Source organism: Manacus vitellinus, unplaced genomic scaffold (assembly GCF_001715985.3).
Source record: "Manacus vitellinus isolate BGI_N305 unplaced genomic scaffold, ASM171598v3 scaffold_14_pilon, whole genome shotgun sequence".
In the NCBI taxonomy this organism is placed as follows: Eukaryota; Metazoa; Chordata; class Aves; order Passeriformes; family Pipridae; genus Manacus; species Manacus vitellinus.
The window spans coordinates 7084896-7156984 of NW_021939063.1; the positions used below are offsets into that span (position 1 = coordinate 7084896).

General features: G+C 39.4%; 1 protein-coding gene across 2 annotated transcripts; it reads right to left on the bottom strand.

Annotated features, from left to right (window-relative positions):
* Positions 1–3134: 3134 nt before the first annotated feature.
* On the bottom strand, positions 3135–59546 carry ATXN7 (ataxin 7). Of its 2 annotated transcripts, XM_025894686.2 has the most exons (11): positions 59400–59546; positions 59157–59225; positions 36807–36911; positions 11281–11533; positions 10348–10610; positions 9487–9569; positions 7494–7759; positions 6885–7083; positions 5893–6014; positions 4653–5604; positions 3135–3530 (listed from the first exon to the last, which is right to left on the bottom strand). In XM_025894686.2, the coding sequence occupies exons 2-11, from the start codon at positions 59173–59175 to the stop codon at positions 3513–3515; spliced, it is 2280 nt and encodes a 759-aa protein (XP_025750471.2). In that variant the 5' UTR covers positions 59176–59225; positions 59400–59546; the 3' UTR covers positions 3135–3512. The 2 variants fall into 2 exon arrangements, with proteins under 2 accessions (XP_025750471.2, XP_017923891.2); XM_018068402.3 differs by lacking the exon at positions 36807–36911.
* Between the last annotated feature and the right edge of the window lie 12543 nt (positions 59547–72089).

Here is a 72089-nt window from a genome sequence, read left to right on the forward strand (position 1 = left end):
TTGGAATAACAATAGTTTTGGACATTTTCTAAATTATTTAATTAATGAATACCACTCTCCCCCTTCCCAAAATGAGACAGTTAAATAAACTGCAGGTTAAAACCATATTTCATACCCCTGGCAATATTCTAAATATCAGTTACCAATGGGATTGTTCCAACACAAGGTATTCGAATTAAAAGATTTTACAAAAGTTACCAGCATCATTTGTTTTCTTTTGTCAACCCATCTCATTAATTTCAGAAATATATATATATATGTATGTGTATATATATATATATACATGCACACATACATACATATACACACACATATATATATAGGTGGAAAAAGCAAGCTCCAAAATTTCAACTGAACATTCAAGTCTTTTAAGGAGAAGCTGTCTAAACAGTCCAAGCTTAAAACTAGTTATATCAGGCACTTTCAGTTTTTTTCCGTTAGTTTTAAACCACATGAGACCCACACGGATGCGCACGCACACACACGCACACGAACACTAAAATAAAAAAAAAAAAAAAAAAAAAAAGAGAAGCAGTGTGTCACTTAACTAAATGGATCTTCTGGGAATCAGGCAACTGATAAGCAATGCCACATCGACCATTCCAGCTCCGATCCTGCGCTCGGGGCTCCCGGGGCAGGACCCGACCGCAGGACCCGGGAGATCCTTTGCGTGGATCCACTCCCAAGACAGGAAAAGGGACGCGGCTTTCACAAAACGGAGGCATCCCTTAACGTTGCAAAGTAGGCATGTTAACTATTGGCTTGGCAGTGAACCACTTCAAATTATAAAAAGGTATTTGCTTTTTCTTTTTTTTTTTAATTAATTAATAAATAAATACTAGATGATCTCAATTGTACCAAAACTGGATATAAGAAAAAAAGACCTGTGCAAAAATACATATTTAAATATGTACAATCAATTAACAAAATATGTCTTCTGAAATAGGGATACTTCAATATTTATAATAGAACAAGAAATTCCAAAATAAAGATACAAAAGTATGTTTTTTTTCTTGTATAATTCTTTGTTCATCATTGCAGCAATTTTTTAGGTTAAGAAAACTGCAGGAGTCATAACGAGAAGTTGGAAAGACTATAAAAACTGTATCTCTTAAATTAATACCAAAATCTGTCTAGAAACAACCCAGCCACTGCAAATTCAATTTTTGCAAGGAAAATTAATTTTAAGCTTCCTTAATTATTTACAGTAAGAACTATGTGACAATAAAAGCTTCAGGAACAATGTTCTGCTTATAACCAAGATCTAAAACATAATATTTAAGCAGGTCTGTAAGGGCAGACAGAATTTATGTTCTAACTCTTTGCTCCCAATGGCTCAAACCCACATGACACAGGTGGCTGCAGACACTGGCTCTGTACAGGAATTCACTTTTGACATGTCTGCCTGCTACCGAAGGAGCACGGATTTGCCATTTTGCTTTCAGATCAACAGAACCTTAAAAAACCAGGAGAGTTCGATCACAAACTCGCTACTGTCCAATTTTGCCAAATTTTTGTTTCCTTTACCTTTGTGTCTACCAAGAGTCAAATTGCACTTGTGACTGGCGCTGTCCTGAAGTGGAAGCTCTGCCCCAGGGACTTCATCGGAGCGTGGATTTCACTCCAAATGTGCAGGATTTAATACACTTTGATTTCTCTTTGTGGCACATTACTTTGGTTCCTTTTACATTAAACCAATTGCAGTTCTAACAATCCTTTCAACAGGGCATCCTATTAAATACAAATCCTTTTGTTCCTGAAAAGTTGTCTACTATTTTTTTTAAAAGTTTGCATAATAAGAGTCTCTAGTACATTGCTTTCTCAGTGTGATCTTTTGTATCAATTCAAAGCTAAAGTGTCTGCATAGAGGCTTCTTGTTGTTTTGCTGTATAACAATGATTTTGTAGGAAGTTCAGGTGAAACTGAAAGCATTGTTAGGTAAACAACTAAGCAACTGCTACTCAGAGTGGCTTTGGATTCCCTGATGTACTTACTACTTGCCACCAGAATGGGGAGAAGGCTGGGCTACTTGAACAATTGGACAGGCTCAGATTGTCTCTTCTCAGCAATAGCTGGTGCCCCTTTAAGGCAGAAAAAAAAATTCTCCTTGGTTAGGAATTCATTTTCTTTTGCTTTGCCCCCTTAATGAAACTTCAGTTAGTTTTGAGCCTTTACCTGATGTTTAAAAACTTAACGAAAACATCCAGAGGGGTCAAACCATAATACAATGAGCCCTTTAGCGGAATTCACTTTTGAGGTGTTTTGATGCAAGACAAAATATTTCATAAAAATTGGCTGGACTATATAAAACTGTGTAAAGCCCCCCGTGCTCATAAAGCCTGGGTGGGCGTGGGATGACTGTGATGCACAAACCTGTGCTTCATAGGGAACTCTCCTGTCAAATTGGTGTTTATTCCAGAATTTTGACCAAAAAAAAAATCTCACTGAGTGGTGGAAGGTATCTCATATTAACAATTTAGTTACACAAACAAGGCAGAAAGAAAGTGAATTTTATGGTTTTTAGAAAATATTTAAATACTTTAAAAACTTAGTTTTAAAAGGGCTAATTTCATCAGTTGAAAGACAAATCCAGCCTAATTTCACCAATAAGTTATCTTCTTTAAAATAACAAAGGCCTATGGTATACAGTATAGGTCAATAAATACGTTCTTTGGGCATAGTTTTAGAGGTTATTTGCCTTTGTCTGTTTGATGTTTTTGGAATTGTTAAAGAACAAAATTACCTTTTCTTCCACAATCAAATCTTATTCAAAAGAATATAAAATACGTTTTGTATCACACAAATACGATATTTTTATACTTGTTTTCTGAGCAATGGCCTCAAACAAGTTTTTTCTGGTTTTGTTGGGTTTGTTTTGTTTTAAACTCCTGATAGCTTCTTATCCCAAATTACCTGCAAAAGGCTGGGCAAAACAGACTAGTTTTTGAATTGTGCTATTTTTTTTTTATATTCCATTAAAGGAACATTGCTATAAAAACACTAAAGCCATATTCCCTTCTTGAGGGCTTCTTTCCATTGTGCCTCACACATTTTTCCCCTTGTCGTGGGGTCCTCTCCATTGAGGGTGTCTGTCTGGTTAGCTATCACCTACAAAAGACACCATCAGTATAAAAATAAGTCCACAGTAACGTTTATTTCCCCCCAGAAAACATTCGTTTGCCCAGCCAAACTATGTCAAATAGTGGCAAGATGATGTACTCCTGTAAGGAAAATCTCACAGATTTGTAGCAAACAGTCCAGACCACTGTTAACACTGATAAGAGCAATTATGTGGCTGAACTTCATCCAGTGTCCATTTCTAGTATATTCGTTGCTACAGACATGGCTTCAGGGAAATTCCTTGTTTAAGTGACAGTCCAGTAGATTTCCACACCTGAGGACCATGGGAAGTTGGGAAAACTCAAGGCATCTTGGAGTCCAGAAATCCAGATGGAGGTTTTGCTTGTAGTGAAAACTGTCCAGTTTGTTTCTCACCGTGGTGCCTTCAGCTATCAGGGACGGGCCTTTGGCTTGGGAGCAAGAAAAGAGAGAGAAGGATGAGTGAGCCGGGCTGTTGGAGCAGAAGCTCTGAAAACACATTTCTGGGATAAAGAGAGTATATTTTGGGGAGAATCTCAGGCACAATGTGACACTGCTAACATGCAGTTGGCTTCTCCAAGACTTGACAATTCTCAACTAAAGCTCTTAAGAAGTTACAACGGTTTCAGGCACAATTTCCTTCCTTAATTCACCCAAATGATATTTCTAATTTATATTCCATAGTTGAGGTAGTAATGATTAGGTAAGTACAAAAATAAATTCAGCCATCTGAATGCTTTTTTTTGTCACAGTAAACACAACGGTGAAAATCTTCCTCTGTGGCTGAAACTGAAAATTAAGAAACCTCCCTGATAAAGCTCTTACTGACCTCCTGGCCCTCCAGGTGCACAGACTTCAGGGTTTAAGCAGCAGAGGAAACAAAGTTTCTTGGGTTTTCAATCCTGAAGACACTACTTTTCCAGTGAGATTTGTTTAAAAAACAATAAAATCCCAAACTAATTTTTAAAATGGGATCTTACCAACTCATGAGATCCATTTCCTTTATAGCATATCTGTTCGCTTTACTGACTAAAAAGGTTTCTATCTTATTTATAACATTTAATCTTGTTATTACTAAGAAGTTAGTCAATGACACCTTGGGATAATAGGCTTATTTTATCACAGTATCACAGTTCTGTTATAGGTATCATTACGTTCCACTTTGTAGAATGTACACAGAAACAAGGAGTCAGGCTGAGGCATACAGCTCAGTTCCATGGCAGGCTGGAAAGATTTTTAAAATTATATTTTTAAAATACATGAATTTCATCTGAAAGCAATTCACAGGCAACATATAAGGAACTTGAAACACCACATTTAAGATTACTTTCATAAAATGTAGGTTGGTTTTTTTTTTTACAGTGTTAATAAAAACTTGTGTGAATGTACTATAAAAACACTCAAAATGAGTAGTGGACAAATATGAGAAGTATCTTTCACTTGAACAGGACCTGGAATTGGCTACCTAATAATTAAGAGAACACATGTAATATAAGCACATGAATAACCGTATGATTGTTCATGCTGGCTTAGTTTGAGGCAAAATTTCCTACCTGATGAAAAAGAGAATTGTTCATCAGTCCTTGCGTCCCTGGGATTGCACCAGTGTGTTTTGCATGAACATTGTTCACTGATGTCAATTTGGCAACTTTGTTTGATTTGCTGCTGCTGCTGTTGATGCTGCTTGAACCAGGTGAGCACTTTCTTTTCTTTCCTATTAATTTGTCAAGGGAAGTATGTGAATGTGAAAAACTGCTGTGTGAATTTACAGTCAGCTCACTGGACTGATGAACAAAGGGCCCTAAGGAGAGCGTGGAGTCGCTGCTGTTCATCATCACACTCATTCTCTTTATGGATTCTGCAGGGCTCCCGGTCGGAGGACCCCTCCCTGATTGGTCATGTTTGAGGCTAACAGAGTTAGCTTTGCTAGTCATACAGTTGAGGCCAACACTGTGGGATGAAGCTGTCACCGACGGATGATAGGAGGTCCCAGAGTTTCCAGAGTTCACCACACAGTTTTTTCTGAAGGACTCTGTGGAATGAGAAGGTGCGAGCAGTGCGGAACTGTTTTTACGCTTCTTTCCTGAGCCGCCGCTGCTACTGACGCTGCCGGTGCTGTTACAGGTGCCACTGCCAGCAGAAGATTCCTTAGGTTTAAAAGATTTGCTGGATTTCATTTTCTGAGGTTTGCTGGGCATAGGTGAAGGTACAGAGGAAAGCACTGTAGGTGTTGAAGGGGATGAAGACACTTGTCTCGATTGCATACTGCAGACAGGATCCACTGCCCCCAAAGCAGCAGGATTGGCATTTAGTGTCGTTCCGTGGGATGGTACCGATTTATTATTCAGAGACACACAGGAAGGAGATACCAACGCTGGCGATGACATAACCGTGGTGGGTAAGAGGAAACCTGCTGCATTGACACCGTGCTGGGAAGCAGGCATCGAGTTTGTCCGATGTGGAGCACGGACTGATGCTGTGGTACTGGATGCTGGAGGAATTTTCCTGCAGGTGAACAGAAAGACACAAATAAAACCCCACGTAACCACCACTCTTCAGACTAGTACCCAGTCTAACAATGCTACATTAAAATGATTGTTTCTTGAGGTTGATTAATGCCACTGAAATATTTCATGAAATTGACAGTTAATTGCTGCAAAAAACAAAGCACAGGCCATCAACCTTCGTTCTGATTAATCTGAACACAAGATTACTGTTCTTTAATTAGAATCACAGGTTCCATGTACTTTTACAAATACTAAGAATAATAAGAACTCTTTCACTTCTACTCACTTCCACATTTGTGAATTAAGATGCTTCTCCAACATGAAGTCAAGTGCACATCGAATATGGTTCCACCGCTTGTCAAACACGTAATAACCTCTTCCAATTTGCTGACTACCAAATGTGCAAAACTGAAAAGACAGATTTTCATTGGTGTTTTCTACTTCCAGTAACAACTCTCTAAATAATAAAGCACTGTTTATAAACAAATATTGCTAAATAATATGCTTTCTGATGTTTAAATAAAGGATAAAAAATATAAATTGGAATTTTTATTTCTGTGGCATAACAACTATTTTCATTTTTGGCCTTGGTGTATTGGTATCTTTCTCTTCCTATCTGATACTCCCATACTTATGACTAAAAGCAAAAGTCAAATTTGAACCCCTTTGACTAAACAGAGAAATACAGCAGTGTGTGTTTAAGTGTATGTATAAAAAATTATAAATATATATATGTAACATCTACTTCTGAGGAGCTACCAGCTATCTGCTTGTAGTCTGTTTTTTAAAAAAAAGGAGATAATTTGACATACAGTCTAGGCAATAAATTTGCTTTTAGTTAGACTAACTAGTTTTTGTCAAGATTTAAACATGAAACACTTTACTGCCACCTTTAATGTGATGTTGATACCTTGAGTAAAAAGTGTGTGTGGGTGTAGAGGGGAAGTCCAATAACAAAATCTCACCAAAAAGACACTGTTTACATGTCCTTATTCCAAACCCACAGTCCTTTAGAGCAGTTACCAATTTCATCTTTAGTATTTTGGCATTTTAGTTTCTTTTGGATTGGGGAAATGAGCTATGAACACATTTTTTTTTGGTATGTTTATTTTGCAACTAGTTAAACCTTCACCGCCTACTAGGCCACAAAATTTTCTCAAAATATAGAAAGAAAAAATAAAATCACATACTCCACAGAAAACCTCCCTTAAAACCCCCAAGTAATTTGTTTACAAGTTTAGAGCCAGAGAGAGACCGAGGTTAACTTTTAAAACGTACAGCGGCTGGTTGAGGATGATGACCTGAATAATGACAATCCAGTTTTTCAACAGGCTCTTCTTTTTCATCACATTCTCCCTCATCACTGGATAACCGAGATGCTGGCTCAGCTGCAGGCAAGGGAGGGTGAGGGGACTCGTGGACAGAAGGAGACTCGTTGGGGGCATTTCCACTGTGCTGGGCTGGACAGCCTGGAGGCCTGGGCAAGGCAAGCAGTAACCAGGTGTTATTGAACCAAGTCTAGTCAAAAATTCCACCCTTTAAGTGCTTACTATTAGTGACAGAAGGAAATCTACACTAACAGATTCCTGGTGTTGTCCACAGTCTCGGAACACACCCACTGAGCAGAAGGACATGGGGTATGGTGGCACCCCTGGCAAAGCAGCATTGCCCAATTGTTGCTGAACTGCTGTTATTGATGCAAGTCAGCTTTTACTGCTTCAAACACCAAACCCTCCTCACCCGGAGTTACACTCAGCAGGTAATTGCTAATTGCACACAGTCATCAGGCCTAGAGCAAACACAGTGCCCCGTCCAACAGATCCCTATCGCACCCTCAAAAGCTCCCACTATTAATTTCATACCACTGGATCTGCAGATTTTCCTTACCTTGGAAGACTGGGGGGGTGAGGTTTGGGTTTATTAGGTAATAAAGGCTTTGATTCTGTAAGAGTAACTCCATGAGAATTTTGGTGCAGCTCCTGGGAAGTTTTAGTAGGTGAGGGATGTGGTTCCCTGAGAGGGGGCATCTGCTGATGATGATCCGAATGTCGAAGAAGTTCCTTTTCCCTGGTTTTGCTTTTGTGCTCAGCTAATAACACATCAAATCGTTTTCTTCGACCCTGTACAGCCCTCCGCTGGGTTAAGGAATGTGTCTGCAGAACCATGAATAAATCATTAATCCCAGGCTATTACATTTGTCGAAGTCAAACACTCAAAACACGCCTCTACAGTTCTAAAACAGAGAAAATCATCATACTCCTGGTTTAGTAAACAAATGTAAATGTGACTTAGAAAACAAACTTAAAATGGCTTGGGGGATGATTATATCCCTGTCTGATACAAAGTCACAAAACCAGTAATTCAGTAAAAGGCTTCTTTCAAATTTCTTTTTAAAACGTGAACTGCCAAGTTTTTTATAAGGTTAACACTAGAACTGAAAATCTTTTTTTACATTGATATCTCAATTGCCAACTCCTGCAAAACTAAAAAGAGGTAATATTTACTTTAACTTATGAAAATATTCAACACATCAACGTTTAAAATAAGACTTAATGGGAAACTTGAAAAATATTTATAAAAATACTTTGCTGCCTACTATACACTAACATATTCCTTGAAAACTAACGTAATCAAATAGATATTAAGGAATGCAAAACATCCAGCAGAATCCAGAGTCAGACAGGACTCAAAGTTCTTTGAGTGTCCTGAACATTACACACAGTAAGATGTGTATGTGCATAAATGGCACAAATTCTAAGTAAGGTGAAATAGATGGAAGTTATTTTTCTGAATTGTTAAAGTCACACAGAATACTTTTTTTAATATGGCACCAAGGCTTTGATTTGGTTCATTTTAGTAGGCAAAAGTTATCACATAATTCAGACACAAATAGCAATTCCAAAAATATTTTATCAGTAGGTATAAGTAATTTCTAAGAAATGTTTTTACTTTCTTTCTCTTTTTCACTTTTTATTTGCATTTTTCTCTTGTAAAATCTTTCAGCTTTTCCCCTCTTAGCAAAACAATTTCCTCCCCTCTGTAATTCCAAAAGGGCAATGTGTTCAAGTTCAGTTCCTCTGGGTCATTAGTGCCAGCTTCATTTACCTTTGTTCTGTAGGTGGTTTATTTACCAGATGCTTCCCAAACTGACAGGTTAAGCTGCTTTGCAGGAAAGCAGCAAAATATTGCACAGTTCCAGCGAATCTGGATTTTTGCTTCCTAGGGACCAAGTGATACCCCTCTGTCCCACAAGATTTTGGAGCCAGAGGAGACATTTTGTCTGACTGAAAGTTTTTATGGATTGTTTAATTTAGAGTTTGACCTCTAGGCATGCTCCATGGCTTTTTGTAGGAGCCTCATTTCCGAGCTGGCTGTGGCTGTACATCCAGCAGCATTAACATTTACACAAATACCTCCCAAGTACCTGCTGCAGACTCTGCTGGGGGGAGAGAAAGGGGTGTGAGAGTGGGAGAGCTTGAATTATTTAAATCCTGCATAAACGAATAATATTTTTAATGCTTATGAGGAATTTTAAAATTCATGATCTACAACCCAAAGGTTACCCCCAAACAGAGGAATGTGTTGGTCCCCTGCTACCCACATGTGGAGTAGCATAGACTGTCCCATGTCAGCATCCACATTTAAAGGGTTTATACAAAAATACAATTCCCCAGGTTACTCTAAGAAACATGTTTTTGAATAAATAATTAACTGAACTTCAAAAACAATTCCTTCTTTTTCTGGACAACATGTTTTGAGAGGTACCATTTAAAGTGGTAATTACTGACAGCAGAAATTTGTAGTTTTCCATTTTCTATCATATTCCTCAGGAATTTGAATTTAAACTCCAGATAATCTTATTCTGATTCTGATATCCTACCTTGCATGTTAAAGACCTAGTACAAGGTTTCCTGGTTTCCACATCAATGACACCACAGTATATATCAGGATCAAATTCTCTCTCTGTCAGAGGTACACAAAAGTGAAAAGTTATCAAAAGACATTTAGAAATACTAACAACATTTAGCTACATTATAAAAATTAACCATATTGGAAACTTTCAAATAAAACATAGGCAAATGTACAAATAAAAATGCACAATAAAACTGTACAAATGAAATTTTCTACACTCTCAGCAAATTTATGGTGTGCTGAAATACAGATCTCTGGGCTACAAAGAAAATGGAGACATTTACACCTGTAAGTGACCCCAAAGGAGGAGATGATTCTGCCTGTTAGGAGAAGAGGTCACCATCATTATGGATTGTGACCAAAAAAAAAAAAAAAGGTTTTTTGGTTGTTGGTTTTGGTGTCGACAACTTTTCTGTCATTCTACTAACACTCAAAATAATTGTGTTTAAAAAGTGTAAAGAGCAGACAGGCTTCCATTTTTGAGTTTAAAAGGTGCTAGTTTTTCTGTTTTCCATGTACATTTGAATCTTCCATACAGAAAGAAGGAAACTAAAATCTTTAAAGACAGTAGAAGAGCAAAATTTTAAAACTGTTGGGACTGACAGGCCTTTAAGATCTGTACAGTTTCTGAAAGCAAAAGCCACATTTCAAGGTGTTTGCATCATTTAAGTGTATGTCAAATTATACATTTAAATTGTAACATAAAAAAAACTTATTACAAGTTAAAGTATCACAAGTGTTTAATTTGCTCCTGAAACTTATTTCTATATGTATTTCTACAGATACATTACTAAGAGGAATATAGCAAATAATAATTAAAAACAATTACCTGACAATCTTTTATGTAAAAATTTCCTATTATTTGTATTTTCTTCAGGTTTCTTTTCCAAAAATGGAGGCACAGAGAGAAGACCTTTACCATTCAGTATCTGTCCAGGGGAAGGCAAGGGTGGCTTTGGTATTGAGGGACAATTAAGGCCAGTCTTTATTGAGGAACTCACAGTAGTAGAACAAGTTGGACCAACAGCAGCTTTCAGTTGGGCACCATCTATCTTTGGATGAATCTTTTCCACTTTGACAGATGGAGTCATACTATTTATGAAAAACAAAGGGAAGAAAATTGAAAAAAAGTAGTTAAAATATGTTATTGCTCAATAATACTCTGATCTATTCCCAATGCAAATGTAGACCTTCCTCCTTTACTCCTCATTTTCTTATTATCTTTTTTATTTTCATATTTTTTATGATATCCATAATGTTTTCCGTCCTCTTTTCCCTCATTTCCCTGTAAGTATTTCAGAGTGTCCTCAGGGACTTCAGAAACCATTATTTGGATTCAAAAGACAGAGTATCACCAAAGCAACTGGAAGGGACTGTTATGTCCAGTGAGAAATGCCCTGTTCTGTGACATTAAATTATATCAGCAGTGCTGTGATCTCACATGTGCAGGTCAAAAATCACCTGAATCAGAGCTAAAACTCCCTTATGATCAAAGTATGCAGATTGAATCAAAGAATTAAGAGCCCCTAGTGAAATGACCTTCATTCATGGTGATTTAAGATGCACCTTTGCAAGAGATCTTGTTCAACACAGTCATGAGCATTATCTATAATCTTTGACTAGGCTGCTGGAAAAGATCTGGAGGAGTTTGAAGTGATTATCTCTTAAACCAAAACCCATCTGAAACAAAAGGAAACTCTACTGATAGAGCAGTGCTTATGCAAGTAGTAATATTTAATTCTTTGTCAAAATGCATACTCACATTTTATCATGGGGGACTTTGCTGTGCTGTACCGAATGCATTAACCTGTTGTTTCCGCTGATCTGCAGCTTGTCTTTGGGTGATTTCAACAACTTGGAATTTGATGATGGTGCACTAGTACCTCCACTGGATGAACGATTGCTCCCACTTCCACTGCTACCTTTGTTTTTTGAAGGGAAAGATGAAATGAGGGAAAATACTGAAGAGGAGGGAGGAGTCAAAGGCGGCTTGCTGGAGGAGCTGTGTCTTCTTTCTGAAAAGGAGTGAAAAAAAGGGGGTTTTAAGCTCCCATAGAGAGACAATTCTTAAATACTTCATGTTGTCATTTGCTACATTAACATTTTTGCTTTATTGGCTTGGGAGGTCCCCTGCCACACACAGAGCACAGAGGATTCAAGCCCTTGCTGTAATCCATGAGGTTCCACTCAATGCTGGTCTCCAGCGGGTTATGGGAGTCTCCTCAAACTTTAGGAGCTACATTCCTCAGGCACTAAAGCTTAGCTCTCTCTCGATCTTAAAGAAAAAGCAAGTGAGAATCAGCCCTGGACCTCAGACACACAAAGCCAAGAGACCCCTATCCTCAGGCCCAGCAAGCTTACGTATGGTATTTCCTCAAAGGTTAGGAATAATTTGTCAGTATGTTTACTAATGGTCAAAATTATCTTAGATCCAACATTTTCACTTTTACTTCATGATAACCCTTTGGCATGGTCTACTAGACCTTCAGCATGGAACACTCCTGAGAATAGCAAGTCAACTATTGTTTTCTGGGGTATTGTGGTTTTTTGTTTGGTCGGGTTTTTTTCCCCTGCTTGTTGTTTCTATTTAGCAACAACATTTAAAGCAGCAACAGTTTTGTTTCTACAAAACCAAAAATCTGAGCATTTGAATCGAGTGGTCATATTCCATCATTGAATGTGTTACTTAATTAACAGCAACCATGAACATTTCTACATTATTAGTACCATTTCAGCTAAAATAGTGTATATTGTAAAGGTAGTTCTTTAGAACAAGGAATTCTCAAAACACCTGGTAGCTTCAGGGAGCACCCAGCTCTGCCTACACACAGACATGTTAATTGACTGTTTGCTCGGCTGATACTTGGACACCTGTGATTCCTCAATGATCTCTGTAATCAACACCTGCTTAAGAGACTCATCTGGCAATCAAGTATATGCAAACCACAGATCTAAGAGAAATGAGAAAGAGGTCTATCAGAGGAGTGGAAAGGCAGCAGTAACACCTCTTTCTCAGCCAAGTACTGCTACAGGTGCCCAAATCCACCACCAATCAATCCCAGGATCAGCTTACAGATTTTGACTTGAGTGAACTGTGAAAGCAGCAGGCTGCTCATGAACTTACAACTACAGCCAAGAGTGAAAGCCAACTCCAGCACGATCTGTCTAGAAGTCTGTAACGCTCTGGGCAATGTAAATTAGTATATCTATGTTGTGCTTATATGACCCATTTCCCCCCAGTCTTATATACAGCACTGACATGTCACACTGATGATGACCAACCAGAACTCCACAGGTAGCTGGAAGCCACCAAACAAGACAGCACTAACTCTGCACCAATGTCATTGGGCAAGTAAGAGCCAGAGGGGAAAAGTCAAGCTACTCCAGCAGTGCAAGAGGAAGACACAGGAGTCTGACACCTGGCAAACCATTTTTTTACAGAAGTGGGGAAGTAGCATTTGAAATACGTTCATTAGCTCAGGAAAAAAAAAGAAAGAACACAAAGCCTTGACTCCAGTCAAGAAACAATCTCTGAGACTGAATCAGCTCCTATGTGTTCCTCTGTTTAACTGCAAAATGGGTGCAAAACCACTTAATGAACCTTCAGCAAAACAGTCATAACTTCTGAATGAGTATTTACCAAAAAGTGGAGAGGTCAGGTGTGAAGTGCCCAATGAAAACACCCAACAATTGCAGTAACTTATCACCCATCTCAAGGATCAACTGCCTTAAAAAGGTAGTGTTTAGAAGGAGTAGTTATCTGTGATGTTCAAAATCATCCACTTAAGTTTTTTAGAACCAGCTGCCACTGAAGAGTCTGTAAATGAAGTATTTTAGCATATTCATGTTCTAGTAAATGCCTGTGCTTCTAACATGACACACTGCTTATTGCCAAATGGCTTTTTATAGCAATGGCAAGAATCCCTGAGCAGCTCTGATAAGCTACTATTTGAGGGCCATTAGTTCAGCGATGCTACACCCTGAGAGATTACTCTGTGAGATAATGAGAAAAATTGCTCAATACTCTTCCACCTTCTGTATATTTAGAAAATTCAAAATCCAAGTGCTTATCACAGCTACAAATAATCTCTAGTAAGTCAGTGGATGACTAATGCAATCTTTGGGAGAGTTTGTTATGATGACTTTTGCTTTTGGAAGGAAGAGAGGGTGTTACTTCCTTGAAAAATCCTGGCAGATGAAAAGAAAAAGGGACTAGAATAAGACTAAGAACCTCCTTGCATCCAATCATGAGGAATAAACCAGACAAAATAGTAATCTCAGCTATTGATCTGAATTATAGGAACACTTCTCTTCTGGCAACTTTGACACTGTTCTGGCACCAAATTGAAACGTTACTGAGTGCTAATTGCATAAATGTTTCATAGCACCAGGCTCAAACAAGTGAGTTTGAGATAAATAGAAAGTGTTTTAAACTGGCAATGATAAAAAAATTACCTAAGAGAACTAAGCCTAATGGCTGATCACACACCAATATTATAGTGTACCTATCAGAGAGATTTCCATACACAGAGACACACCCACAGAAAAAAAAAACCGAGATGAACTTTTTCTAGAAGTCTGGGATCATTTCTGAAAGAGATATTGTAACATCGTAAGGCTGTGAGATCTTCACTTGCCCCTTCTGTGGATAACCACAGCTTGTGTAGTCTAGAAGAATATTCAGCTCATTTTTCATAACCTGCCTAGACCTGATTTTTGCTTGACTTACGTACAAGTTGAGGTAGGGCTGCTACTAGAATTTGCTTGTATATAATGATTCAGTTGTTTTATAATATTCTTGTTTTTAAGTGAAATCTCCTTAAGTTCTCTTTTGTAAACCATGAGAACAGCACCGATGCCTCATCTTATTAGAGAAAACTAATATTATTTTTGAAACCAGATATGGGTTAAGCATGGCATACTTCGAACAGATTTACTGACAGATTGACATAGTCTTTTAATGGAAAAATTACTAAACAAACTGCCACTGAATAATCAAGACCACCATGCTTATTATGCTAAGCATATTATAATAATAAATTCTACTAATCTTGCCAATCTAATAAAGTTCCCATTTGTCATTAACTCTGACTCAGCCTGAAAACATTTAAAAATATAACTATCTCCAGGTGTTCAGTTTTCAAATTTCAAAAGCTGGCACTCACATCAGTTCCCTTCACATCACTTTTGAGAGAAAAACAACTTTTTATTTCATAATTGCTTATACAACACATCAAAGTGATATTTCCAATACTGCACCTGTGTATCACGGTTCTCAACTCTAAAATTTGGGGGAAGGAATTTTTTATGTTCGGATTTTTCTGTTGGGTTTTCTGTTTGCTTGTTTGTTTTGTTTTTTAAATGTCAGAAAGATGTAAGTTTTGGCTTTGGATGAAGAACTGGAAAGTCTTCCTTGATCCCACAGCACTGGGAAGGATCTGACCTAAAATGAAAGCTGCGTTCAACATTAAATTTTAACAGATAAACTCCTCCCTAAATACCTTTGCATTTATATAACATCTTTGTGACCCTAAGGAGAAGGGCTGGACAGAGAGTTAGAAATCTGTGAAAAGAGATGGTATCCCAAAGGAGTGTCTCTGCTCAGAGACCAGGATAACTGTTAACTATCAAGTTGGAAAAATACAGCATCTCTGTGCCATAGTTCAGCAAGAATTATATAACATAATGCCAAAGAACATAGGACTTCCTCATAAAATGGATATTGATAATAGAAATCTCTTAAAGAGCATTAAAAAAAAATTAAACAGCTCACTTGGCCCTTAGTCTGGCTGCCAATTTTTTGGGTTTAAAAAACCCTATTTTCCTTTGTGTATTTCCTACTAAACATGTACTCTGACAAAAGTGCAAAAAAGTAACATGGAATGAGAAGATGAAAAAAGGACAGGCTTCTCATCATGTTTGGCTACTGCTTCTTATTCTTCCATTTCTGAGTAACCACTTGGACTTATTATGATATGTAACTTATTGCTACACTAAAATAAGATATCCTTTCATAGAAAAAAATATGCAATTTTTTGTAAAATGCCACTTTCTTTGCTGTATGTTTAAGAAAAAAATCATTAAGAAAAAAAAATTTAGAGCAACAACACTCTTAAAAATTTTTCAAAACATTCCTCCCAGGTCTATGCTTTTTTTCCAAAATCTAGGAAGTGCTGTGTGCTCTTCATTCTCTCTGGGCATCAACTGATAGTTTTGGGCAGCAGATACAAGATGTAGAGATCGAATTTCATAAATGCATTTTTTTTATACCGACTCCTTACGTAAGTACTGGGCAAAAAGTCAAACTGACCTGTGTCAGCGCTAGAGGAGCCAGTGGTACAAATGAAGCACAACCGGCTAAACACACAAGTTTAGTTCAGTCAAACATGTTGTAACTTCAGTCAAATTTCAGTAGTTTTAACACAGGTTAAAAATATCATGTAGATTAGGTGTAAGAGTATATCGCTCAGGCTATAGGATTAGATGGTGTATACTGAAACAAAGAACAGAACCACCTTTATGCTTAAGTAATTATTATTTCATATATCTGTCTCACCTAAAATATAAGCATGACAACTGTGAAAATTAAAGCAAACTTGTCCTTTTCTCCATCAAACTGAGCTAATGTGCGACTTGTCATTTGAGAAATTATGTAATACGGCCACACTAAAACAAACATCTTTTACCTGAGGATAAAATTTATTTTCTGTCAGTAAGAGTATGACATTTCTAGAGTAACTGCAGAGAGCTAATTGACTTGATCTTCTCATTTCCCCAGGAAGATGAGATCCATGACATGACAGCAGAGCACAGACGGACACTGCTGTGGAAGGGCACCTCACCATCACTCTGCAAGCAACTAAAATCTCTTTTGCGACTCTAACCCAAGTGGGGCTCTGATCTCACCGTGGCAAAGAAAAAAAGAAGAAAAACTAGATCCACAAGGATTTTGCAGGAAAAACTGGGAGCTAAAACAATCACAGGCATAGCAGGCGAATTACCGTCCCTTGGATGCCACCCTGGCAGTGTGCAGCTGCTTGGGAGCAATCGCCTGTGCGGGATCTTGATCTGCTGCTCACTCACTTATTGCTGCTTTATTATCCCGCTCTAATCACGAGACCTAGATACCAAGGATTCTGCCTTAATCCTCCACTACTGTCCCTTTAATCATCCCATCAGTTCTGTGTGCACTGTAAGGCAGGGTGAGGTCACTCCATCTTCAGTTGGGTGGGTTTGACCTCACGCTCTCAGCTGAACAGAGAGCAGCTGAACAAAGTCAGCTTCACTTCAGCAAGAAAGTTACAGAACAGATTATTGATGGAGTCCAAGCGCCCAGTATGACAGACTGCCAAGGCTTGATGGGCACCAGTACAACCTGTCATCTCCCTAGAGGTGCTTTTCATAAAAAATCATTGCTTTGCAACTGGCAGCTGATATTATTGCTTATCATTCAGTTGGCAAAACCACAAGGAGAATCTGACTGATAGAATCTGTATGCTTGTGGCACTCCATTCACCAAAAAATGATGCTTTAGCAGGAGAGAAAAACAAAGGAAGTATGTAATTTATATGGTAGGATACCAAATACAAGTCAGGGCAGCACATACATAAGCATTACATTGCTTTATGTATTCACATCACTTACCACAATGGTTTTCCATATCTTGATCAGAGTTCTTTAATATTATAAATAAATAGTAATAGGTATAAACTATTTCCCTAAGAAACAGGTTTATATAATATTTTTTATAAAAAGACTATGACCAAGCAATACTGATGCAACTTTGTACTTCCTCACTTGAAAAATATTCAGTGCAATACATAAGTTTATAATTTTTCTAGATATTTACTTCGGAGAACTGAAATCCACTCACAAGCAATCACTGTGCAAAATACATTAGATAAAGGTATGTGAAATTATATGTAAGCTGGGTCAGTTTTGTTGCTGCTGTTGAAGAAAACAGAGCTAGAAACGGAAAAAGATCGTTCTCACTGGTAAGATTCTGGATGTCAACCTCAGTACTTTAAAATAATATTTAAAAAAAGAAGAAATCCTGTAACTATAATTTAGGGTATTTAAATTATGCTTTTTATGGTACTACTACAGCATGGCCAGGATGGGGCTGTAATTCTCTGGTAGCACAACACTAACTGGGCAGGAATGCCATCTCCTCTATAACTGCTGCAGAACGGCCCCAAACCCAGCACACCTCCCCTGATCTCCAAGATTGCAATGATGGAAAGGAGAATGAGATTGCAAACACAGTTATTAAGAACACAGCAATAAATAGCAACACTAAAATGCATTTAAATAAATAACCATCAAGTACATCCCTTCCCCCACTGCTGCCTCTCCACAACTCTGTTCATTACTAAAGCTAGTTTTTTCCATTTTTCCCTATTTATTACTAATCCTTTCAAAACCCTTTGCATTCAGCACGCATGAGTAGTTCTGTAATCAATTTCCACAGGATTTAGAATTCCTCCTTAAAATACACAGGGTTTTCCCAAGAGATGTAAAATAACCTTTCAAGCAACAACCCATACACAGTGCCATCCCAACCCTGCAGACAGACAAGGGTTTTGCTGTGTTGTGCAGCAGCAAACTGGAATTAGGGATACTCCCATCAGGTTTGTTTCAGCTATTCAGAGCCCCATGAGACCAGTAAAACTCTCAAGAGCAATGTGGAAAAACCCATAGAGGCAGGATATTAAATTATTTATGGAGCAGAACCACAGGCAAAAAATGGAGCCAGGGAGACTCACTGCTCCCCTTCATGACCCAGATAAGGATGCTTTTCCCATCCTTCTCCATCCTCCTCTTTGCTCAGGTAAAGCCAAATACAAGGGCTTTAACATCTCACAAAGACTCTGGCACAACATCCAAGCTCAAACTTCTGTTACACTTCCCCAGTGAACTTGCCAGAAGGCGGAGAAACAACAGATTTCTCACCAGGGAACTGGCCCTGGCCCTTGTGCTCAGTAACTGTCTTGTAAATCTGTCAAGCACTGAAATATAAATATTGCAAAGTTATTATGGAAGGACAGTAGAGTGTCTTAGATGGTAATCGGGCCATGGAGAGATTATAACATCCACATTACGAGCACTAATCTCTGTGTAGCCTGTTGATGACATGACAATACCTGCACAGCCTGATTAAAGGGCAGGTATTGAATAAACTGTTCTTTTGCTATTAAAAAAAAAAATAAACTGTTGTTTGAAATAAATTTCAGAAAAGGCACAGAGGTAATAAACAAAAGCATCAGAGAGGGGTAACCAGCACAGATCAACAGCATCTCCAGATGCAGAATGGGTCAGCTTCCTCAAAAACATAGCTCGAAAACTGTTGTCTTGCATGTTTACCCTGAATGACATTAACAAAAAGCTTCAGTTTTTCAAAACAAGCCTATAGCAAATTCAAAAGTTCAATAAGAAGTTGAGTAAACAAAAGTTTAATAAAGAACGGTGTGTTGGAAGACGGAAATAAAGAATTAAGGGAAGAACCATCATCACCTAACTTCTGCTTTTCTCTCTCTCTGCCCGTTCTCTACCCAGAAATCAGGTTTACACCTTTATCACCATGTTCTTCCATTTCAGCATCAACAGTGCTCCTTACAAGAACTTATCACATAGTTTAATATTGTGTCATGAATTCAGATGAGCTCACCTATCCAAATGCCTGCCTGACTTTCATCTTGCTAATACTTTTATTCACTCCACGATTGGGAATTTTAATGTTTTCCCCTGCAGGCATTTCTTTACATGTAGCAAACTTTAACTGTTGCATGCTGACTGTCAGACAAAAATTGTTGCATGTTGACTCTGCTACAAAAAAAAAAAGAAGCTGACAATGAAAACTTGCTTAAAGGCTGTTAGTGAACCACAATACAAAGGGGGTTACAGGCTAACTGATAAAGTTCTGGAGGTGGGTGTAAAAGAAAGGCCTTGAAATGGAAAGCTCTCCATACAAAAGAGAGCTCCACAAAAAAAAAGATCAAGAAGAGGGAACTGACTAAGTTTTGAGCAGGGAAATAAGACGATATACACAAAAATAGCAGTGTCAGCCAAGGTAATCACATTCTTTGATTTCGTCTTTAAGAAACCACAGAATAAAAAGACACCGAGCACAAATATTTTTTCTTTTGTACTGCATGTCTAGTGGCATCCTCTGCCACAGGATACGAGAGCTTTGGAAGATTAAAAAATAAAATATAACCATGTGCATGGCTATTTGAACCAGTCAACTACAAAGCCACTCCTCTCCCCGAGGTGTTCCTGCTCACCGTGAGGAAACACTGGCTGATGGAACTGAGGAGGAAGCTCCTGTCACCCTCTGATGTCACCTGTCTCTCACCTGTCTCTGTACACCAACCACACACACCTTATGGATGTGACAACTCATGTGCTTCCCTACTGCAAATGGGACAAAAGCATTACCTATGGGCAGTTCCCACTGGCAGGAAAAACCCCTGGAGAAATGAGAAGAGAATGAGGGATCCGGGCTGGGGTCCTGCCTGCAGAGCTGACACACTCCATTTTCTGTTCTGAGGTTTTGGACACAAAATTCATAACATTTTCAGGATGGAAAAGGAAGATGGGAAGCAAACCCATGGTAAGATTAATTGCAATATTTTTCAAATTTCCAAAATTTGAAATCACTTGGAATATAAACACTCAATTTGCAACATCAATGGCAAACAAATAACTTGGTTTCTTCTTTTAAGTTAAGTCAGATCCTTAATTATTTTACCCTAATTTAATACTTTCAGGTATTAATACTTTTTCAAGTCTAAAAAAGGATCAATACAGCTTATTTCATTAACACTGGTCAATCACAACTGGTATAAAACAACTGTTTTCATGTTTAAAGACACTGACCACGTTAACTATACACTAATTAAAAATTTACTGCAGCATTAGCACAGCAAAGTCTCGGGAAAATCACTAACACAGCCAAACGAGGGCACGGACCTACTGTGCCTTCACAATAATGTCTTTCAAATTAAATATACCAGCCTTTTCACATTTCCCTTTGAAAGAATGGAGCAATGCTGTAATTAGGATGTGCTAACTGAAATGTTTGTGCAGTTTAACCTTTTAAATAAAAAACATGACTGCACTTGACACAGGCAGGCTGTGCCTGCATTTCCCATTTCCTCCGAAGCCAAGCACAGACCATCCTGCCCACAGCCAGCCATCCGCAGAGCTGTAACAGGAATGTGTTTGCCCTCTGATTTATAAATTACACGGATGAGCACACTCAGAAAAACAAGCTAAAATGAACACACTCTTAATAGTTTCTTTAATTAACACTTTGATTAACAGCTGTCAATTTATCTAAAGGGCTGACAGGACTGCAATCAGCTGTTTAAGCTTTGATTGCTATTTTCTCTCTTGCAGTCTCCCCATCTGAGCTGTGGTTTCAGAGCACTTTTGGGGGGGGTTTTCAAGTTTCTACAGGGAAAAAGCCCAGAGCAGTGTCCAGGTACTCACACAGTTGGCCCTGCAGCTCTGGGGAGGTGCAGAGCAGAGCTCCTCGGGCTGTCCCTGTCCGTGGCCAGCTCGCTGCCCGCCTGCCTTTGGAGCTCTGCCAGGGCACTCCGGTGACATTTCAGAAGGGCTCACGGGGGCCGCTTGCAGCACTTAATCCCTTGCTGTGGGATTATCCACATCGTGGTGCAGCAGCTCCGCCGAGGCCCCGCGGGCAGTGCCACCGTCCACGTCGGGCCAACTCAGCACTGGTGCCCCGGGCTGGCCCTGGGCACCCTGCAGCAACCAGGTGCCCCCGGGCCACTGCCCAGCCTCAAGTACCCGACAAACCTGCTGCCGACGACGTGGCATTGGCACCGCTCAGACACAGCCAGGGCGTCAGGCTGTGTGGATGCTCTGTGACTCCCACGGCGAGGTGCCAGGCCCGTGCCAGCAGCTCCGGGGTGATTCCTACAGCAAACGTGCTCATCACCCACCACCACTCGTTGGCTTGGTTCCCATGCAGCTGCATCAGCCAGCCTGGGGGCACCCACCAGAGCTGCAGCTCCCGGGGCTGGCAATGGCCTGGGGGACACAGCTCCTGCCACCCCGGCAGAGCACCGTTGGATACTCCCAGGGTGCTTTTCCAGCAGCAAAAATTCAGACCAGTATTTACTGTCCCAAACTTTCAGATAGGTCTCCACATCCTAAATCTCCAGGCTCTGAGGTCTGACTGTCAAGCCCTGATTTCCACCCAAAGCCAGTGGATAGAAAGTGAAATCTAAGTTTTACCAAATTATTATTTTCTGGACCATTTTCTAAATAATCACTTAAAAAATTACAGCGTATCTGCTGACAAAAGGAATAGGAAAAAACAGCTTGTGGCTCTTGCTCTTATTTTAAGTTACCATAATCAAAGCTGAAATTTCTGGTCTTTCCTCACTTATCAGATTACACATAATTCATTTTTAAAACCAAGCAACTCACTTTTTCACTAAAATAAGAAGTTTGCCAAGAAAAGAGGCAGCCAGCTTGTACAAACACCTCTGTGTATTAGTATCAGTGTGTTAGCACATTAATTTCTTTTCACTAAGAAGGGTTAAACAGAAGGGAGCAGCATTTGAGCAGATTGGGTTTTGTTTGGGTTGGTTTGGTTTTTTTTCCCCTTATTTTAAGAAACATTCAGCAACCTGGGGGCTACTGCTCCCATTAACAAGCTTAGAAATTAATACTAAATTCTAAAACACAAATACTAAATAGTAATGTTCCCATGTCTATGCACTCAGAATACGAGACAACGAGCTCCTCTGAGGCTCCAAATTTCAAGAAGTTGACGACTCATGTCACCTACTCATTAATTGTTAAGGGCAACTCAGGAATACAAAGACATTTCCTTGGATTATGCTGTTTTTAAAACGCAACTCCTTCCATCGCTAAAATGAGTACCAGAGGCAGGAATATTTTTGGAGTATTTGTTTCTATTGTACACTCTCCTACTTCACACCCGTAATTAAAACTGGGTAAGATTCCAACAGATTTTAGTGGTTCACAAAATTCTTGACTTAGAACTACGATATGGGGAACCAGCACTGATGTATTTGTCTTAAAAACTAGAATTCATCCTTCTTTAGCCTTTGATTTGGCCCGCTCTCATTTTAGGACCAAGAGGGCAAGTAAGTTCTATTTTGTTGCCCGTTCCACAAATAAACTGACCAAGATCAGCCAATTTAATTCCCACATGGAACAATACAGAAAGCTGTCTTCCTTCTGGGTAAGAGCAAGGACAAAGAACCCAACTGCTAAGAAACCCCAGCAGCTGGGCATCAAGGCAGGAGCTGGAATGGAAGGGAGAGGCATGACGGGACATTCACACGAGGAGAGGACGGCCACGGCCCACGGGAAGGCACACAATGGCAGAGAGAATGCAATGGGATTTTCTGCCTGCTTATGTTATAGCAGCAGCATATATGCCAACTGTCTCAATCTGTGCGTTTTTATTTACTATTTTCCAATGTCCAAAGGCTTCTGAGTAACATTATGCAGTAAATATTCATGGGGTTTCACCTTGAAACGGACTGTGCACGTGGCACAGCAAAATCACATGCTGCCAGTGTACTGTGACAAATGCAAAAGTAATTTTACTTAATGTAGGAAAAGCAACCCATTATATAAGGCAATGAAATTAGGGAGTTCTTTTCCTGGTACGAAATACTGCAAGAGCTTTTAAGTTTTGTTTTCTATCAAAAATCCCCAAAACACCAACAACGTTAGATTCAATATAAACACTTATGCCATCAATTAATACCTGAGTTCAGAGGCCTAAAATTAGCCCTGCAAGCTGTGATAATACATTGTGCAGATCCCTGTGCAAAGGAACATCCACCTGCGCACGCCGCTCGCTCCCAGGGAACGAGGCTGCAGTGAGGAGACTCCTGCTCTGACATCAGAAGGACAGTGCAGGCAGGGCAGGAGGGAGAGAAGTAGTTTGATATGAGTCACTGCAGAGAACCTAATTTTCAGGTCTTTGGTGTTGCACAATCACCCAAGAAAGACAACTCAAACTGTGTTGAAATTGCAAAAAAATTTCTTCCCTTGCAAGGGAATAAAGTTTGCTCCCTACTACATCAGATAATGTAAATAACAGCATCAACCCTTCCTTTCCATATTTCCTCACTGAACACACGTAACACAAAAAGATATTTATATCATTTGTGGTATTATCAGTATACAAACACATACAGTAGCTCTCTTGCATGAATGAGTACTGCAGAATTTAAGAAATGGAGAACAAACAAACAAGAAAAAAATGGGGGAAAAAAATAACACTACAACCTGAAGTATTGTGCACATTTAGCACTACCAAGAAAATTCTTTTTAAGATTGGCTAGAGAATTTTTAATCTTTTACTTACATTACATTTCTTGTCTGGTTTTATAAAAAGATATTAATGCAGCTCTACCACATCTCCTTCCACTTGTTTATATTTTAGTGTTCTGTATTTTGAAATTAGGCTAATTTTAAGAAAACTAAAGAGCTGGATTTGAGATGGTGCCCTCCCAGTCCCCTGCTGGGAGGTGTCCTAAAGATACTGGGGTTTATCATTAGCATTAAAATCAGCATTCAGACGGCAAAGGTAGGACCTCTCTCCCTGCTCTTACCAAAGAAAGGCAGGAAGATCTTTGCTGGCTGGTCATCATGTGCACGTCTTATTAAACTGGCAGGCAGAAAAAAAAAAAAAAGGCAAAACATGATGTGAAACCTGAAGCTACGTCTGTGCACAGGGCAGGAGGTGCTACAATGGGAAAGTGATGGCAAAACACACAGGACAAAGCCACAGACGACCAGGCTTCGTTACCTCACTGCACATTAAAACTCACTTATCCTTTCTCAAAATTCAGCCATCTCAGGCACCAATTTCACAACCACTGTAAGCTGACCGGTGAGAGCTAACACTGCCCCAGCACAAAGCATTCCTGCCCTCTCCCCCAGTCCTGACCGCTCAGCCCCAGCCTTTGCACCATCTGCTCTCTCCCTAACAAAGAGCAGAACCATCCACTCAAAGGCCCGACAGTCTCACAAACCAAACGCCCACTTGTGCCAAAGCTGGCAATTAACTGAGCGAGGACTAGAAAGAATTAAACTGTGACTTGATCCCAGGGAACAGGCTGGAGGCCTAAGCAACTGGGGATGACAAAGAACAGGCTTATGAGCTGCAGTAATGATGAGTTCACCAGTTCCTAGAAGCTTTGAGGGGTACATAAAAAAATACTGGACTCCCAAGGAATTTCATCTGATTGATATCAACACTGCATAAGCTGGGCTTACTTACACTGCAGCCTGCTTATGTTTACATTTAGTACTGTCTAGGATGATTTTGTTGTAAATATTTTGCTTTGAAGGGATTGTTTGGTTACTGGTTACTATTATTATTCTTCCTGGAAGGAAGAGAATGATGGGCCTTGAGCCAACACCAAATTTCTTAAAGTTGATCAATTGAGAACTCCAGCGTGGTTACTTGGAAAACTGACTTTGCTGCTATGGGGGATGCACAGAAAGAACTCCTCCAGGTGCTACACGACACCACAAAATGAGCCTTAGTGAATAGTGCAGCAATTTCATACAAACAGTGGGGCTACTGACTTGTATTTAAGGTCTTCTGTATTGTTTTTATCATGAAGCTGGAAATGAGTGCTCTGAAGGATGATCATGAATTAAATTCCCAGAACCTCCAGAACCACAAGGCAATAGATTTTGAAATCAGTGGATTTTTCTCTCTAGCAGCTGCCACTTTGGAGAGTGTTTTACGTGCTACAGAACAAAACAAACACATCAGGCAAGATTACTGGTTTTTGTGTTTTCTTTTCTTTTCCAAGTGGGCAAGTTTAGAAGTTCCTCAGGTTTCAGAAAACTGGAGCATGTCCAGAATAAAATGGATGACTGAGTACAGAGAAACAACTTGACAGGCTTGTTGGTGCACAATCAAGTGACAGCATTTTATGCCTTAGTATCAATTCCACTTCCACAACACGCTTGTTTATACCTGAAATACAAAATATAACTGCTACTCATGTAGCACACGTGTACACACAGAGTGAAGGTTTAAGTACAGAATTATGTCATTTCCAGGGACTTAAATCAGGAAAGGACATTTAGTACGTTAGATTTCAAGTGTACAGCCACACCTATGGTGGATCACTGGCACCTGGACAACTGGAACAGGGCAGAGGAAATAGCAAACAGCCCAGGAGCCCATCAGGGCTTTCAGCATGTCCTAACTATCTGCCAAGCCTCCAATCTCCCTGGGTACATTCTTGTGATCACAGAAAAAGGGGATGAGTATGGCCTTTAAAGATCAGTGCCCATCCTCAATCTCAACACTGACCAATCCTATGGAGAGTTGGACTGAGAAAAGAACTGGTCACTACTAAATGTAAGCAACATTAGCTGTCATTCTCAGTCCATGGCAAGCAAGATATGAGCATCAAGCCTTGCAATACATCACACATACATAAGTTTATATAATTTCTACCGCTATTAAAGCAGCCCCAGGTATTTTTAGAAGCTGGACAGTGGGTTGCTTTGTGACCCACATGATGACCTTTGATCAAAGAGTACATGGCACTGTGATGGGGAGGGGACTGAACTGTGGCAGTTTAAAAACCTTTCCTCTGACCTTAGAGGCCAGGGAAGGGCCAGTGTGGCATCCTTCCAGGCATATACATGGTTACATGTGGTTTGTCAGAGACTGTAAGCCAAAATGAAACTGAAGAAAATGAGTCCCATGCCAGTAATGAGCACAGACAGAGCTTTAGAGAGTACTATAAGACTTCTCAATATCTCCCAGGAGAGTGAAAGAAATGAAAACAACTACTTCACCAAGTCCATCCTAATACAGCAGAAAACCAAAATGCTTAGCCTACAAACTCAAATGAAGACAGCCACACAGCAACAAAAGAGACACAGCCAGTTTTCCTCTCAGCAATGAGAGGAGCCATGAATTCCCTACAAATACCTACAGACAATGAACAGCTCTTAAAACTCTCGATGTGTATCCAATAAAACTTCTGACCAGCTCAAATCCAGCTCCACAAATAATCCACAAACGTTGGAAAGTTTCAGGCTCAAAGGCAGAAGGGTACCCTCAAAGGGGCACACCTTCTACCTAACACACAGAATTCACCACAAGACACCACAGAAACCTGGGCTTTTCCCAGAGCCAGACATGACAAACAGGTTCTTTGCAACAGCAGGGTCACACAGACAGTACATGGCACAAAACCACTTCTGCCTGGCAGAGGGAGAAAATCCTGTGGGGTAAAAATATAAGAAGGTGATCCAACTAGAAGAGAAGGTTTCCTTTCCAAAAGCTACTTTGTATAGAATTGTGAGTTAAAAGTTTTCTGACAATCTTGCCAAACAAGGAGGAAAACTCAGTTATGTAGGAACTGCTTCAACTCTCCAGGAGCCTGGTCTAATTGGCATCCTTTACAAAGCAGTGCAAGGAGTGAGTGTCGTACCAACCTGGGCAACTCGTTATCTGGGGAAAAGAGAACAAGAATCTCTTGGCAGTGGTTCTTCTTTCTCTAATACATCTTGGGGGAACAAAATGTAATTGCAGTCTTTGTGGCCAGCAGCTCTCTCAGACACGGCAGAACTTGTATGAGGCAGCAGAACAGGTAAAGTTTATCAGGAGTTTACATATTAGACACACTGATGGCTTTTTCTCCTACATCATTTTGCTATTGTTCAAAAGATTAACCTATTGCCCTGTTGAATGACAACTGGAGGAACATCTACATAATTATAGAGTAAAAATATTGATTTTCTATATAAACACTACATTATGTTTTTGTTTCATCAATAGGAGATAACAGGGTTTGGAAGTATTTTGGCTGTTACTGCCTGAGATAGCTAATGATGGTCAATTAGTCAATAATAGTATCACAGACTTATGTAAAATTGCATGTCATATTTATCTATTTCTGTTTATTCTCTACATTTTAAAAAGATATCTGTAATTGTTTCACATTGTTATGGATACTGCAAGAGCTAATCCAAGATTGCTATTGAAAAGCTGCTTGAATCTTTGCTATAGGTAGACAGAACACAACATTTAGGAACCTGAATTGACTTCCAGGCCATTTACATTGCTTGGATTATTTAGTGTTAAAACTGAATTGAGCCTAATGAGAAGCTTAAAAAGTTGGCAATAATTGTGCTCTTTTGAAAGTGAACTTGAGCTTGCAATAAATATTTTTTTAACTTATTACATGAATCATATGGTTATTGATTGCTACTCATCAATAAACTTACAGGTTTCATCATATACAAAGTGTTATACACTCCCTCTTCTGGTAATATCTAAAAAAACACAGTTTGTAGACTTTATGTGTATCACATGTTAGATTTTAAGTGTATCATATTACTCATAAGAGAAAGACCTCAAAGCAGTATCATGTCAATATCTGCACATTTGTTTTTAAAGAGCCAGCAAACCGGTGATCAAAAACGAGTAAATAAATAACAGGTGAAAATTACTTGATGTTATGCTACTTAACTAAAATAGGTAGCAGCTACTAAAAACAAAATGTTATTGATTTCTTTTAACTTGGTAAGAAAAATATTATCTCAAGTTTTTTAAAAACTTGCATGGCTACATTTTGGAATGCTGTCCACTTTTCCTGAGGCAGGGGGTGAAAAAGTTCCTACAGAATACTGTTTTTATGTAGGTCCAGCATGGATAACTGTCTTCCATCTACTACACTACCTTCTCTCCAGTTGTAGAGAACTGGGGGTAATTCCTCTTACTGCAAAAGCTGCTGAAGGCTACACATACATCCTACTCTCTAAAAAAATATTACTTATAGTTCAGAAAAAGAGAATTTTAAAATAAACTTAAGAAGTCCAGTCAGAAACAATAAAAGGGATGTATAAGAAAACAAAAGATGACCTATTAATAAGTGTACATGCATACATATATCCATCTCTTTTCTCCCTTGATGGTCAGTGTCTGATAAAGCCAGGAGATGTGTCTCAATTAGGACACACTGTTGTTCCCTCCACCTCCACCAAAATGTGCAAAATCCAAAAATGCCATGACATTACACAAAACACATTTTGGCATTGATGCCAAAACATCAAGAGAGGAAAAGGTAGTGCAAAAGCTTTTGTTTGTTTTGCCCTGTTTATCCTCTCCTCCTTTCTTCCACTTTTCCTCCCTGTTACAGAGGAAAAAAACCAGCACTGTACCTACTTCATTCTCCCTCCTCCAAGGTCATTTTCTCCTACCTTCCTTATTTAGCTTCCTCCTTATTGTCTTCATCTATTTCTTTTTAGATGTATTTTACTTAAGTTCTTTGTTTTACATTTCCCTTTTTCGCTATTCCCCCGTGTCCTCTCTTTCCCCTCCTCGGACACGCACCCACCCAGACTTCAAACCACCTAATTCCAGCCGTGCTGAGCCAGCCCTGCCCAAGCTGCCATCCCCCTCCTGCCCACACAAGCTGGGCACTGCTGCCCCAGCCAGGTACTGCACTGCTGTATCTTGGTAAAAAATTGGTGTAATTGATGGTTACCAATGAGATTTCCTATCCGACCTATGAAGCTGTGCTTGCAGAGAAAAAGAGACTACCCAAAATGCTGCAGTTGTCCGAGAGCTGGATGCTGGGATGAGAGGGTACAGTCTGTGCAACTGGAAACTACATAATTCCATGGGGAAAAAAAAGGGCAAAAAGCAACAAAAATTATTTTCTTCATGACAGTTCAATACTCAAAACCATTTTACGAGTTTCCCAGAATACTTCTCCCTGGAATCATGAAGCGCTGTGGTGTTCATCTGAGGTTTGCAGTTCTTGGAATAATCTACACAGTTCATGAGACTTCTCCCCAAAAAATAAATGAGAAAGTCCTTATAAATAATTGATTTGCATGTGGTTAGCTTGTGAAATTAAACTACTCCCAACCCTACCCTCCAACACCAAGTTGGTATCTCCACGGCTCTGACACATTCCCGTCTCTCTTCCACAACAGCAGAAATCTTGCCTGTTTTTACTCCAATTCAGGCTTCTTCCACCACCCCAGCTCTTAAGCAGGTTGCAGTTTCATTCTTCTGCACTCAGCTTAGGGCGCTGTGCCAGACCCTGCGTGCCCACGGCCTGCGTGCCACCTCCTCTGGCCGGGCTCCAGCCTGGAGGAGTGGCTTAGGCGTTAGAAAGAGCCCTTTTAGCTGTGAAGGAAACCTTCCAAGGATGTGGAGCATGTAAGCTGATGCACAACAGCCTTCCCTGAACCTGCAGAAAATCTGAAACAATGGTTGGGAGAGCTGTGTCCTGCTCCACATGCCCTTTCAGCTCACAGAAGGAGTTCTGAGTGATGAAACTTAACACTGACTTTTCAATTGGTTAACTCTCTCATTGTCAATCATTTTTAAGTGTAGACCTGATCCAACTATCCCAGTTGGCTTCTTCCAAAGTGAAGCTATAGTCAAATACACTCAGCAGCCACTTTTATTGGAACTACTTGTTCTCTTCAGATCTTACTTCCATCTATTGACCAATGTACTCACTTTCTCCCTCTTGCCGAACAACTATTTTTGTAAGTGGCAGTGAACACAGCATTGCTTCCTCTTTTCTCACAAAGACAAATATCTCCATGTTTCTTTCTTTCCTCTTGTTCTTCCCCCTTCAACATTTACCTTGAAAAGTGAGTAGTCGGTCCCAGCCTCCAAGCAAATACCTAGCAAGGACATCACTATAAAGAAGGAGGGTTTTAATGGAACCCTTGCATAATTTTGTATGTTAGATTTGTTTTAAATATTTTAACATTTTAGTAAGAACAAAATAAAATATATATTCTCTCTTCAGCCAGTATTAAACCACACGGATCTTTAAACCCAGGTCTTTTGCAATGGTAGGACATCATGAAATTCAATTCACATTTAACCAAAGCAGAGTCTAAAGCACACCAAAGCACTTGAAGTCTGTAATATTTTAGTGCACACGGTGTTGTAGAGAGAATAACATAAGTTACTTGGTAAGTGGTAAACAGAATAATCAGAATCTTTTTTAAATGTGAAGCCAAACATCACTTTTTTTTTTCTTAGCTGATACTTCAAATTGCTTCATGTTTCAACCAGAGCTTGACAAATCTGTGTACCCACAAAAAAGAAGGAAGTTTTACTAGAAAACTGCCATCAACTTCTCAAGCAGACTCCCTATGCTTTCATGTAATAAACAAAGACCACAGCCTTTCCATTTATAAAAATAACCTTCTGCATGTGAACTGTTTGTGAAGTTACAACTAACCACAGTGCTCCGTAAAATCTGCATGGCACATCTGCTATTCAGCTAATGGCTTTGGGGTGCACATTTCAAAGCTCAAAATACAGTTACAGAGTTTCTTTCCAAGTCATAATAGTTTTATTTAAAAGTTGACTAAATAGTCAGCTGAAACTTTTTTTCCCCCCTTCTGAAATGAATCCTGTGCTGACCTCTGAGCCCATTCCCTTCTGGGAATATGCCAAGATGATTCTTGCAAAAGCTACAGAATTTCACAAATCTCTACCAAGAAATTAAACTAGTTGTTGCTGGACCCAGAAACTAAGATCCAACTGCTGGAATCTGGACTGAGAGAACTACTGTGAGAGGACTGTGCATTTAAACAGAAGCTGCTGAAGCTGCCAATGATAATTTGTTAAATCATATACATTAACTCAAGCCATAATATGCCAAATGCCACCTGTGCATGTTTGGCAATACGCTTGGCAGATTGCTCCAGCACATCTGTGACACACCACAGAATATTCAAGTTTTATTTTGGTTATTAAACTACTACAGAAGATTACTGATACCCAAGAAAATTCTTATGATTTATACAAAACCTTTTCATACTGCTTTAAAAAGACATTAGTGAACAGTGGACACTTAATTACTGAAACAAATTGCTTCCTGCCAAAAGTATGCAGGCCATAATGAAGGCTTATCCCTCCAAAATGCGGATGAGCTCAGACAATCTCCCATGAGGACAAAACCACACACAAAAAAAAACCCCTAACAACAAACACCCCAATCCTCAGGTCCAATGGCTTTGGAACAAGATTCAGTACATTCCTTTCTTTTCTTATCTGCTTCAAATGCTGCCTTGTACAGACATTTTATCTTTTACTTTGTAATCCATGAATCCATGCTAACGCACTATCCTATTCTAAACTAGCAACATCTGCATTACTTTGAAAAATAAAACTTAAAAGTATTAAATTTTTCAAAACCACTAGCTGCTGCCAAATTTAACAGAAAGAGGGTAGGACAAACTTTTATTCAATTCGCAGTATGTCAGAAGAACCCAGATATGTAATGCTGCAGGGACTATAATACTTAAATTACACGTGATACAAATCCAAAGTACAAGAGCATATTGACAGAGATAGTTAAGAGACCATTTATCCCAATTAAAATCACAAGTATCACATGTTCTCTCCAAATCCAAGCACTTAACAACACCACCAAAAATCCCTTTATGACTCACCAAAGTGGAAACCTGCTAACTAAAGGTGGGTGTGAGCCCTGGCTGAGGGAGGAAGAAGCTCAGTTACACAATTAGATGGAGGAGATTCCCAAAGACCTCGCACTGACTTGCAGGATGGACCCAAGTAACACAAGCAAACATCTCTTTCTCTACTGCCAGGATCTGCCCTTTGAGTATAAGGTTGTGTGATGACTTCTTTATTCCCACATCACAACCTCACAGAAACCAAAAAAAGATGGGAAAATCTCTACTGTTATCCCACTTCTGAAACCTGTCCTTCGTGTTTTAACATGCACTGATTGGAAACAGAAATGTTTAAGCGATTCCCCACCAGCTCATGGGGCAGCAGCAGCAGGCAAAGCTCATGGTAGCTGCTCACCTTTGCCACGATGCCAAACCCATGGAAGTTAATCAAAACACTCAACATAGCTTTTTAATGACTCAGCAGCCCAACACACTATCATCATCTCTTTCCAACACGTACTGTATTCATGGTTTTCACAATCACTACGTGACTCACAGGCACTCTCAGTTTAAGTCTTACAGGTAGCCTTCATTGTTACTGCTGAGAGTCTAACCCTGCTTTGTATTTAAGGAAACCAAGGCACAGAGGAAACAAACAACCCTGGATAAAAAAATAGGAAAAAAGGAGAAGGAAGAAATCCCACACATCTCTGTGCTGATGCTACTTTGACTCTGCTCAGCACTCTCTCTGAGCCACAAGCAGCCCAGCCAAGGCAGAGAAGCAGCTCTCCTCAGCCAGGAGGCTGATAACCACAGGGAGATGTGATAAACCCGTGGAACGGCTGAAATGCCAACGAAAGGTCACACAGCCCAAAACCCATGGCACTTCAGGGTTTCCACGAACAACCTGAAATAACTGTCACGATGGCTTCCTCAAAGAGCAACCTCCGGGTGCAGCACAAGAACTGCATCAAGCATGTCTTCATGGGAAAGAGAGAGAGGGGAAATCAAAGGGACACAGACTCATCCTGCTGTTTTGAGGAATGTGACAGCGATTTGACAGAACAAACTCATTTTTACTGTAAGAATGTATATATTAAGGATAGAAAACTGCGAGGATTTCAGAAATATACCTGATATAAACACAGAGAGAGCGTCTATGTGGCACAGAAGCTGGAAAGGCTGGAGTGTAGAGAAATACTCCAGCTGGAGAAAAACATTGTGCTTTCTCAGAACAGGTCATCATGATAAGTGATCTCAGGTGCTTCACCCATAAGACTCAATCCCTGAATGAACATTGTGTCTGTTTTCCATCTTTCACCACTGAACTGATCTTGAGTCATCCAGGTAAGATGCTGATACCATGAAAGCAGCACCAAGAGTACAAGTAAATAAAGGGCTTCAATCACTTGCTCAGCACCCCAAATGAAGCAGCTGGGATCTGACAGAACACAGGATTTCCCTTGAAACAACTCTTCCCTGGCTGACTGGCCTGCTCCTGCCATGTCCCCAGCAGCACTGCCACCCTATGTCAAGTGGCTAAAACCCTTTGAGGGCACTGACAGCCAGCTGCTGTTCACAGACCAGAAGGAATACCACAAGCAGACTTCAGATCTCTCATTATATTAGATTGCTATTAAAAACCATTCTGCACGTGGTGTTATGTATACCAACTTTACAAATCAATGCTGGTATATATACCAACAGTATAGAATAAATTATTAAAATGGAAAATTCATACCCCAAATGCACGTTTAGATTGCCTCAGAAAGTAGAATTTAATTTTGAATTACTATCTTTTCTAGTCAAATCCATAAAATAGAAAAGTATCTGTTACATACACAAATCTGTGATTCATATCAATAAAGTATTTTACTAAAAAGGTGAAATATTCTAATGAATAAGGTTATATTTAAATTAATTCTGACTACTCATGGTCCAGAGAAAAAAGTAAGGATGTGTCCTGGAATGCACTTTCAGCCTACCTAGTTAAGTAGTTTATCACAAATATGCTTTGGAAGAAATTAATTAGTTCATTAGGTTTAGCTAATAGTTTGTTTAGCCTTCCTTTGACAAAAGTGACATTTTAAAGTAGCATATTCTACTACTTCAGAAAACAAAATCCCACATGACAAGTTTCAAACAACACCAAGTAGAAGCAACATACACCACCAGGAGCTGTAGAATAATTTAAGATCTTACTATTTCTCCAGTAACGATTAAAAATAAAAGACCCTAAGAACAACACCAAAAGATACAGCTTCATTGATGCACTGTAATTTTTCAGAATTTGATAAAGTAACCTCTCCTTTAGCAATCCCTGAAATAATACCACCAATAAAAAAAACTTAATTCAGGGTAAACTGACTGTGATGGATCCCAAGGGTGTTTTACTTTCTTGTTATCATGATGGCATACTTTTTGTTTTAAAACAACTGCGTGTTTTCACTTTAGCAACTTCCTTCTCCTGAGCTACACTGTGTTTAAAAAAAAGAAAAAAATAGATCATTGCCTGGTAATCAATCACGTGCCATATTTATCAGCTTTCACATTCAATTTTCTAAAATAAGGAACAACTGCGTAAGGATTTCAAGAATGCGAAGGCTGATAGAGGGTTTTGAGAACTATTGCTACACAAAATCACCAAGTCAGCCTCCTTACCTTTCTGAGGTTATTAGTTTGGCAAACTAAGGTCCTTTAATGACGTTCACCCCACCCAAGCCTGTTTTTCTCATCAGAATGACCCCGCCTGTTTCCTCTGCACGCCACAGCCCGTGCCGAGCCTCTTCATTGTTCAGAATGGGCTTAAGAAATACTAAGAATAACCTCGTCATTTCCATTCCCTCCTTCTGTACTTCTCTTAAAGTATGAATCTGCCACTGAGGTAAGGTTTGCATCAGAGAAAGTTTCATGTTTAGAGATCACGCTCCTACCAAGTGATACAGAATGGAAACATTACGTTAGTATTTATTACGATTTTTTAAAATATTTTCCATACCTTTGTTTTGTAATTCCCTGTTCACTCTGTCCCTTTCAAATTGCAAACAGTGCTTACAGAAGAGTTTGAATTAACTTCACATAAGTCTAACACTGGTACAAGCAGCATTACAACAGGCCATGTTTTCATGTCCATGCTCAAGAGCCAACATAGCACCTATTCAGCTTTTGAACTGCTTCTTCCATCTGCCCATGAGGCTCTCATGACAACAACTATGATACTGGTTCCTACCTGTTTGTCAGACAGTATTTGGAGATCACCTGCTCATTTCACAGAGACAACTCAAGTGTCTGCGGGTATCCACAGTTCTCCACCACTAGCACCCTGAGCCAGTTCCAGACCTCAAGGTGGAATATTCAATATGTCACCACTCAGAACTGGGTACCATCAAGTCCTCCCCCATAAATTTATTTTTAACTGTCAGAATCAATTTAATACGATATTTTAGAAGGACTTATTGGACATCTTAAAGTGATATTCAGTGACAGGTGAGGAACCACACTGGCAAGGGGTGGACTAGCTCTTAGCTAATAAAAAGGCCTATGGCAACCACAGCAAGAAAAGCAGATGTCCTTTTCTTCTGGCTCCCAACAGCTCTGGAGACTTACATCCACAAAACTGTGGTTTTTTAAAAAAATTATTAGTATAGCCATCCACAGAATAACAAGCAAACTAGTAACAATTTTGACACAAAACCTATTCAGACTTCTCTCCCAGTCCCGCTGTGTGATGCAACTGCTGGATCCAACAGAAAGGGTAGGGCTATAATCCATAAGGCAATATAACACAAAACCAAGTGAGAGGTAAGGATAAGAAGTTCACCCTCCACACAGCACAGAAAGATCCTTTTCCAGCCTGAATGAAGCAGAAGTGAGTATATCTTTCCTTGCCAAAGGGCTGGATTACATTTTCTTGCATCTTAAGTATCTCCTGCTCTCAATGTTTCCTGCCCATATCCAGCATCTTGTATCCTTGTAAGCACCAAGGTAATCAGTGCACTGGCCTGGACAAAAGAGAACATGTACAAACACATGCACACAGAGGGAGGAAGGAGTAGTTCAGAAGATGCTCTGTCCATCTTTTCTATTGGCACTTGGTCAGAAGACATCTCATGAATTTCTCCAGAAAAAAAAAAAGCTGAATTCCAAAAACCTCCCACCCAAATACTGGCATGAAATTGACTGGAGTTCATTTCTAGTCTTGAGAGGAGCATGGAAAAGCAGAACTGCCCCAGTTAGGTTTGTAGGAAGTAACTGAGCACTTAAACTGGCTTAGCACTTCATGTTTTCTTAGTCCTCTGCAAACACTGGCCAACCAACACAACGAGAGCTTCCTCACATAGTTTATACACAAAACCAACAGACCAGTAAAAAAAAAAACCAAAAAACAAACAACAAAGTGATACTTCTGAAAATAAATAAATAACCTTACTGGCTATTGGAAGCTTACTGTGTTTTACGAATTTTGTTGTAAGTTTAGTTTTCAGCTCAAGTTCACAGTTCACATATATAAAACTAATCTGTATAAATACACAAGGAGAAATGACACAGAGACACAAACACACTACACATACTGGCTGTGAAATACACTAGATATGTCATTTTGAAACTGAACTGTATGGATGCAGCATTTCAAGAAAGCATTAAAAAATAAAAAAGAACAAGATCTTTATGTAATTGCATTACAATGTATATAAAATGATTAAACACAGGTTATGTTCTTTGACATTTTTTATAATGTAATGATCTATGCACCATCAATTTAAAAAAAAAAATTGCCAGGCTTAATCCTGATTTAACCTCACCCTTAATTATTAAAAATAGTTAAGCACTTACCATAATGTGATTGAAATGCCTGTGGTTTTACGACCTGATTACAGTGGTTACACATCACCAAATAGAAATCATCATGAGCCGGGCAAAGACCAAATATTGGCATATCTAAAAACAAAAAGACAAAATGGCATCTCTCAGCTGCTGACAATTATTGAAAAACAGTTTAATTACAGAGCCATGACACCAGTGTTGAATCATAATTTTAAGACATTTGTATCAAATTTGAAAATGAGGAAAAAAGAGCATATAATGCAATAGATAATTTTGTGCTGGAGTATTACAAAAGCAAAAATCTTCCTACAAAGATAAATGTAAAATGAGTGATTACTTGTAGAAAACATCTATTAGAAAACTGATTTAGGACTGATTATCTTATACCAGATGCAAGAATGTAATAAAAAAAGACTGACTTCAACTGACAAACACAACATAAGAGGGGATGTTTTATGTATTCTGAAAGGGGTTTGGATTTTATTCCAATGTCATTAAATGAATTCAAAAGTGAACTTTATTTTCTATTTAATTTTTTTAAACCATTTTAAACACACAGTCATTTACCAGGCAGTATTACATGCCTAATGGTTTTATTTGTTCAACAGTGCATTATAGTCCAGCCATCTGCTGCCAGAGATCCATGTAACAGCTATACAGGAGAGAGAACTGGAGATAACAGTGTGTCAGAGCATGTGTGGATTTTGGAGATAACACACATACTTGTAGACTTTTACTAATAAAATTAGTTTCTACAATTTTAAGAATAGTTTCTTAATAATATATTTAACAGTTATAACTGCATTCAGAGACTACTGAAGCAATAAATTCAGCATTTACTACACAACTTAAAGGTACATTACATTTATATTACTAAAAATGTTATTCAATAATTAAAAGACAAAAAAACAGGAAACTGCAAACATTATATGTGGCTGTAACACTATTTAAAGGTTTAAAATTGATATAAACAAGTTTATTTTCCTATAAAAACCCTCAAGTAATAGATTTATCTTAACAGTAACTTAGAAAATAAGTTAAACTTATTTACCCCTGTGCTAGAACTGCCCCAGAGTTTCGTTTTACATCTACTAATTTATGCATATTTTTAACAGCAACCACAGTTTTGTTCATTAATAGGACACCAATTGTGAAATAAATTGAGTGTGCTGCATGCTAAGAGTGAGTGTGCCATAACACAAGGCAGCCACTGGCAGAATGACACCATCAGCCCCGTAGAGCCCCACGGACTCCACTTTGTTTCTCACGGACAGAAACTTCCACACCGAACTTCCAGAATTAAGAACTCCCCTTGTAGTATGTATCTTCATCATAAAAAATTAACTACTTTTCTCTAAAACACGTAATCTATCCCAGGTTTTCCGAAAACCTTACCAGTGTTACACCAAAATTAAGCAGGATACCTGCAACAACAGCTCCAACTGGATTTTGCAGTTGGACGCAAATGACCAAGGGCATCTGACTCGGCTGAGAGAGATCACAGCTACACTCATCTAAGTCACAGGCACCTTTTTGCAACTGAGGTTACATTAAATAAACAAATCATCTCATCTGCGCTTCATTAAATAGCGACTCTCGCTTATTTATTTATATGATATCATTTTAAAAAAGCATTAAGACTCCAGCACACTCAAGTACTGCAAACTAAGCACAGCTAGTAAATATATGCTGAGGAGGGGGGGGATCAAATAGGAATAATAAACTTCTATTTTTCAATATCTACTTTCCATGATGTAATATTAAGCTAGGTAAGAAAACAAGTATAAACTTAAATGTCATTGCTAATATTTTGTGCGGGAGCTCTTCGCACGTATAAAAGTTTCCACACAGCAAGCAAATACTCCAGGGTCACTTCCACCTGACTACCAATCCTCCAGGATGAATGGGACAATAACAGTGTGCACTGCCTGATATTTACGTTGTTAATAGCCCACAGAGAGGCTGCTACTGTGTGATGTCCAACGAACTGTAAATCCACACCCTGGAATCTGTTCCCATTACTGCACCGTTCAGACCTCACTGGATTCTCAGACTTTACACCATATTGTACAGAATGCAAGGGGGAATAGTGAACATGAGAGAAGGACCGTCTGCTCTGTGTCTCCTGCAAAATAAAGCACTCCTTGATACTACTCTGGGACATTACCTATAAGTACCATCACACTAAGAACTCTTCTATGAATATTTGCTGGCAATACAGAGCTCCAATTTTAAATGACAACTGAAACAAATTGGTAGAAAGTGATGCAAAAAAAAATGTTTTCTTATTTCAGTTTGGGGATCCCAAGAAATCTGAATAATTTACAAGTGTCATTTACACTGTAAAACATATCTTCAGTTTTAAAATCTTTGCTCCAAGTGACAGCAAGCAATGACAGAATACAGAATTAGGAAATACAGAAACTCACAAAGGACCATTCTAAGAGTAAAACCACTTGACACAGAGCAAAGGATTTGCTGCACACCCAAAATCACAACCTGATTTCAAAGGAAGCACGCACAAAACTCCAGCCAGATGGCACAAATCACTGTAAGAGATGATCTACCCCACAGTGGTCTCCTACAGCACTGATAACAGAGCAGAACCCCAACATAACTAGTGAGGGAGCAGTGAAGGTTAGAGGCCTAAATGCAATTCCTTTTGTTTTCTCACAGGAGGTAAAATAAACAATAGCTTTTTATTACCCAAGCATTTGTTTAAAATAGATACAATTAAATTATGTTAGAGAAACTCATAGGACCCTAAATAACACTTGAGTCTGAGCACGCTGAGCACTGCATAAACACACGAGACCAGCCCAAAAGGGCCACAAAGTAGGTACCAGTGGGCAAAAAGCAAAACCAATGCTTCATGGAGCCCTGCATATTAGCTTTAACAATGGCTTTGAAAATGTAAGGAGTGTGACACAAACAAGATCAGTTAAGACAACTGGAAGAGACCTGAATCCACACTTCCCAACCCAAGAACCTCATTCTTAGGCAGGTAGCACATCTTTAATGTGCTTTACAGTCATTAATTGAGTAGAGCAAGAGCAGGTTTCAGGGAAATCTTATTTCTGTGTTCCAACAGGGCAAACACCTCTGTGGCACTGTTATATGAATGACAAATTAGGCCATGCAAATATTAGAGAATAATACACAGAACAGTTTAACAAAACTCAAATAAGAAGTATGTACCAGGAGTAGGCAATGGATGCCTAATTTTCCTGTTTCCCCTCAACCATTTATGAAAGTTCACAAGCCTTGCAGTTGATACTCTAACGCCCAATACTTTATACTTGTTTCACTTCATGACATGCACGTTCTCTATTTAAAAGTCTAATGAAGTTTACAGTATTTCACCAGTGTCATTTCAATGCACTGTTCCCCTGAGTTTGAAGATTACTTTTTGAAATACTTCACTGCAAATATAAAGCCTATGCCTCTCAAGGAAGAGCCTAGCAACCATGATTCATATGTTCCTCTTCCAAAGCTGGGCTCATTTAACTCTCTCCATCTGGGAATATTTTTCAAGGTCAAACTAAAAATTTAAATCGAAACCTCAAACTTTCCATGTATTTTTCCATAAATTCAGTGTTTACATGGTATCAACATACAGATACTATTATAAGAGCTGCTAGTCACATTAATTCTAAACCTGCTTCATTTACCTTCATAATAAGAAACCTCTGAACATTGTGACCCCCAGAATTCACTTCTCCTTTCAAATGTAACTTTGTTTTTAAAAAGGTAACTTTAAATGATGCATTGCTGCACTTGTTTACAAAGACTAAAACAAGCCCATGCCATACACAATTCTGAGATAGTTGCATTACTTGTTGAGCATGTAATAAGGAAAATGCTTCTTATTTGGAAAAGGTCAATAGAGCACCATTTTCTAACAAAAAAAAGGAAAAACAATAATGGACCATCTGGCATACTGCACATTAAGTAACATGGAGCTCAGCATGTCCAATCTGAAAAACTTTCTAACACTGAGCTGCCATCTCCTCTTCTCTGAGACACACTGTGGAAACGCGTAAGTCATTGAGTAATTTCTTAGTATTTCCAGCATTCTCTTTCAGGACAGCTACACTAAAGAAATTCATGCTTGTGGTCATTAAAACTAACTGTGTACTCTCAACCTCATAATTCTATTACTTAACATCACACACAACAGAACACATAAAACAGCCTAAAACCTCCTCAGTTAGAGAAAAGGTCAGCAGTTTGCATTTATTTAGCCACTAGTTTCAGTGGCTATCACAGCTGTATATTTTTATTGGATTTTTTTTTAACCCCCACAATATATCAGATTTCCTACAAACCTTGTTGCCCCTTTTCAGACAGGGACCATTGCACAGTCCATTTATCCTAGTATGTAATAAGACAGCATCCCTTCTAGAAATGAAATATCACCAAAACCAGTGAGGTTAAGATCCTCTCCAGTACAGCAATCACTAGAAGAAGAGGGTAGAATGAATCCTAATCCTGGCTGCGTGCAGAGACCAGAACACGAGTTTCCTATTTTCCAGAAGCCTGTTTACTTCAACTGAAAAAAGGAGGAGAATGAAAACTGAATCAGAAGAAGAGAAAGCAAAACTACCGAGGGTAGAAGTGAAAGGGCAAAGAACAAACTATCAGAGTTACGGCAAACGAACAGAAAACTCGATCAAACTGCGACATGAATATGTAAAAGCTCAGCAGAAATATTTTTCATGCCAAAACACTGCTAATGTTCATTCTTCCTTATCCATTCCCAGCATAAACATCTGCTTATTAAGATTATTTTTTAAAGTCTCAGTCTGATTTATCACAAACATGTATGCGCTGCTCACCATTCAGTGTAATTTGACAATGGACACTGTACACTGATACCTGATGGGAACAGTAAAAGGTTTTGGCTACAGAGATCCTCCCACAGCATAGCACAACATGCCTTCAGCACAGCACCAACCTGGTTATACTCCCAGAATATTTTTAATCACTATAATTAATATTAGACACATTAAAACCATGATGCCCTAAACTATTAAATTCACACTCACAGCAGATATAACCCTTTATTATTTTTAACTGCCCCCCAAACACAGAATGTACTTTTCTTTTTACAAGAGTCTGATCCAAATCCACCTTAAGCAAATGTAACAACATTTATCAATTCACTAGCTTTTCCATTAAGAAATCAGGGAACTGTTTCAGAGGTACTATAAAAGGAAATTGTAAATAGATTCCATTATTTTGGAATGTTGCCAAAATCTAGATTGTTTGAACTATTTACTTCATGAACCAAGTAAGATCAAATAATGTCCACCAAGGGCTATCTTGAATACATTTGCTCTGTACTAGCTGTGTTTTCTCTTATAATTAGAAGAGAATCAATCTTGATCATACTAAGGTAAAAAATATGCAAGTACACTTTGTTTTAACTTGACTTAACTGGTAGACCTCTTTCTCTACAGGCATGGTTTTAACAGAACTATTGTTTAAGATAACACAACTCTAACATCTGAAAATTTTTTGAAAAGAGAAGGAAAAAAACCACAGCTGTAGTAACTTAAAAGTAGTTGACATCTTGAAGGAAAAGAAATTTTGTGACAACTCCCATAATTTGCTTGTAAAACATGCCCCATGTAATGTCAGATCCTGATAAAGTAATTAAAATATTTCTGTTGTTTTACCTTTTACGGCTGTGGAGAACATGAATGTCATTTAGTGTCTGAAAGCAAATAAAACCTTCCAAATTACTATTTTTAAGAGCTTGTGATCTGGGGGAGATGCACAAGGAGGGAGAAGGAAGGCATCTAACCAGCACTGAGGCCACAAACAGGTTGTACCAAACCCAGGCAGATTTCACACAGAAAGCTCAGTTCTGTCACCACCAAACTAATGACTTATAGTTGGCCAAAAAAGCTAAAATTATGCCAAGAAATCTGCACAGTGGGTCAGTCCTGCTGAATCTATTGCTGACTTTAGTTGTCAATAACAAGTAATCTTCAGGCACAAGGAGAATCTTAGCTGCAAACTGAGGCAGCTACAAACAGCACTGCAAGGTATTTAACTAACCTGGTTATCTTAAGTAAAGCTCCCATCTATTTTAAGTCACACAGGCCCTTATTTTAACTGATATGAATGTTTTATTAAAAAATTAAAGTGATCCAAGTTAGCGTCTCAAAACTTACCTTTCATACAAAAATATTTCACTTTCTGCAACTAAAATATTATTTTCTAAACAACATATATCCAAACTATTTTCCAGAAACACTCAAGTGCTTATCATTCATGAACACATGTGTTTTTGTGTACTTATCAATGCTGAAGTGAAATTAAACTACTGGCAATTTTTTTTACTGTGTACTATGCAAGACAATAATAAAAGGAGAATATTCCTAAACAGATACTGTGAACAAAATAACTAAACCATGGAGTACTCAGAGTGCTCCGGTTTACACAAATTTTAAAACAAAGTAAGAGATTCTAGCAAAACATGCATACTTCAGGGTTTTCTGCAAAATTTCCAGTAATGAACACTTAAGTATTAATAGAACACAAGTATTTTACGAACCATATGTGCAGGCATGACAAATTTGTGCCTGCAAAGAACACATGCATAATCAAACAAACCAAACATAAAATGATCAAATTTGCACACAGAAACACTGTTTTAAAAAATCTGTTTTCACAAGGTGCTCATGTTGCCTCATGCAAAAAAGCCTTTTAATACAAAACAAAACAAATGGGCATTCCCATACCTGAGCTGTTTCATTGAGGGAAGCATTGCTGAAGCGTTTTCTGCAAAGTTATCTAATTCTTAAAATCCTTGCCAACTGCATTCTCTACATTAAGTAACTTAAATTTTTTGCACATACAGTTTTGGAAGGAGGAGACATTTGAAAGGCACGGCTCTCCTTAGGTTCTGAACTTTGTTTCACTGTGCAGTTGCTGACTGATCAGGTGAAGGAAGGAACAGCTGAAAACTTGATTAAATGTTTTTACTGCATTTTCCACTTTGGCAAATATAGCAGTTACCCAGCATTTTATTGAAGTCCTAAGAATACTCAAACCTTAAAGTTTTGGCTCAGAGAAATGACTTTCACTTCAAGACTGAAAAACCCCACAATCTGGTTTAACTGGGCACAGGAGCTGCATTAGATTTGATCACTGTCATAAATCTCTACTAGGGTTAGAACACTTAATCTCTAAAAGTGGAATCCTCTCTGTCAGGTCTCCTTTCAAAACTCATGACAGTCTGTATTTCCAAAGCTACAGCTCTGTAGATTTTACTTTGCTTTCCCCAAATTCAAGGCAGAACCTTACCTGGTGAAAGGGACAAGGACGACCTACCTCTTTTCTGTGGGTTCAGTTGTGCTGCATTCCCAAAAGCCCATCCCCTGCATCATCCCCTGGAGTTACACCTCCAGCAAAAAGCTTTGCCATATGTTGCAGGCAGTAACACTGCTCTGTGCATACCCAAGCTGCAAATCCAAACAGCAATCCTTGTGCAAGGCTATGAGCACAGCAGTTCTCCTGGAGCCTTCTTTCCTCCCTCTCTCCATGAGGATGCAGAATGAAACACTGACAGTCTCCTGTTCTCTAAAATTTAACAGTTCTGGGAAGTGTCTGTATCATATCCAAGGATAAAAACTGAGCAGCAGATACCAAAGAGAAGTGTGTCATGCACACGTGCACCTGCAAGCCTAGCGTGCAGCTGGGAGTTCTAATTTTAGGCTCCCAAGATTTGAATGTTCCTGTAATTATATATAAAACATACTAAAGCAGACATCTAAGTATTTAGTTAAATTCTTTGTATATGAATTCATCTACACACATTTTTTTTTAAAATCTAACACAAAACACGTGTCAAATTGTTCAATCAAACTATTACACAGGTTTTCTAAGTTTATTATGAGAATAATCCATAATTTCAGTGAGCAATCTTACAGAAGATTGTCAATAGAAAGACAGGAGTAAATTTCTCAATGAAACACAAGTAGCATATTTTAATCTGCTGAGAAGCTTTTTAAGTCTCCCCCCACACACTGTATCCTGTTACATGAAGTTTTCATCAGCAATTTGAATGAAGTCAGTCATCTGCAAAACTATTCCCATTTACTGTTTAGCTTTCAGACCTAAAGCTATTTTAAATTTCTCCAAACAATTTATATAATATTATGCAAATGCTGAACATACAATTTGTCATGTAAGAAATCTTCATTCAAAGTCATGCATTATTTTTAGGTGACATGATCTCATCATGCCACTGCTGTATTTTGGGAAGGCCAACAAATTATTATTTATGTTCCTATGTAAAAAAAAAATAACCCAATCCTAAAATACCTTTAAGGAACCCTCAAAGATGAGTTGAGTTTTGCAACTACGACACAGAAATTAAACTGAATTCAGGGAATGAAAAACCTTGAATTTGCACAGTAAAATTAAAATCTGGACTAAGCTAATATGAAAGTGTATACAGAAACACTTCAGTTATTATGCAGAAAACCAGGGTCTATTGTGAGGGGGGAAAAATGTTCTGGATAAGCCACCAGTTAAACACAGCCTCAATTAAAATGAAATAAATCATCCGTAGAATAGTCTAAAATGTATGTCAAGTCATATAGCCTGAAGCACGCTACAATTATGAATTGTTTTAACATCAACAGGCTTGGCACTTTTCTTCTCTTTCACAAGCAGCACTCCGTGTACTCTGCAGCAGCTGTACTTTTGGAGTAGGAAAAAGGAAGTTTCTTTTATTTAAACCTAAACTCACAGTTTACACAAAACGGCTCATCGCAGCACAGGCATTTTGATACGTCGTGAGTGCAAATGGTGAACGTGCTCCAGGCGTCCCAGCCTCTCCCACCTCCCATCCAGACATGCTTTGGAGGGGAAAAAGAATTGGCATGTGTGGTTTCTGCTACTTTCCCTGTGCAACTGCCCATCTCCAGCCATAGGACTGGGTGCTGGCTGTGACTCAGTGCTCAGCAACTGAGGGAGTAGAACAGTAACAGACATTCACATACAGATTTACACTTTTTTTACTGGGAACTGGAGGAATACAATGTACCCATGACTACATCTTTTGTGGTATGAGAACACAACAAAATTTTGTAATAATAAAACACATCATGTTCCCTGCTACCTAAGACATGCACAGTGCTCACCCTCCAGCCTCTCCCCTCCTCTTCCCTGCTGACTGCAGCCCCAACTCCTGTGAGACAGCAGCATGTTCTTTAATGCAAAAAAAACACATCTCGGCACAAAGAATGCTCTGGTCACATCTGACATCATGCACCTGATATGCTGATTTGCTCTCTCAGGTATCCAAAAAAAAAAAAAAAAGGAAAATAAAACACAGGACCTGTCAACTGAATTGTATATCAATATTTTCTTTTATTAGGCAACCCAACTACCTAAAACCACCCCACCCGTGCCACTCCCATTCTCCATGCACTGGAACATCCACCTCAAAAATAAGACTGTTTCAATCATGCCTAATATAGCTATAACGAAACTGATGCCTCTTGATTTTCACATACTAACTTACACTTCTGCACCCCTCTCAATTTGGCAGGCACTATTAATTTTTCCATTAAAATTTATTTCCTTTGCTTTACAGATTTACTGGGAGTTGATCTGATACAATAAAAAAAATAATATGAGTTGCACAGCAACAGGCATATAAATGTACTATAGCAAAAAAAAGCCCAACAGTACTGTGATATTTAATAAGATTAAAAGACAAAGTGGAAAATAAAATGGTTTTGTTGTTATAGCAGTAAAAGAGCTAACCCACTTCTTATATATTTGAACACACATGTAGTTACACAAAGTATTTTGAACTCGGTTATTGCATACCTTTAAACAATGAAATATTACTATTTCAATTATCTAGCTGAGGAACTGGTAAACCTTAAAGTCTTTATGTCTCACAATTGATATATTCCAGCACACACAAAGCTATAGTCACCAGGGATTTCCTGCCAAGAGGGGATCCACCTGTTCAGAAGGGTTAGGCTTCAAACTAGTGCTAGCTGTCCTCTGACATACAGTTATAGGAATAAAAAAGGTAAGCACTGAAGGAAATCAGGTTACCCATTCACAGTATAAGGTCAGTAACTTCACTGCTGGCTGTTTGTGATACAACACAAACCCAGTTCAGCCTAAAAACTCTTCATGGAAGTTAATTTTTTTTTTGTTATGGAATACTGAATTCTTCTAAAGAAGAAATTTAGGTTTTGCCTTTGCACATCACCTCCCCTTTAGAATAAGCCCATTGCTATCCTTATTCCAAGATGTATTTCTTCACTGTTAGGAGTGATTCACCTTATTTTAGGAGCCCGCCTTCACAAAATCTTCCCGAATTCCATCTCCAAACATTACACATAGAACACACAGTATGTATACAGAATAAAGACTTTGAAAACACTGGGTGAACAAATCTGCACCAGGTATAATTCTTCTATATCTGGCACTAGTTCTCTACTACTGAAATCACCCATTTCACTCATAAGGTTGGGAAGGACTGCAACTTTTAATATTTTTAAATTAAGATGTATTAAAAAATGAAGCATCACTTAGATCATATTAGACATGCAGAAGCTCTGAAAGGATATGTTTTAAAGTAGTTTTTCTGCTCTTTCATGGTCTGGGCCTCTTTAACATAACCTGAACACCAGCCCACTTGAGATGTACACAGAAGGTAACACCTTCAGCAAAACAAAACAAAGCGAAAAGACAGAAGAATCTGCTTGGACTACTTTATGTTCTGATTATGCTGGTTTGGTCTAATTCACATTTTTGACAGATAATTCCTAAGACTGCTTTGCTCCTCTGGTCTCTCTGCAGATAACAGCACTCGAGACACTTGGGAAGAAAGGGTATTGGATATGTATGAATGGACCTAAATACAGAGTGGGAGGTGAAAAAAAGGCCAGCTAGGGAGCAAAATGCTCTTGGGAAAAAGTACTGAAATGGGTACCAGCTTTAATTTTTAGACATCTTGTGTCAAAAAAGGACATAAAAACAATAAACGTGATTATTTAAGCAGCAAGACAAAGTCATCCTTATGCAGATACAAGATTAGACATACTCAGAGCACAGCTGTGCAATGAGACACAGGCAAGTGGTGTCCTGCAGCCCTCAGAACCCCACGGACCTCAAGTGGTGGTCTGATGCATCATGTTGCAAGAGGAGACCTGTCTGCAAAGGACATGTCAGGGAAGACATGGAGCCAGTTTTAAGGAACAGCCACAGCAAAGAACACAGAGTTGGTATTTTAAAAAGGCATGCAAAAGGACATTTCAGAGCACCAGTTAACTGCCCCTGGATGATTCAGGATGGCAACAGTAAGTAAGATTAAATAGGTATCAGGAATTTGAAAGGTAAACAGGATCCTTTGATATTATAATAAATTTGTAGAGTTTACCATCCCCTAGTACACTGAAAACAAATAATGCATCCACCTTCCTAAAGCAGCCAAAAGATAACTACTGCAAACATATCTAGGATAACAAAACCACGGTTTACAACAGAAGCAGATCCTTTGCCAGACCCAGCAGTTGCACGCACATGAATTTTAGGACCTAGGCTGGGATCTTCGGCTCAAACCCGCTCGGAGACTATGGCAATCTCTAGTGGTGCCTATCCAGGGTAGGCAGGAAGCCAGAGCCACTGCTGCCAAACTTGTTGAGCCAGTCCTCCCAGTGCTGCCCCACAATGCACCGCTTTGTGTTTGGAAATTGCTCAAAAGCTTTTGCTTCCAGCAACAGTGTGGAGCACTTGGGGAAAGATGCCAAAGGAGTCCAAGAAAGGGTATGGCTGGGCCACCATAGGAGTAGGGACACCCCAACCGCTCCTGTCAGTCAGTGACATCACCCTGAATCACTGTGATGACACCACGCTTCCTGTGAGACCTCGGTCACAACTCTACTCACACGACTGCAGGGAAACTCCTGGGATGATTAAATTATAAATAAAACTGATGATGCTGCATCTTACCATTGTGTCTCCCCATTCTACAACGAAGAGCACCATCTATCCAGGCTGTGATTTTGACCTTTCCTGGGAGAGAGGTCTTTCTTCACATTGTTGTGGTTGTCCACAGCAATTCTGCATGGCGTCAGCAGGAGGACAGAGAATTGCAGTGTTGCACAGAGAACCCCTTTTGCATCCCAAGCAGTTGTAAACAAGCCTCAGATGAGACACGTTGACAGCGCACTGAAGATTTTACTCCTGTGCTCTACCTACTCTGCGGATAAAAATAGTATTCTTATCTCCAAGGCTATCAAGCTAGCGCTTCAGATCATTAAATTCAGGCCACAAAAACAACAGAAGATACTTGCAAGTTTTATTCCAGCAAATGTCACAGTGGTCTGTGCCCCTCCATTTCAGGGCACAAGCTGAGAGTCAGGCAGAACCAAAAGGAAATTTCCTAAACAAAGACTGATGCATTTCGGACTTCTCCAAACACCCCATGGAAACAGTGGTGGTTGGAGGCACAGCACACCAGGCACAGCAAACTGAGTCAGCTGGATGTTAAAGCAGGTTCTAGAGAAGAAATATCAGACAAGAAGAGGGCTCTGCCCAGCTTAGATACAAAACATAATCAAATCGTAGCAGGTACGGTTTAGACACTGATATTTCCCCCAGAGTCTCATAACACAACTGGTAGTAGAAGTCTTCCTTCAATCACTGAGCCACAAAAAACCCACAGAATTTAGGACAAAAATTTGCAATCTATTATACACACTGACTTTGGTAGGCAATGCAGATATATTGAATTTGGCTCAAAACTTCTCTATAAATTACAAACTACAGTGTGGAAGAGAAGCTCCTTAACAAGCAGGATTTCTAGACAGATGATTTGGGTAACACAACTTTCACAGAAATGAAAAACAAAATTGCTTTTGAGAATTCATCTTTAAGTACTTTTATGAAGTAAAAGCTGCCTATCAGGAAATTAATTTAGGCCTTTCCTCTCAAATACTTCCATTTAGTACCAGCAAGAGCAGGACGACTGCCATCTCTGTTCGCAGAGCAGAACAGACACGTTCAAACGCAGATTCTATGTTTTAAAAAACAAATTATCTGAACATCCTAAACCTCAAAATTATATTCCTCACAAAGCAAAGCCCAGCAAAGCTTTCTTTCTAGCTGTCAGAGGCAAGTAAAACACTCCTTTAATACATTTCTAGAGTCATTCTAACTGAACAGGAACAAAACAGATGATTTTAACATTTTTTGGGAAAAGTGGGAAAATTCATGGGAAGATTTATTATTTTGAAAATAATTCACTTTCCAAATTATTTTACGTGGCTGTCTCAATAATCCAACACCCACACTGTCTGACTATTGGGAACACTTTCTGTTCCTTTGACACATCCATCAAAAATATGGCCGGTTATCCCAAATCTTCGCAGCGTTTGAGGCCTCTGGATACTCCACATGACTATGGATTTGTTCTGAAGGGATAAAAATATTTGGTATGGCATACATTTATGTATACTGTATAAATGATGCCTCTCTCTCCTTTTGCCATCATTTGCAATAGCACTCCAGTAAGAGATAAATGATGCTGTAACTCTTCTTCAGCAGAGTAACCCAAATTCAAATGGTATTTTCTCCAGCTTACAGAGTTACTGGGAAGCACCTTAGCAATGTTAGAGAAACTTTTGATTTCTATTACCTGGCTTCCTGACATAACTAATTACTAAAAATAATTTTTTAAAAAAATATTAGTACTTTAAATTATATAAACTAGTTCTTACTTGCTGTTTAGTTTTCACAATACACCACTTATAACTGATCCTGATTTACACTGCAGTTATTCACTGATACAACATCTCTAACACTCAAAGATAACCAAGATACAAGATCTACTATGCTATACAATTTTGTAGGTAGACATGTAAAAATCATATCACATTCACTCTGAAAAGATACACAATCAAACACAGCCAAAGGGATTCGAGGATTACCAGACCAAATATGTGATGGAAAATCATATTCTTTACGCAGCCACCACCTTGTTTTGGAAACAACTTTACAGTTAGAATACAACTGTTATTTCACAAAGCAGAGACGGAGGAGCTGCTTAATCCAGCATTACTAGGAGGGGAAAAAAAAAAAAAGAAAAAACGATTGTAGAACCACACCCTAGGTGTAAACTGATACAGATTTTCTTCTGTATTTTTGCCTGAAACAATAGCCAGAGGGTGTAATTTAGGCTATGCACACCTTGACAAAGCCATGGCTATAATATCTAGGGACTGACAATTAAATGTTTGCATAGTGAAGTACTTCTCTGCTGTCTGTCTGATCGTGAGGTTGTAGTGAACGTGGCTGTCTTCTCTCTCACCACTGAGCACCATAACCTGGTCCTGCGTCCTCCCTCCAGTCACAAGTAAAACCCTTGCTGACTTCAGTGGCTCACACCACCACCTCACGTCCCCAGGTAACACTTAATAAACCAATTTGCCTACTGACAACATCTACTACACCATTTATGCAGTCAGTGAAGAAAACTGTAGACAGAAAACTGAGTTTATGGAGGATAAAATACAACATAATTTGATGTTCATGGAAAACAAACATCCAAACATCCAATTTACTGTGCATTCACTATATGACCTGATTTTCAAATTTAACTCATTAAAGCTTCTACACTTCATTTTAATGCAAGCAGCTATAGGACTTCCAGGCGTGAAAGTGCCCAACCAACTTTCTTGCAGATAAAACCGTGAGAGCTCTAGATTTCAGAACCAAAGCACACAACACGGGCTTACAATCTCAAAACTGGTCCCTACTGGATTTTAACCCTTCAGTTCCTTTGTATACATTTTCTCAGTGCCAGTTGAGAACGCTGCATTTTCTGTTGCACTGCAGTCGATGAAAGATTCAAGTCTTGCTTAGCAACAGAAGAGCAGATCAAGAACACTGCGTAAGTTTTCTGCCTGTTATAATTTCCCCAGAAGAGAAGGGAGGCATAACCAATGATCTCTTTCACCTTGTATTATCAATGAAGTTTGCCTATGGGCTATGCCAAAGCTATTGGAAGTGGAAATCAGGGTGGGGGGGAGCTGGTAAATAAACAATCTTTCTCATGGGAAAACAGGTTACCACAAACCATCCTATTCCACAAGGGCTGATGAGCAGCGTTTACACACAAGTAACTGAGCATTTGAGTATTTCTAATCTACCTGAGCCAATAACCCAGGATATTTACCATCATGGTGACCATTTCTAAAGGTAGCAATCACAACTCCAAGCAATGTGGGAGCAGCTGTGTGTGTAGTTTACTTTGATGAAGTCATATCCTGTCATACCCCGTAGTATCTGGGATTACCACGAGTATCTGACTTGCCATGAGAATCAGTCCAAGAGCCACAGCATCACCAGTCCTGGCTCACAGCTGCACAGGCAAGGACAGCTTTTGACTGTGCAAAGCCTTCTAGCAATGAGAACACAGATTACAACAAATTCATTGCTTTCCATGACAACTGTTTTTACAGTCATACTATTTGCTCCATTATACTTTGAATTTTCTTTGTCAGATTTTAACACTCGTTGCTAAAAAACTTGAAGTGTAATACAAAGCTCTATTCACCTCTGTGCTGTCACCTACACTGTAAGAATGTCTAGGAAATAACACTGAGTATCATACATATGGGGAAGTTCCACAGCAGTGGTGATTTCATTTATTACACAGGAAGAGAAACAATTTTTAAGCATCTTAGCTATTATTTAGACTACTTAATTACAAGTCAAACATTATAAGGGTTTGTGAAAGATACAATCTTTTCTCTCTTGTAAGCAATAAGAGATCACACCTATCCCCAGCCGACCTTTGGCAGTTACAGCTACAGTCTGGGCATAGCCAGGAGAGGTGTAAGAACTGGATAGATTTGCCTTTATAGATCCACTGCAATGGAAGAAATAGCTTTTAAAATAGTTACCTTAGAGAGAGTAATCTGCATCCTCTTAACCCAATTTATTTAAAAGTATCCTTCACTAAGCCTTTTTGTCTTTCCTGCTCTACTTAGAAGATAATGTTACCAACTCGTGAGAAAGTCACATTTCTACATATTTATTGCACTGTTCTTCTGTTACTGAGCATTTGTTGTTAAATATAGCACAGAAACTATACAAAAAGCAATCTTTAACCAAGTATTATCAAGATATCACCTCTTCTGCACAGGGATAACCTAGCTAATCACACATACCACTTAAGAAGCATTAGATAACAGTGAATTCCCGACTGTTACATATGTGTATAGACAACTATTTCAAAAGGTTCTTATTAAAAGAAAATATCCTGCCTTCTCACATATTATGGATAGACCGAGGCAGTTTTGTGGCTGCAGTTCCAGTGACAGTCTCCAAGGCCTTGCAATATCACACTAATATGGTAATATCTAAAACCTGCAAAGTATCTTTAAAGCATATGAGATGACACAGTTCTAACTTGCAGTCTAACATCACAATATTCTATTTATAACATCTGACTCATCTCGTCAGAAATAATTAAATATTGTAAACAGAACTTGGATTTAAGGAGAAAAAAATAACAAGAAGAAAATGAGAGTCATTCACTGCAAAGAATTTCAAAAGTAGCATCCTTTCAAATTGCATGTTTTTCAAGCAATCTCATAAAATCTCCGCAATTTTCTTACACAGTTCAATGCAATTTTAAAGTCTCCTTGTAATTGTTTTACGATAACCAGCCCACAGATCCTTAAAACTTGTTGTGTAAATAGTCAATTAAAATGCAATGAAATGAAGAAGAGATTTATCTGATTACAGACTGTGAAGAGCTATGCAGAATGTCAAAAAAGAAGCATGGCACTTTGTACTGCTACCTTAAAATATTTATTTCAATCTATTAAAAATTCTCACAGTGTATTTGCAGGCAGTCAAGGACTATGGAGCCCTCTAAGCATCTCTGACATGATTTAACACAAGAAAAATCAACTCAATTGAGCACTTCCCAAGGCTGAATAAAAACAAATTTAAATTTGAAATAGGATGCTGTCTCTTACTTGTATTTACAACTTAATATTGAAACAGAAGTTTCACCACCACTTTAATTATTTATTGAACCTGCTACTGGGAAAATTCTAGACCTTGGGCTTCTAGTGAGCCTTTCTGGCCCAGTCCTGGATTTCACTGCTCAACCCTGCCCAGCAAGGGCTCGAGAAGAACGAGAGTTCATTGCATAGCTCTTAGTACCATCACAGCTCTGGTAACTTCCATTAATAGCAATTAATATAATCAAATCTCAAAGCTTCTGCTGAATGCCCTAGAGGTTCATGGAGTCTTTTATTTTTATCCCCAGGACATATTAACTGTCAAAGACCAGAAGTTCAACTGTTATCAGGTGACACGATGCCGAACAGAATTTGCTCCCACCTGCTCTCCTGACTGATTGTACTGTCACAAAGTCTTCTGGAGAGTTTTCTGAAGGTGCCTACCAAAAGCTGACAATCTGCATTCCTACAGAAAATTAAACACTTGCTTTATTAAGACAGAATAGCCTAAAAACTGTAAGACTGGTACCACACGATGTCACCCCACAGCCAGCACCAGTTCTGACTCGTGATACTGCTGAGCAACACTGACCATCACCCAACTAACTCAGCCTCTGGTAAAGTAACCGCCTCCTCTGCATCTCCCCTCATGACCAGATCATCCCAAATAGCTCAGTTACATCCAGAGAGCAACCACAAACTTCCTTGGGATTCTAAGAAGCACCAAGTACAAACAGAACAAATCACTGGCAGACTGTATGGAAGCTGTAAGGGTGGCCAAGACCACTTTTCAGCAAAGATTCAACTATCTTGATCAATGACAATTGATCAAATTCAGCTCAAGACCCAAGTTACACATGTTCTGTCCTCCTACAGTCTGTTGCCAGTTAACTATAAGCCACGGTGAAGTGTTTGAAACAGGCAGCACCAAAGGATTCACCTCTCAAAGGATGCAACACGCAAAAATCAAACTAAAAAAAGGGACTCTGTCTGTGTAACTGAAAGAATGAGATGCTTAAGCTCTAGTAAAGACACCCCATGGTTACAGAATGCACTGGATAAGCTATTAAAACCAAATCAAACCCAAACAATTTTAAATTGTCTAACCAAATCCCTCTTCTGCTCCCCATGCTTTTATTTTCCCCTCTGAGACACTATATAGTTTCCTTTTTTATAATTTTTATCATTTTAGATATTTAAAAATTATTTTATGAGTCAATATAAGAATCTAACAGACTCTTACCCCAACCACTTCAAAAGGGTTGTACAGATTAATAAGTAAAAATGCATGTAGTGATGATGCACATGAGTTCTTTCTCTCTGTCTCTCCAATGCAGACTTGGGAGTGGTGGTGGTTTGGTTTTTTTAGGGGTTTTTTTGGGGGGGGATTGCTGTTTTTGTTTTATTTAAAACAGCACATATAACTGGTAGCAACTGGAAATTTTCTGTGAGGAGAGTCAGAATTTCTTGGGGGGAGAGAAGGTTAGGCCCCCAGCCCCAATAAACAACTTTAGGCCTCACTGTTTCTATCCAGAGCTTCTCTGCTCTTCCACAGAGCAAGACGAGCCAAACTGTTGTCAAATTTTGTAAGAAGCAAAAGTTCACTCTGTTGAAGCCTGTCAAAGTTACCACGCATGAACTCTACACTTACACACACAGTTCTATTTAGAGATCTTCTTCACAACAACAGCCAGAAAAATTTTTAAAAGCAAACTAAATTCAGCATGAGTTAGCCAGAATCCCCTGAAAAACTGTTTTATTAAGTGATTAAAGTTTGATACTAAGAATCCATTTTTTTCAAACTAAACAGTATCAGATACTACAGACACATCAACCTCCTTTCAAGATCTGCTACATCTCCAAGATCAACTGAATGTATAAAAACATTTTGGCTGCATCTGATTGCACACACTCCCACTATCACACAAACAAGTTTGAAAGATGCACTTCAGCAAAGTTACTTTTCAAAATAAGGAAAATGCATGAAGAGGATGAGATTTTTGCCTCGCTGTTTCAAAGTGCATTTACAGATTATAATGCAACGTGCTATCCTTGCTTCATCACAGCACAAACTGTGTGGCAGGGGAATCATACCTCTAGCTGGTTCACAAGCTCTAATTAATTGACTGGAGGAGCCAAAAGATTGTCAAGTCAATTACATATGAAAATAACTAATAAGCACAATTGATTCTAACATGTTCTTATATTGATAGGATTGCTCAGCACAAGAAGATATCAGTGTACAAAATCAAAGTAAATTTTAAGGGTTACTTTAAAGTAAAATCTTCCCATGATGATTTCTCATTTCCATTTTCTGGGGATTTTCTATAACAAGAGCAACCCAAGTCCATTGGGTCCATACCTTATTCCTGCAACTCTGATTTCTACATCAAAGTTCAGTGTGGACTGTTCCTGTCCCAAAAAGCAACATGTAAGAAAGTATCCAATGAGTTTCTTACTTTGATGAAGGTCTGTGAGGATCCCAGCAGGAATGACTGCATATTATGGATTAGCAGAACAGAAAGCTTATAAGAGCCGTGAAAAATAAACAGGGAAGTAAGTAACGGAGACAAACACTGGGAGTTTGGGAAGCCCAAATTCAAATTCTAGTTCTTACTTTGACATGAGCTTCATTATGAAAAGGAGGGCTGGATGTAGAAAAAAGTGTTTGAGACTATGAACTAATTTTAGTTTCCTGATCCCTGTGTGGAAGTACCATCACTGACAGGTATTAAGGACTCATCAGGCTTCACAACCACCAGCATGCTGAGAGAGGAGCTGCCTGATCAGCAAATAGGAAATGCCAGCGACAAAGGTGTGTCTGGAACCCTGCCTCTCTCCACTGCTTGCAAATGTTGCCCCGGAATTACACAGTTATGTCCTTTATTCCTTTAAAAGAATAACAGGCATCATTCTTTTCCTTTAAAGCAAAACAAAAGGAGAAGCTGGCAGTGTTAAGCCTCTTCTTTAATACAGTGTTACAACAACAGGAACACTCACTCTTCATTCAGGAGACTAAGACTCCACTGCCTGTGAGGCTGAAATCCACCTCTTGCCACCAGGCAAGATGGGGCCATTCCCATCAGAGGATGCAGAGAAACAGCATGTGGGAAAAGAAACAGCTCCCACCCATATCCCAGTGGGTACACAGGCCAGTGGGAGCCTGACAGTTGTTAAATAAAGAAAATGGTTCTTGGTTTTGAACCCAATTCTAATATGTGGGCTGTAAAGTCATGTTCCTTCCCTCGCTCCCTCTCCAGGCCATGAATATTTAATTCTTTTATGCAAACTGGAAGAGTTGCAATGCAAGGTTAAATTAGCCTAAATAACCTTGAAATCCTTTTGTGAAGTTGGGCCTCTGAGTCAACTCCCAATCGGTAGAGAAGTAGCTTTCTTAGACAAGGAGTTCTGTTGTTAGTTGTATTTAAAATACTGTGTGGTACCATGACAAAAATTTTGAGGTTAGAGTGGATTTAACAAAACTTATACTTTTGGTTCACCTTTCTGTGTTAAGAACCAAGGTTTACTCAGTCCAATAAATGTTTGTTCCTCGACTTTGAAGGCAAAATTCTTCCTGGGAAAACAAATCAGTTAGAGGATTTTCGAAGTTTTATTTGATAACACAATACATATATATGCTGGCATGTTTTGCTACTCCTCTAGTTCCTTAAGTTAATTTAAACTTAATTAATACCACTGCAGCTTTATTTTGTAGTAGGCTGAGCTCCCTAGAGACCAGCTACAGGTATACACCAAGTCAGTGTCTCATTCGTATGTTATAAAGCAACTAAAATAAATAGACTTCTGGAAGCCTGACAGAGCTACTAAGTTTCACTTTTAATTCTCAAAGTTTTTTATGGCCTTCCTTCAACTCATAACCCTACAAACCATTCACACAGTTCGAGTCAATGTGGAAAAGTTGTGTCTCAGTGACCAGCCTATGCAAAAACAGTTTCATGATCTCTCTCCAGAGGGGAAAAAAAAATAAGATAGATTAGTCTTTACCCTGCCAGCTAATCGTTAAAATCTGGAAACCTTAGATGCTTGCATTTTAAGAAGCAGAAATAAGAGCAAATGTTTGAAAATCCTTATTAGTAAAATCTTTACTATGATAACGTGCATGCTTATTGTTGTAAATGCTCTTTTAGCACTGTTACATTGGAACTTGGCAATGAAGTAATAAAGTGATTTTTCACATGCCTAAGAACTTACAGATACACTCAAAAGACGGCAAAATGACCCAAGTGAATGTGAATGCTGCAGCACAGCTGCCTATTGCATCTTTCTTCCCAGTCAGTGACCATTGACTCTGATCCTAGAAATTGATTTTTCCCAAATTTTAGCAACATAGGGAATTCTACAAAAAATAGCCATTTTGATTCAGCCTCAGTATGGATCACTGCCTCCCAGTCTAACTAGCCTGTGCCACCTTGCTTTAGGTCTTATTTGCTGTTTGTAGCTCGAAAGTCGATAAGTGCTGAATCAGATCACCTCCTAAGGTCCCCGGCAAGTCCCGCCTCCTGTGATTGTAAACCATGTTTACAAACTCAGTCTTCCATTTCTAACATCAAACATCTAGCATCAAACAAATGACTCTGGTCTAACTGTTCTAGTGTCTAAAACAGCTGGGCCTCCTCTCCAGCACACCTCTCAGACAGTCCAAGGGAACCAAGTACCAACAATATTAAGACAATTTTAGAACCTTTCTCTGCTACAAAATAATTGTTAAACTAGAAAAACAAACAAAAATTAACATCACAAATCAGACTCATTCCCTTCTTTTTTTCCACTGCCTGTTAGAAAGTAACCAATAAACTACAGCTTTCATTCATCATCTGCTTACAACTCCAAGTTGTTACTCTCGCAACAAACTAGGCCTTAATGGGCTTTTGCTAATCACAGGTGAAAGGTCACTCTCATTTAGCAGTGCACCAAGCAATAAACATAACATGTTGACATGACAGAGGAAGGGATTGATATTCAAATGCTGACATGGATTATACCAAGAATCAAAATATATTAATTCGAGAGAAGATATTATCAGTATTGGCCACACATCTTCTTTAGGACTATTTATAGGCTAAAAAAAAAAAGAAGAGATCCATACAGAAATACAGTAAAGACAATAAGTAACCTATGTCCTAACTCGTAGTTTGAGATTACGTATTAATTTAATAGCAATGCTAATAACACCAGTCACTGACAGGCCACAGTCCCAAATCCAAAGCTATAGGATCAGAGTTATCTTTCTCTTTTCCATGCAGGTCCCTCCTGCAACTAGTTATGAGCAGGAAAACTTCTCTGTACGCTTTTCTTAAGAATGAATTGCACTCACCTTCTCGGCAAAGTCGCATTGCTTCTCGGTTTCTTCCATATTCCTTGAAACTTTCTTCTAATGCTGTTCCTGGAACCAAAAAAGCCACAAGACAAGATCTCAACCCGTGCTGAAGTCGCAGGGGAGGGCTGTTGACCTGTAGCCCGTTCCCCCGTGGGCACACACCGGGCAGTAAACACGGGATCGCAGTGCCCGAGGTCTCCCGGCGCGGGGGAGCCGCTGTCAGCGCCGGGGATGCCTCACCTGCGGCGGGAGCTCCCCGCCCCACGCCCCAGCTGAATCCAGGGCAAGAGGTGTCGTGCTCCGGGGACCGGATCCGACCTCCCCGCACCGTGTCCCGGATTACAGGAACTGGGGCAAGCGCTGCCCGCTCCGCGCCGCTCCCGAGCCCGGCCGGGGGCGCGCACCGGGCAACGAATGTCGGGGGGGAGGAACCGACCCAACCTCCCCGCCGGGCCCCGCACCCGCCGCGCCGTCTCCGGGCCGCGCCCGGGCACCACACGCACCCCGCGGGGCGCGCTGGGACGGCCGGGGGGGGCGGCGCGGCGGCAACCTCATCCGTCGTTCCCGTAAGTTTTAGCAGCCATAGGACCCATGCTCCAGGGCTGCCCCAGCATGCCTCGGCTGGGCAGGACTGCGCTCCCCGACGGCCGCCATTTGCCGCTGCGGTGGCGGCGGGGCCGTCGCCGCCTCCCGGCCTCCTCCGCCTCCCTCCCATCGCCGGGCGGGGCGCCGCTGCCCGCTGCCTGGCGGGGCCGCCGCGCTGCTCCTCTGACCGCACCCGCGGCCCCGCCGAACATTCTTTCCGCGCTCACAAATGTAACGAGAAAAGTCAGCGGCCCCGCTAAGGGCGCGCGCTTCTCTTTAAGGCGGCGGCGCCGCGCCGCTGTCACGGCGCGCCCCGCTCCGCTCTCCCTCGTCTCCACCCGCCGGGAGCCTGCGGCTCCTGCGGCAGCGCCGACTCACCTCTGCGGTCGGCCCGGGGGGCAGCGCCCGGTGCCCATTATTGTCGCGGGGAGCCTGCCCCTTCCTCTTCACCGTGTAGTGAGCCGCTGGGTTTGCGCCAACAAAGCGTGGAGGGAGCCGGGGTAGGGCTACGCCGCCCGCCAGGCGAGCCCCGGCTCCATGGGCCGCCCTCGCTCCCTTGGACACCGCGGCCCCGCGACCCTACCAAAAAAACGGCCGCATCACAACCCCGCTGGCACCCGCTGCCCGGGAAGGGGGCGGCGGGAGGCGACCGCGGCGGGCGGGGCGGGATGGGCGCCCGCGCCCTCCCCGCCGGTCCAACCTTAAACCTCGGCGCTCTTAAAGGCAGCGGCGAGCAGAAACTCGCTCCGGCGTGCGCGTCCCACCCACCGCCGCTCCCTCCTCCATACCTCCCCTCCCTCCCTCCCTCCTTTCCAGCCTTTCCCTCCCTCTCCTCCTCGCCCCGGGCAGGAGGGGGGGACACCGAGCGAGTTTCCTGCTCGCTGCTGCCCTCGTTATACCCGTAACCTGTCTCCCGAGGGGAGGGTCTTGTCATTGTTATTCCACATTTCTTCTTAAACAGCTTTTTTTTTTCCCCCCCTAAACTTTGGGATGACGTCGAGCGGTGTTAAAAGCGAGGATTAAAGGATGCTGTCGTGCCTGACGACTCACAGTAACAAAGTTTAAGCGTTGGAAAAACCAAGTTGTTTGATTAAAAAAAAAAAATCTGGGTTTGGAATTCATTTATTATAGGGTTTTCTCTCCACTAAAATATTCAAGTACCAATGTAAAATTAAACTCTCAGGTCACAATCTGCAAAGATTTCTGGCCATGCTTGATGCCACTGTCAGTAAAACACCCTTGATGAACAGCTAAAAACATGTAAATCTTATGTGCTGCCTCCTCTATAGGTGAGCTCGAGAGCATGGGACTGGCACCATCAGTGGAACTGCTCACAGATCTCATATTTTGTCTGGTATGTGCAAAACCAGACAGCAGAAATCAGAACTGTAAATAAATTGTTTTAAAATACACAGTCCCAGTCCTGCAGGGGTGTATATACATGCAGGCTTAGCTAATTTTCGTTTTCTATTTTTCATTTAAAGTGTGGGACTATACAAGCTAGAGCTGTTTCTTTCCAAATTTATGTATGTAAAAGATCTATAAATTCAAGCTCATCATACCATAGTCAGATGGGATGGGATAGGCTGTAATTATAAGAATAGTTTCAGTGTTCCACCCAACTGATAATTTATGTCACACTCTGAATGTATCTCATAAAACTGCAGATCTAACACAGAACAGCTAGAGTGATTTTCCTCTCCTCTTGATCACTGCAAGTCTAACTTAACTCCTTAATAAAAGGCCAACACCATAAAATTTAGATAAAGAGAGCAACTGTGACTTCTGCTGTAGACATTTGTAGCAGGATTAATTATCAAAGGCCATCAACTTCTAAGATGGGCCCTGATCTTTCAGACAGTTACACCGGCTCTTTGCTGCACTGTAGCTTCGAAAAACTCTTCAACTTAGTCTGAACATGAGTAAAGGTGTTCATGGTACCAGAGTCTAAAGATAACTGATGAATGGAAGGCATTATTGTTTGATTAATTATCAATTAGAATACTTTATAATATAGAAAACTACTTAGAATTAAAGCTGAGAACATCACTAGAAAAAAAATGTCCATCAGGTGCTAAACAATTTCTGAACAGAACCTCAGCTTTTTTTTGTGGTACAGAAGCTGAATGGGGAAAAAAAATAACCTATGATTGATTTCTTTTAAGCTTAGTTCTTCAAGTGCTTCACAAATGCAGCCTAAGATAACATCCATAGCTGAATTCAGACTCCAGCTATAGGATAAAGCAAGTTACAGATAGGTCTATATTCTCTGTGTCAAATATTCTTGTTTATATTACAAACTTCATTCATGCGGGTCCTTTGTCCTGGAGAAAGTCATCAGAAAGCTGCCTCAGCTGCAGTTTGAAAAAGAATCCTTTATATGTCCAAGTGTCGACCAAATCCATAAAGGCTTTTTTTTTTTTTTTTTACAAAAACATAGAGCAAATATAGTGAAGAGTCACCAAACAGAGCCACAGAATACCATCCCTTATCCTTTAACAGTGACAGAGTTGACCATGGCATATTAATTTAATGTTCACACATCACATGATTCTTTTCTTTAAACATTACCAATATATGTATGTCAAATCATGCAAAAGCAAAATGGCTTAATTTGGCAAAATTACATTGATTAGCTAATTACTTTAACAAACCAATAAATAATCAACTTTTCAGTTTCTGAAGTTGACACTCATCAAGTTACTCAGAAATGCCTCTTGATTCAAAAGTGCCAGCCACACAGGTAAAGTACATGCCACTGTTATTTCATACAGCTTTGATTACCCCCTTTCTGGCTCTTCTCTGTTCTTTCAATCTGGTTGTTGCATTTTCTTTCCCTCCCTCAATCACAGCTTTTCTTTCTTTCCCATATATTCCCACTCAAGATCTAATTCTGCAGTCTGGGCCTCGGGCTGTCCTTTAGTAAACCTTCCGCTACTGAAATATTTCCCCACTGTTCGTGAGTACATCAGTATTCCAGCAGAGGGAGGGAAGTGGCAGCAGAAGGACTGGTTCATCAGTTCAGTGCACAAGACCAATTAGTCAGAGAGCAAGAATAGGGGCAGATGAAAAACTGATTTTACAAGCACTGGAAGTGGCGAGAACTTTCTTTTCCCACAAGCTCACCGGGCTGAATATGTGTTTGGGTTCTTTCAAGCACACAAGTTCGATTTCCTTAAATTGTTTCCATAATGCTATACATGGATGCATTGATTATTTTAGGCTAAAAAAGGGAAAACGCTGAAAATCCATCATGTTACAAGGAGATCAGAATTGAAAACACATGTACAAGCTGTAGACTTTAACAGAGGTGAGTGTTACAGATCTGAGACATCCAGTCAGGAGTGGAGTCATCCAAAACTCCCGTGGCGGTCAGTGGAGAGCCAGGGATACTTTTGGGATCAGTTTGGTCCCTCCTGATGCAAAACACTTTTTCAAGAAACCCTTCTCTTCCCACTGACCACAGAAGTAGTCAAGGATGTCTATGCACATAAATTAGTCACCTGCATTAGGCATCCAGAATTAAGTGGGGTGAATTAAGTGGTCAGGAGCAGGAAGAACACTGGAGTATGGAAAGCACTGCCTAAAAGCCAATGGTTCTCTTTAAGAGAACAAAAAGGAGCCCAGAAACGCCACCAATTCTAAGGACTTAGCTGGGGAAGCAAAATAGCCCCAGCAGTAGCACTGGGACTAAGACAGTGTGTGAAAAACCATAGACTGCTCATACCTGTGAATGAGAACAGGTATTTGGAGAACAGAGAGAAAACACAAGGAGGAGTTAAGCTGAGAAAGTGGGGAAGGAAAAATGTGAGGCAGGAAAACAGCAGAAAACAATGGATGATGTAGAGAAAACAGCCAAATAATGATGTGAAGAAAGCATAAACAAACTATATAACACAGCCTGGAAAAGGAAAGAAAGGAGACAGAAAGAGGAAACGAAACATACAAAAAAAGAAAACTCACAGTTTTAAAGCTCACTAAATAGTTTTAACAACATATTAAACATAGTTGGTGACACTATGAATAAATGTATGCCTACAAACAACATGCAACTGCTGAAAACTGCAGCGAATGGTTATTTTGTGGCATGACACTGCAGGCATTTTTTCACCTGTACCAGCAGGTTTCATTCTTTTGCCAGGTGGTCCGGGAAAGCCGTTCAAACAGGGAACACCTACTTCAGCTGTTCAGTTAGAATCTGTATGACAGCCTCTGTATAGGACCTGAGATATGACAACTCTTAACTGGAATGAAAAAGGAAGGATGAATCTGCAGCTGAACTCTTTTAAGAGCAGAAGTACAATGATGCGATTCACCGATGATTTTCCACAATGAAAGTGAAAGGATGCGAGAACTGAAGTGCAAAGGGAAGACAGGGAGAACCCCACGAGGGTGTCACTTAATCAGCACTCAGAAGAAAGGAAAGTAGTGAATTCACAAAGTCTGTCAAGAAAAAGCTCTGAGGGGCATAATGGCATTAAAGGAAATCAAATAAGTTAATTCTAGCCAAAAGGTATGAAATGATCAAGAAGGGCTTTAAAACTAAGAAGAAACATTATTACTGAAGACTTGTTGGTAGATGAGATTCAGGATGAAGTGACAACTCAAGCAGCTGATATGCTGAAGTCCTGACCCTCCCATCAGCTCCTGCTGACAGCGGTGGAACGGGGAGCACATTCTGTGCATTTTAAAATATATCTCCAGCATGAGAAGTGTGAGAATATAATTGGACAAGTAAGGAAGCAAGAGATAAAAATTCATATAAACCAGAACATCCAGATGAAGATAGAACCACCCAGCCACATAAAACAGACCATTTAATTTAAGCCCCTCTATGAAAAAATATTAATATGTCAAGAAAAACACATTGTGGTGACCAGTAGTTCAGCGAAATGGAGCAATGTCTCCATTTATAACTAAACACAGGACCATGGTCCTGCAAAATAATAATCATCTGCAGCACAAAACAAAAAATTATATAAGAAACCATGCCAGTCTATTATCCTTTTTCTCACAGATCCTGGGAACAGGTTGATGTGTATAATTTTATTTATGAGTAATACTTCAAAGGGGGAGCTGAAGATGCTCAGAAGTGCTGCAATACAGCTACTTTAAATACTGGAATATGAAATTACTGTGGGTACCTACTATCAACCACCTGTACCAGAACAGAACAATATTGTTAAGATAAGAAGAATAACTTAAAGTATCCTTTTCTCAGGAGGAGGAATGGGGCAATGAAGGTTAACAAGTGTAAGTAAATCTGCAAAGAATTCTGCATTAGGATGAGAATGCACTACATGCTCCGATATGTTTATCCAAACACCACAATAACACTTTTACACCCAAATTATAAGCCAACGTTATTGCCATGCATTAATAAAATATACAGTATCTATCAAAACATTGCAACCACTTCCTTCTTTTCTTAACTATCAAATATGTCTTAAAGGCAAGTCAGATTTCTGCAAGAATTGATGACACAGTGATCTAAAACAGAAAAAGGAATAGAGGAGCACAGATCCTGTGCTTAGATGTCACTAGATAAGAGTCAATTCTTGAAGAGAAATCTGCAGAGAAAACATTCAATAGTGACACAAAGTTTCCAAATGTTAAAGATAAATAGGTAAAACTACACAACATGCATCCAGTTAATGATTTGGAAATCAAACTAATGTTTATTAATTTTACATAAGGTATTGGAATCACCTTTTGAATTTGGAAATGTTAAAACAATTTCAGCAACCCAATTATGCAGATGAATCATTTTAATCAGAGGAATCAGAAATAGGTATGACCTTTTAAATTCTCATTTATACACAGAGAATATGACATTACAACTTAGAATTATTAAAATACACAGCTATTCAGGCCAATTGTAACAAAACATTAGTGCTGAGTTTCCATTTATTGAAATCAAAGCACTCAATGGGGACAATTTGGTACTAATGATCTTCTGATGGAACCTACCTACCACACAAGGTTTCATAACCCTGCCTGGTTTCTTGCCAGTTTGCCCACATGGCTCCAAGACTCCGGGTCCAAGCACAGCCCACAGGACTCGAGTTCCTTGAGACCACAATAACACCAGCCTATGATGTGAAGCTGCCTGAGACCCTCAGAAGTTTGACATGCTGATTAACCACAAATCAAGGATCCTGAGAACCCTGGCACAAGGAAATTTAAATTTATACCGTTCTTCTCATGTTTGACTGCTGCCTGCTGATGCTTTGCTGATGTTACCTGCACTGACCACATGCTTGGCAAGTTAACAATGAAGTATCACACAAATAGGACATGGGCAGGTCTGTGGGACTTGACTGGCTGCATGCAGGGGTGCTAAGAGAGTTAGTTTGAAAGGTCACAGATGGGGACCCTGAGGTTCTGAGGTTGCTGGCAAACTGGCTAAACTGCTGTGCTCAAAGGGTGGTAATGGCTCAAAATCAAATTGGCAATCACTCACAAATGGAGTTTTGTGGGGGTCAACACTGGGCTCAATGCTATTCAATATCTTTTAAAATTATCTGGATGATTGGAATAAATGCATTCCTACCAAGTCTGTAGATGACACAAAAACTAGGAAGACAAGTAGATGAACCCAAAATGTTACTATGTACAGAGACTGTGACAGGCTGGAAGACTGAGCCATTTCAAGAGACACATTAAAAAACTGGACAGGGTCCAGCAGAGAGCCAACAAAATGATTAGAAGGTTGGAAAACTTCATGAAAAAATCAGATGGAATTCGGTTTGCTCAGCCTAAAGAAGGGAAGGTTCAGGGGAGATGTAATCAGAGTCTTCCAATAACTAAAAGATAATTATAGAGAAGATGGAGGTACTCTCTTCAAAAGGAACACAATGACAGGGCAAGAGTCAACAGGCACAAGTTGCTTCAGAACTTCTGTCTGGATGTAAGAAAAAAATATTTACTGTGAGAACAATTAAATATTGGAACAGGCAGCTCAGAGAAATGGTGAACTTTCCCTTGCTGGAAATACTTAACACTTGGCTTGACCAGGCCTCAGATAACCCATCTTCAATAGAAGGTTGGACCAGATGATGTCTAGAGGATTCTTCCAATCTAGACTTTCCTACGATTATATGAAAACCTGATAGATGTTGTGGCCTGATTTAGTGATGAGGAGCAAGGAAGTAGATAAAAACAAAGCTAACTTCTGCAACCCCAGGTACTCTGGGTTCACTAAGACAGCCACTTCTCCGGCTGCTTGAAAATCCAGGGAATCATTTTGTAATAAAACCTTGAAGTATTACAGCTTCCAATGTTACATACTGCAAGAGCCAGACCAGGACAAACAGTCCTCACTGTTCCTGAGCCCAGGTTAACTCTGCCACTTAAATAAGTTCTGCAGATCAACTCCATGCTAACTGGCCCTTTCTGCTGCAATCTATTTTTAAATACATTAAGAGATGATTTGCACAGCAAATAGTGGCCAGGCTGTAACAGTCTGGATTCTTCATGTCTGTGCATAAGGGTGAAGTCTTTTCTTTTGTGGTGTTAAGCAAAAATATACAAAATGGTGAAATGCACGTGATGATAAAGAGTAGAGATAAATGTAAGGGAAACAGAGAAAGAAACAGATATTGTTTCAATGAATTAGCAGTACCTGATAAAATAACCTGCACTAGCAGCCTTTTAGACAAAATTTCAATTTATTATCATAATTTTCTCTTTTTTTCTAGCATTCTGCCATGTACACTGGTCATGGAGAATACTCTCACTGTGTTAGGCAACTGTAAAGTCGTCACCTCAGTTTACAACTCTACTTTCCGAACTTGTAAAATAACAGGACTGATGCAGCAGGTAGGCTATGGTATATACCAGGGCCTAACAGACTTCAAATGCTTTAACATATCATGGAAACATGGAGGTAGACAAAAATAATTATTCATAAAAAGGAGATTACTTCTTCTAAAATATAAAAACTAATAAATTAAAAATGTTGATTCTATTATATTCCCTGTCTGCCACAACTTAGTTTTACAAATCTATTCACCTAATTGACTGAAAGATATAATCCAAGTTAGTTTTATCTTTTTAAGTTTGGCTGTCGCATGCACTGAACTCCCTCTAGGTTGACTGTCAGGTCACTTTATTTCCCACTGAAACACACATTAAACATCTGCATTTAAAAAGTCTCCCCTCTGCAACTGGTAACACTTCAGACTTGCTTTGCAACCCTGCTAATACCCTGTTCTCCACACTTCTCACAGATAAAGCACGAGAATCTTATGCTTAAGGAAAATATTTGGGTAAGCATGTCACAGTACCTTGAAAGTATGGTGAATCGCTGGGTTGACTTATCAATTGATCTTCATCTGTTCAGATTTTGGAAGCTTTTCCTAACTTGTACCTGATTAATTCTGAAAGTAAAGAAAAAGAGTACAGCAATAAGGAATTTGAAACTTTAACTGCATTTCCTAACTATAATTGTATCTATTTAAAAACTAATATGAAGCATTTTATCAATTCTACAAATATATTTTCTGCAATGGGTTTCAAATTGAAAGGTAAGCAGGGAGCTGTTATGGTCTCTTCTGTAGAGAGCAGCTCTTTAAATGGCAGCCTGACATTACCAGAAAGGTATGCATTGGATGAAACCTCAATCTTCAGCCCAGTTACTGCACTTACATCAACTATTACTGACCAGATTCCCAAGCACATGTGTCTGTATCACAAGCAGGAAACACAACGGTGCTGGATTTCCTACAGAGGATTTTTCTAGAATGCAGGACAACTCCAACAACAGGGGCTCTCAGGACTCAGCCGTGGACATTTTTACCCCCGTGCCATAGAACACGGGCAGCTAAAAACGATCCCTCACGTAATCATCATCAGTGACTATCACTGTACCACTGACGAAGAATTTAACAGAAAATAGAGACACGTACACACCGAGGCCTTCCCACAAAAGGAACTTTTACCATCACAAGCTCAGGTTTTTGAGATCCTTTCATTCAATGCTTATAAACTTGTTGCCTGTATAAACAAAACTTAAGGGCGGTTTGCTTTGGTTTAGCCTAACTGGTTAAAGCTAAACCAAAGCCCTGTTAAAAAATATTAAAATCAATTAATTGATTTTTATAAGTGCTTTGAAATTAAACTGGTGATTTTCTTTTTCACCACTAAAAAGCCATGAAGATCCATATAAACAAGCCAGCCTAGCACTGGGGCCAGATAACACTTCAGAGAAAACTACTTTTTTCCCCTCCAAGGACACAAGTCCAGACTGCTCTGGACTAAAGTCGAGACAAGAGGAATGCAGTCCAAGAGGGCACCCAAGCCGTCCCATGGGCTGTAGGGCTCTGTCTCAGCCTGGGGGCAGAACTGTGCTTTTCCCAGCTTCTGCTGCTCCTCTGGGAAGCTGTCTGCAAACTGAATTCATGTCTTTAAAGTCTTTTTTATGCACTGAGGATAAACTCCTTTTTTTCCCCTTTTCCTTTAAACTGCAGCTTAGCAGCTGACAGTACCTTGACTGAGATCACCTACAGATGTATTACTAAGATTGACTATGCTCAGTGACATACTTGATCCTAAGAAGCATATCTTAGATTAATTATTTTCTAGTTACTTCATAAAATCCAAATTTTTTGTGTCATTAATGGACAAGAGAGCAAGTCCAGTATTACTTTTTCTCTCTCTGCTGTAGTCACTCTTCTGCTTTGTGCTTAATAAAAATGATCATTAACAAATTTCTACTCTAGTAGAAGTCTCAGAAAACATTGTATTTCCTTGTTACACATACAAATATCACCAAATACTACAGTATAAAACTTTCTCTTCAACTCTTGCTGCTGCTGACTGGGAAAATGCAATGCAGTGTTTGTCAAAAATCCTTTTTGTCCTTTTTTAGTTTCGGACAGGAGACTGAATTCATATGGACCATCCCCTTCCGAGAAGATCATTCAATGTCTGGCATTAAAGTTCCAGTCCCTTCAAGCCTATGACCTCCCTGCAGTGGAAGTAACTCATTCCTCCATCTCTACCCCAATTTCTTTAGGGAATATGAGAGCTGTGCATGCAAAACACTCTTTCTTCTATCCTGATGTGTTATTTGTTACAAAACGGCGAGTTCTGATGCTTCATGCAAAAATGAAAACAAAAACTATAAAATAGAAGATGTCTCCAAAGACATAAAAATCCGTGAACAGGGTGATAACAGGTAAGTACAAGAAATGGCTCGGACGAGGGGGAAGGAAGGATCAGCAAAAATGTTATTCCTATATATCTGAGAGATCAGAGCATACTATGTCACCACCTGTGAATTTTGCTGTAGGGATTATATCTGCAGCCGAGTTTGAAGGAAGTTAAAAGAGTAAGTTTCAAAAGAGTAAAGTGACAGCTTAACGACCCTTTAAAGAGAACTCTTTCTCTGGATAATGGGTGGCAAAGAACAGGAATGATTCTTGTTGAGAATTTACAGCAGGTCAATTACAACCACAACTGTCAGCAGAGTGTAATGCAAGGAAGGGATGGGATGATTGAGAACAAGCCAGAAGGAGCTCTTTCTCCATAAGGTACCCTTGGTACCTTGGAAAACGGAGATCTAGTTGAAAGGTGGAAAGATGACAAAAACAGCCGAAGAAGCAATCCAAGAAAATGGAAGAAGGCCGGCATTTCCAAACCAGTGAAGCATTAGGTCACTTCCCTTGCCTGACTATCAAAGACACTTGGTTGCAACTGCTATTTAACACTTCGAGGAGTTACTGATATGCAAGACAGGAAACCACAGCCTGGCAGAGCAAAAGCTATACCCCAGTCAAAAGTGTATCAACACAGAAGCATACAATATAGGCACAGTTACAGTAACTAATTATTATTAGTGTATAAGCATTTAAAGAGAAACACATTTACACGAAAATTGTAATTGCAACTCATCAAAATAAAAGAAAACGTAAATGTGTGTCATAGGACATCTCTAACTTTTGAGAGCAACCCAAACTCCTTTAACTCTTTTTCTTTCCATCTGTTGGAAATATGCACCAAAGAATGTGCCTACATTGTGGAACATATTTTTCTTTTGTTATCTACTAAATATCCAAATTTAAGATAAAATACAAAGGCTACATATATATAAACAAATATTTGGACACATTAGGGATAATCACCCCAGTACTGGGTTTCATTTAGACATTTCCTAAGTAAGGGATAACCTTATGAGGTCTCATTCTGCCCCTCGGAAAAGTGAGTGCAGGAGGGGTGTGTTGAGGGAACCCGACTGGGCAGCAGCAGGCCAGGGGCTGCTGTTATGGCCACCTGGTAACTCAAGGGTAAATCAGAGCAGTTCTCAGGTTAATCTTGTCTGTGCCGGAGACTGATTCAGGACAACCAACTACAGAATCTCAGGGGGTCAAAGATGACCCCCAATTACATAATTGCATAATTGGCCCTCCTAGTCCCTCCGGGACACACAATTCTTCACATCTTCACAGACTGAAAAATAACCACCAGCTACATGCTTCAAACAGAGATTAGATACAAAACTTCTGTAAACACCAGTTACAAAATTGCAGCTTCTCAAGATTTCATGTATTTCCTATGTATACCAATAGGAAGTACTTCTCAGAATTACCGAAATATTTAGTATTATTTGTGCAAAAACAGATGGAACAAAATATTTGCTTCAAAATATAATTATGGTACAGGTTATTCTGAAACTATTTCCAACGTGCATATAGCTATCTTCATAACTAATGAGAAGGGTGAAACTTAAATAACTAATACCTTAGTTACTATATATTTTAATCAATGGAGAAACAAACAACACCTTTGGGATAATTATAAATAAATTGATAAAAATTGCAAAATAATTATGCACAACAATGTGCACTTGAGGGGTCTTAACTTTGACTACTATAATTTTCCTTTGTCTAATAACAACAGGAAAAGATCAGCTTTCATTATCTTCCTCAACAAATCATCCCATCGCTAATTTTATTTTTATCTTCCAATCATTTCTCTTTTAACTTAGAAGTCTTCTTTAGCAGTAAGATGAACAAAGTCATAAGAAGCCTTTGCATATTGCACTTCAACAGTTCAAGTACAACCACACACAGCAGAGAATAGAAAGGTAAAAAATCATACCTGGTTTCAGAAATAATGAAAGATTTTCTATAAGCGAGTATCTTGTCTTATCAAAATACCTACAGCTTGCAGTATGATTTACATCACTATTTGAAAGTTCAATCCATAAAACATGTTAGCTTACTGCAGCAAACTAAGATAAATAAGGACAGTTGAAATGATATTTATACATTTCTTTAAAAATGGTATTTATATACATCTACAGAGAAGAAAAAGATATGTTCTGCATTTTATGCCATAGGA

Excerpts from the sequence above, each read along its gene's own strand:
- ATXN7 (XM_025894686.2), bottom strand. Across the intron at positions 10,611-11,280 it reads AAAGTCCCCCATGATAAAAT|TATGACTCCATCTGTCAAAG; the intron begins GTGAGTATGCAT and ends TTTCATAAATAG. Across the intron at positions 6,015-6,884 it reads ATCATCCTCAACCAGCCGCT|TTTTGCACATTTGGTAGTCA; the intron begins GTACGTTTTAAA and ends CTGTCTTTTCAG.